Source organism: Brachyhypopomus gauderio, chromosome 4, assembly GCF_052324685.1.
Source record: "Brachyhypopomus gauderio isolate BG-103 chromosome 4, BGAUD_0.2, whole genome shotgun sequence".
NCBI lineage: Eukaryota > Metazoa > Chordata > Actinopteri > Gymnotiformes > Hypopomidae > Brachyhypopomus > Brachyhypopomus gauderio.
In genome coordinates this window covers 28381027-28452823 of record NC_135214.1, presented here as the reverse complement: position 1 = coordinate 28452823, position 71797 = coordinate 28381027, and the positions used below count along the sequence as shown (strand labels likewise).

At 40.1% G+C, this 71797-nt stretch overlaps 4 protein-coding genes and 1 long non-coding RNA gene across 8 annotated transcripts in view; 2 read left to right on the top strand and 3 right to left on the bottom strand.

Annotated features, from left to right (window-relative positions):
• Positions 1-8132, bottom strand: part of bnip3la (BCL2 interacting protein 3 like a) — a 12109-nt gene extending 3977 nt beyond the window's left edge. The window contains exons 1-2 of the mRNA XM_077003566.1: positions 7964-8132; positions 1493-1745 (exon numbers count right to left, since the gene is read on the bottom strand). Of these exons, the coding sequence (XP_076859681.1) occupies positions 1493-1745; positions 7964-8117 (407 nt within the window). The 5' untranslated portion in view covers positions 8118-8132. The remainder of the gene's footprint in view (positions 1-1492; positions 1746-7963) is intronic.
• A 12804-nt stretch (positions 8133-20936) lies between these two features.
• On the top strand, positions 20937-34184 carry ark2cb (arkadia (RNF111) C-terminal like ring finger ubiquitin ligase 2Cb). 4 transcript variants are annotated; one of them, XR_013130526.1, is made up of 9 exons: positions 20938-21237; positions 25659-25968; positions 26103-26240; positions 27687-27816; positions 28145-28249; positions 29642-29737; positions 30167-30270; positions 30381-30630; positions 31435-34184. XR_013130526.1 is itself a non-coding variant. In XM_077003564.1 (8 exons), the coding sequence occupies exons 1-8, from the start codon at positions 21177-21179 to the stop codon at positions 30496-30498; spliced, it is 1050 nt and encodes a 349-aa protein (XP_076859679.1). In that variant the 5' UTR covers positions 20937-21176; the 3' UTR covers positions 30499-31411. The 4 variants fall into 4 exon arrangements, 3 of the variants coding, with proteins under 3 accessions (XP_076859679.1, XP_076859677.1, XP_076859678.1); XM_077003564.1 differs by lacking the exon at positions 31435-34184 and having other exon boundaries at positions 20937-21237; positions 29654-29737; positions 30381-31411; XM_077003562.1 differs by lacking the exon at positions 31435-34184 and having other exon boundaries at positions 30381-31408.
• On the bottom strand, positions 34166-55256 carry loxhd1b (lipoxygenase homology PLAT domains 1b). Its single transcript, XM_077003565.1, has 41 exons — positions 54856-55256; positions 54434-54548; positions 53139-53219; positions 52828-53012; positions 52510-52608; positions 52245-52393; positions 51254-51377; positions 50722-50972; positions 50250-50385; positions 50003-50163; positions 49824-49910; positions 49584-49719; positions 49207-49361; positions 48945-49105; positions 48787-48863; positions 48327-48523; positions 47998-48190; positions 47717-47877; positions 47176-47494; positions 46848-46999; positions 46335-46459; positions 46049-46194; positions 45775-45879; positions 45484-45612; positions 44328-44492; positions 44061-44242; positions 43859-43975; positions 43579-43741; positions 43298-43452; positions 42915-43124; positions 42652-42778; positions 42224-42432; positions 41941-42126; positions 37004-37131; positions 36772-36889; positions 36376-36553; positions 35977-36162; positions 35662-35832; positions 35404-35542; positions 35011-35163; positions 34166-34916 (listed from the first exon to the last, which is right to left on the bottom strand). The coding sequence occupies exons 1-41, from the start codon at positions 55127-55129 to the stop codon at positions 34436-34438; spliced, it is 6786 nt and encodes a 2261-aa protein (XP_076859680.1). The 5' UTR covers positions 55130-55256; the 3' UTR covers positions 34166-34435.
• Positions 47936-51387, top strand: LOC143512840 (uncharacterized). The gene is made up of 5 exons (XR_013130527.1): positions 47936-48195; positions 48448-48546; positions 49013-49128; positions 50088-50194; positions 50732-51387. It is a non-coding gene; the product is annotated as an uncharacterized LOC143512840 (long non-coding RNA).
• Positions 55257-57588: 2332 nt separating the features above from the next.
• ptger4a (prostaglandin E receptor 4 (subtype EP4) a) lies at positions 57589-61843 on the bottom strand. Its single transcript, XM_077003561.1, has 2 exons — positions 60575-61843; positions 57589-60248 (listed from the first exon to the last, which is right to left on the bottom strand). Exons 1-2 carry the CDS (start codon positions 61325-61327, stop codon positions 59676-59678), a joined length of 1326 nt encoding a protein of 441 aa, XP_076859676.1. The 5' UTR covers positions 61328-61843; the 3' UTR covers positions 57589-59675.
• Between the last annotated feature and the right edge of the window lie 9954 nt (positions 61844-71797).

The window sequence follows — 71797 nt, the reverse complement described above, 5'->3', positions numbered from 1 at the left end:
AATGTGTGAGGTGTACTTTGTTTGACCGGGAGAAGATTCCTGTGGCAGTGCAGATACTAACTAACTAGATAGATTGCCAGTTCACCTAGATGCAATTCTCGCTGCTCAATCAGCCTACATGCCACCCGGATGCAGACATCACACTGAAATACAGCGCTATAAATAGCTGTTCTAGCAAAGTTGCTGCGACATTATTTCAACTTAGACGTAGGGGAGCTCATTTGACCATGTGGAGATTAAGATAGCATTGGACTTTTAGCCCGTTAACCCTGTACATTAGCATTATTGTTAACTTTGTAGAAGTCTACCTTTTGGACGATTGCTTCAAATTGTATTTCCAGTTGATGACTGTTTGAGATATTTACCACGTCTTTTAGGCAATTCTCCTTTTTGATGACAGTAAAGGCTAATTAGTTCCATTAAGTTTACTAATTAAGTTAGCAGTGTATTCACCACCCATTTAATTAAATCTAGTCATTAAGGTAATAAGTTGTCAATACACTGCTAACGTAAGTCTAGTAGCTAAGTTAGAAGTGTATTGACCACTCATTTCATTAAGTCTACTAGTAAGGTTAGCAGTGTATTTTGAATATTTATTTGAATACAAAGAATTTTGCTGCCTCAACAAATACAGATACAAATACTGGGTTCTCTGTACATCCTCAGTATGTAGAGTGGTAAGTTGTGAAGAGATGATGAGCCATGTGGCAACATTTAGTGTCAGCAAGAAGCAGTTTCTTATAGGGCTGAAACAGCAGAAACAAAATTTCATCATAATCTCTATACATATATAGGTTATTTTTAAAGACAACAAAACTGAATTGAGTCTCTTTCAGTCCAGTCTTCTCAGGTGGAGCAATATGTCAGTCTACCAGTCTAGCTAAAAATTCCCCCTTCTATAAAACTTCATTGGTAATTTCATTAATAGTATCCAAAAAATTACATACAACACACACATTTGTAACAGGTTTGACAATACAAAAACTGGTCAAACGCCTTTACAAACAATATAAGGTATAAAGACCAATTCAGACTGATGCCCTTTAAATCAATCTTTAACAATCAAACAACAAAATACAAAAATCCTTAGTAGCTAACTGATTAATAGAATGAGTTTAATGTATTCACTATTCAGGTTTAAGTAAGTGACTAAACTCCATTTCTAGCCTGGCAGTGGCTTCACTGGGAAACCAAGTGTGTGACATCTGTCTGTTTTTCCTCACATGTTTCTCCTCCTGTTATCCTTGAATTGACAACTTTACTTTTCTCTAAGGTTTGTGAACATCTCTCTTCAAAATTATGCAAAAAGTGGGATATTAATGGAGCTATCAACGATCAAAGTCTCATATCTGGCACAATGCTCTTAGCACCCCCGATTATCAGAGTGACCTATGAGGTATTTGGGTTTCTTGGTAAGATCTTGCTGTTTACAATCAATTCTGACCTCCACCTCCATCACTTCACCTCCCTGATCTTCCCACAGTTCTCTGACCTGTTACAGGAGGAGCTGCTGGGGCTGGACTCATGCTGGGCATCCAGGAGGATCTTCTCCATGTCTCCATTGTGGATGGATGAGGAGGAGGGCACATGCTCAAGTCCTCCAGCCAAACTTCCCTCCCCCACTTCCTGTGTGGCCTGGGGCTCCCCCTCATTGCCATTGCCCACAGAGGCAGAAGTCAGGCTGGGGTTCAGCTGCTGGGACACAGGCCCCGTGTTCCCATTCAACTCCAGCTCCACCCAGGACCCTGAGAAACCAACCAGTGTATTTTAGTGGTGTGAAAATCCAAGGACAAATTTTGATATGACTCTATGCAAGGAGGTGCATGAGGAAAGGCGACCTAAAGTCTCCTACAGTGCTGGCTCAGATAGTAGCTCCAGAGGACCAGCAAACAATACAAGCACACTGGAATACATGAGGCATTCTCAGATGTAACGTCAAAATAGAAAAATAGAAATTGCATTTGGCTTTTGGTTTTAGAATATACATGAGACATGTCTGGGCACTGTCTGACCCACGCTGTTGCTAGGCAACAATGAATTCGTGGCAGAAACACCCATCACATATTGAATCATATACAAAACATGCTTTTGAAAGATGTTCTACATATGCCGTATACATACTGTACACAAACGTTTTTTTTCCTTTTACCATTAATTAATCGATTATGGGTAAATGCAATGTCACTGCATATTGAAAGTTTACATTTTTACAATAAGTCTTTGATGCACAATTATGTTTCAATCACAAGTTAGACTGGACTAGGACTACTAACAAGACTGATTTTCATGAAAAACCAAAGTTGAAAACAGGAGGAGCTTGACCCTTTCCTCGGTTCCATTCTAGAACAAATATCACTGCAGTACAGAAAAGTTGGCGGGCTTCCATTGATTAAGCTCAGCTGGGCAATCCCACTTCATAATCTGGATCTGATCCAGCTGCCAATAGGACAGTGTCCATCATCTCAACACGTCTGTTTTGTTTTCTCACAGTCAACAACACTGTAGGACCTTTCTGTGCTTGCTTAGCACCACAGAACAGTTGTCATGGCAGTGCGTGAGTGTAGCATTCCACTAGCTTTTCATCAGAGAGGCATCAGTTGTCACCCTGCATTAAAACAATAAAAACTTCAGGGATAAACTCCACCCAGTTGCCTAACAAAGAACTATGGAGCCATGGCCCATTGTGCCACCTTCCTCCTTCACTGGTCCAACAGTTCTCATCAGTTTACTGAGCTACCAAGCATCATGTTTCATCATGAGTATGCTCCAAGTTGTCCAGAAACTTCTTCTACTGATTTATGCATTACAATCAGGGCCAAGAATCAAGCAAGAGTCATGGTTCATAATATTGAAAAGATGAACAAAAATTTTTTAATGTAAAATATGAACAAAATGGCAACAAAGATATTAAGTCCCGCAGGGAGATCCAGGTCATTACATGTATGTCACATTGATAAAATTCAAGCCATGCATGTCAAATTGCACGACGTGGTCTGTATGGTTCCTTCTCTCTCACTGCTAGCTGAGAAGCTGCTACTCTGGCTTTCAGACTAGTATCAGTCGAATCCACCTAAGGACCAGACGGCGAGGGGAGGATTATGTCATCCCTGGCATGTTGTACTGACGTAAATCAAACTGCTCCTGTCCTCTCCCTCCTTAACTCTTAGCCCCCCCCCCCCCCTTCCCCTGTCTCCTTTATCCCCCCCCCCCCCCCCCCCCACATCTCTTAGTGTCTTAACCTAGTTGTGTGCCATTATGGCTGCTAAATCTTCCAAGTCATGTCACATAGTTTGGACTGGGAAACCTGGTGATAGTGTCACAGGCTTTCTGTAATCTGATTAAAGGGTTGAGAGATTTAATTTATTGTGTGAACATGCATACAAGGACATAGATGTCACCAAGAAAGAGAAAAATGGGGCTTAAAGGCAACATATTAGTATGCAGGATATGTATGAAGGTAGAGTTAATAAATATACAGCTATTAGGCCAGAATATCATTTTAATTTACAGAGGACATATAACAACCGTTTTAAAGTTCCCTTAATAAAATGTATATGACATGCTTTTGATAAAATACTAAATACTAAAATACTACAAGGATCAAGCATCTCCACCTGTCAAAACAGCCCTGCTGAGAAAAACTAGTTTGATTGCCTGATCCTTTAAATGCAACTGTTCGCATCATCCCCCATGTGGTATGCTGTCACGAGTTCACCTTTGCACTACAATTGCAACTGCTGAGTGGGGACCCTGGAGAAGCATGGCTATCAGACAAAACAATGGTGCAATCAGATATTCTGGAACCAGAGTCAGACCCTGAGTTTGCTCTGAGGTCAGCACGCTGCCTACTCTAGCAGCTACACACACCCTGACATACATACCTACACTGTACACAATGTGCCTAATTACAGAAAGATATTTAAAGCATTTTCCCATAGCACAACATGCTAACATTTCTAATCTCTGAAAAGCTAGCTATTAATCACATGTTGATACGATGAACTTCAGAAGTTTGACTAACAAACTACACCTACACACTATAAACCATTACTTTTTATTAAACAATTATAGAATATGGATAGAAAAGACAAGAATGTAGAAATAAAAGAATAAAATCATTTCCACAGTGTCCCCTTTAAAAGTGCTGAGTCAGCACAAAGATCTGACAAAAGATAACAAAAACAAGTTTTAATTTAGTAGAAAATCACTTTTTACTGATGATTATGGACAGATAAAGTATTGTGCTGTTTGTCACTGTGCACTGCAGCCTTTTAGTTCGACTTTCTCTTACACTGGTGTCAGAAGTGAGATGATGCCACTGAGCTGGAAGAAACTGAGTGGTGTATCAACAAACCCAAAGACAAGCATCCAAAAAGGTAATAGCTCAGAGGAAAGCAGTACTGAGTGCTTTGTCTGTCCCCCACCTGAGAAAGGAGGCATCCGGCTTGGTGGGGAAGGAAGGCCACAGAGCCCAGCTGGTGCCTCACATGTCAAGGGTGATGGCTGACATGGCATGTATCCACTTTCCATGGTACATTGCTGAGGATGCCTGGAAACTATACTTCACAAAGCTGCAAGGGGCTGACCAGCATCATGGATGGACAGTGGTCATTATGGAGATACAACCATGCATAGTACTGGAAGGGAAAACACTATAGAGGATTGTGTTGCCAGAACAACATGACGACCTAATAGTATTGTCCATGGTCCTCCACAGCCTTTTGGGCAGGGGCCAGTGTTATTTATCAAGGAGCCAGTCCTGGTAAGGCCAACAAGAGAGTGGATAAGCATGCTAGCAGCAGAGCTCAGCAGCCATAATCCAGTCAGTGTTCAAGAAGGCAACATAGGAGTTATCACCGCAACACTCCTCTAATGCACTGTCACCAGAGGGTTTTTGATCATTGCCATCATGTAGGAGACAGCAGATCTATTTTTGGCCTTGTAGGCAAGTATCAAAGTTTTAAATTTGATACAAGCAGCTATAGCAAGCGAGTGAAATGAATGGAGTAGTTGAGGGACATGGACAAATGTAAGGGCTTTGAAGACCAGCTGTACTGTAACGGTCCAGATGAGTTGCAAGAGTCTGGGGGCACAAGAGGATCTTACACTATTACTTACACTTACGCTTTTACATTGTTGAAAGGAGTGACCATTGAGTTGTCCAAACTGCCACAGTGCAACACAATGCTATGAGACCCAGGGAGAGACAATGCAGGTTGAAAATAAACAACTGGTGCTGATCCATCCAGTATTGAAGGTCTGAACCCACAAGAACAGCCCTCAGTTAAGATTATTGCTGCAGATTCTGGGTTGAGTGCAGTGTAGGTTGAAAACAGCTCATTGCATCTTTGATGCTGGCTCATCTGTGTCACTGCAACAACCAGGCATACACCCTTACATTATGAACGGCAGACTTGGCTTTGAAGCGATGACAAGCCCCTGAGCAGCACCTGCGGTCTTGGCAAACAAAGAAGATAACGGCTGGTGTTCCTGTGTGGACTATTGGCAGCTCAACACTATTACTAAGCCAGACTCATATCTGCTCCTGTGCATCGATCTTGGATCGGCTGCATGACGGACATGTGCTCCGCTGCACATGCACTGCTCCAAACTGTGCATGACTAAACAAAGGTTAAAGTTGCATGCCCTGCTCCAGTCTCTCCACTCCAGAGTATTTAAAATGCTGCGAATGTTCTGAGACCCTTTCCTCCAAGTGATCCAGGAAACCACTATGTCCTTGTGACCATGTAATATGTCATGAAGTGACCCGAAGCACATGCAGTCCTGGTTCAGAACATGGCCACTAGTGAGAGTTCTTCTGCTGGTTTGGGTTGCCAGAAATAGAAAAAACTCCACAGGTGAGTAACACCGAGTTGGTCGTCATGTTTGAGGTCTGCAACTAGTTGGGTTTCAGGAAGACTACGACTATGACACTCACTACTCAGCTACCCATTGGTACCACTCAGTACTAGCGTGACTGGGACCCTCACTTACCCTTGGTCCCGTCACTTACCCCTGGTCCCGTCACTTACCCTCACTTACCTGCTCAGGATGCCCATGCAATGTAATTTTTCAGTGGGGGACTGAGCAGGACAGCATTCCCAGAGGGGGCTACACCTAGCACACCTGGCACCGCCCCCAAGCTTATTTACAAGATCACCAGAGATCATCTGGGTGATCTATTTGACTCACACTAACAAGGATAGCCACTCTCACCAGGGAGTGGCTAAAAACAGATAGGGAGTCTGCCCAAAAATCCAGTTGGCATAGGAGGGGCCTTATATAGCAGCAACTAGGTGAGATAGTGTCCATTGCAGGCCCAGGTCCAGGTAGAGTAGAGCAGCACACAGCAAGAATTCCCAGGACAGCATGCACCTCTCTGCAGCCTTATTTAGTTTAAAAATTTAATGCTTATTGTTGCTATTAAATTTCTCAATTATGTGTGGCTTGGAGTAAATTATTTTTGTTTGTTTGTTTAACTAATGTTATAATAGAGTGTTATCCTAAGTGTGTTTTTCAAACTGTTTAATGAAAGAACTTTAGGAAGAACTTTACATTTGGAAGATATGACATTTCCAGGTATTTTTTCACTACTGAAACTGCACTATAATTCAAGATGAGATATTTGTATGTATTGTATATATCGAGTTGGTATAGCAGAGAAGGGACAACTTAAGACATTCTTTCTAAACACTACTAGACTCTACTGAAGGTGTTTACAGCTTAAGTAAGGATTAATACAGCTAAGTCAGGTTTGTAGTACTAAGCCAGAGTACAGTAAACATTCACCTGTGTGTAGCAGTCAGTGTTTCAAGCACCTCTTTTGGTGCAGTATTGAAAACTGGCATATTTTAAGAATGTCTGAACACAACATTGATAAGGTGAGGTTTTTAGCAACTACTCCACATAAAATAAAACCATCTGAAAAATATCTAAGAATGTATTTTAGCCAGCGTTTGTACAAATCAACAATAAATATAACTATAATAATGTTATTAATAACAATAAATCATAATAATGTAACATGTTTTCAAAGCAATCGACAGTAGTGACATTTTGGGGAAAATAAGGCTGGCCTATGTGAGGAAGGAAACGCACACACTTGGGTAAAGTAACTGCGACAGTCAGGAGAATAGTACAAACAGGTTATTCTAAGTTTACAAGTAGCGTAGCTGGTAAATAACGAAATCAAGCACATTCGATTTTATCATTGATGTAAACAAACATCAGATCAAAAAACATATTTCTGTTGCACGACAACGCTTTATCGCCTCCAGTCACGGCAACCGTGTGTGCAGTATTTTTAAAACCATTTTTACTAATAGATTTTGCAGATATTGCAGATAAAACGCTAGACTATTCGATGTTACTTTAATGTTTTAATCGTTGTGACAAACACAATCGTCCTTTGTCAGAGTTCAGCGAATGCAGAATACAAACAAAATATAAAATATGCTCAGGTCAAGAGTATGACCAGTATGAAAAATATGACATTTGAACATTTAAAAATAGAGTACGGAGCAAACCGTTTTAAAGCTTCTCCGTAAAATTGACACAGTTGCCTGGTTATTTACAATTCCCCGCCCCGTCTCCATTTTTCTCATCCCCCTCCCTTGCCTTGTTTTCTATCGCGTTAGCCCCGCCCTCCATTACACGCTAATACACTATCCGACGACGGATTGGTCTATATACAGTCAATTATTACTCGTCTCTCGGCAACGCCGCAAGTCTGAAAGCCCAGGCGTATTTTTATTGGTATCCTTAAATGACGCAATTACATTTGCCCGCCTCGACCCCGCCCTGCCCGAGCGAGGAGGAAATTCCAACCATTGACCAAAGTGAAACAATAGATGTTGCATAATAGCGTCCAAAACCCGGAGAGAGAATGGGATGGGAACAACAGCATTACAACGTGAAAAATCACTACGCGTGTTTTCATGTACAATATTTTAAAAAGATTTACCATTCAGCCCTGGCTCCTCGTTGTTGTTCTGCTGCGCGGCGGCTGTGGCGGACATGTTGCCTCTCCAGTCACTCGCGTCCGTCAACACAACACGCGCACTGTCTTGAACGCGCAAACGCCAGCCTTCATGGCCCCACCTGAACTGAAACGTCATTGGAGAGTCACTGCACCCAAATTCATCAGACACTTGAGTGAAATTCATGCATGATTGTGCGTGGGATCAGAGTCACAAACCCACAAAAACCTCACGTTTGTGAGATTTGTGTAACTTTGCTATAAACCAGCCAGGTCATATGAGTAAAATTATTTTATAGGCTACCATCCATGCCCACGTTTATTCAAAACAGTTGATTCATCTGACCTGCTTGTAGTTTTAGTCCACAGGAATTGCTATATAAATAGATTTTCTGTTAATGCCTTTTAGGAAAGCAAAAAGGCTGAATTTTTTGTTTAATCCAGTAAATGATGCACTATTGAATGAATCACATGGACACATATTTTAGAATGCGATAGTTGGTTAGCTCGTTATTGATGGTAGAGATTTTCTTAATCAGGAGAAAAGTGTCACAAATTACACAACCACCTTTGTCTGAAATTATGACTATATTTATTTTTTATCAGCAGATGACATTCCATGATTTATAATTTATGTGACGCGGGGGTCGTGGCGAAGAATGAGACACGGAATCCTTGCAAGTTGACTGACGTCACTTTTAATTTCACAGATATTGCGCAATAGCAACACTGAAAAAGCACACACACAACGTGCAGACTTAGACAACGACGAGCACAGGACACCTGCGCGAGCGCACATTAAATAGACAAACCACATTAGCCCCACGTGATTACGAGACAATTCACAGGTGATACACATTATCACAGGACATAGCCATCACCACGGAGTTCCACTGACGCAGACAAAGCACGTGGGCCACGTATACACACGCCCAAAGGGGAGGGGCCGGGGTCCTCAACGTGACAATTTAATTATGTTCTGTCAGTGCAAATAGCCATGCAATATAATTGGAGTTAATGGAGATGCAAGATGCAACAGTTTTCTTGGTTTCAGATTTTAACTGTAAGAGTAAGAGGAGACAAACTATTCCAAAGTTATGTCCTGCATACAGTTATGCTTGTCCTAATACTGGCCCTGTTAATTAATAATACGCTAGATTTAAATATATGGTATATAGGCTATACACTTTTTGGATACTCCATTTATTGTTTATCAGCTTAAAATGTAACAAATGTTATTGAATGTTATTGAATTGAATGTTATTGAATATCCTCGCCACTGTCGCCTTTGGCTTGCTCATTAGGGTTCTGGACCCATAGTATTGTTAACCTTTTAAATCCTGTAAAGCGCTTTGTGACAACATGTGTTGTGAAAAGCGCTATACAAATAAACTTTGATTTGATTTGATTTGATTTGAATGTTGTTGGTGATGATGATGATGATTATTGTTGATGTTGTTGCTACTGTTATTTGCACAAATACCCTAATCTAATAAAACACATCTATTCTTAAAATTCCTAGTGTTCTTAAAATATAAATTACATATATAAGCAGAGGCAAAACATATACACACATATCAAATCAAATATATTTGTATAGCGCTTTTCACAACACATGTTGTCACACACATACACCCACCTCCCTCCAACTGGCCTATATTTATAGTCAAAATAGAGTCAGGTACTAGATAATGCAGCTGCTATTTTAGTTGGATAAGGACAAAAGCATTTTGAGTACAAAATGGCTGTATGGCGGCAGTACATAAAGATCATTGCCAGGTTGGTATTAAGACTTCAACTACTTGAGTGCATGATAAGTAAAAGTAAAATAATTACATCATGTTACATCAAATAATTACATTATATATATATATATACACACACACACACACACACACACACACACACACACACACACAGTGCCTTGCGAAAGTATTCGGCCCCCTTCAACTTTTCAAACAGAGCTATACAATAAAAAAAAAATAAAAAAAATTGTGAAGAATCAACAAGTGGGACACAATCGTGAAGTGGAATGAAATTTCTTGGATATTTAAAACTTTTTTAACAAATAAAAAACTGAAAAGTGGGGCGTGCAAAATTATTCGGCCCCCTTGCCTTAATACTTCCTAGTGCCACCTTTTGCTGCAATTACAGCTGCATGTCTATCAGTTTTATACATCGAGAGACTGAAATTCTTGCCCATTCTTCCTTGCAAAACAGCTCAAGCTCAGTGAGGTTAGATGGAGAGCATTTGTGAACAGCAGTTTTCAGCTCTTTCCACAGATTCTCGATTGGATTCAGGTCTGGACTTTGACTTGGCCATTCTAACAACTGGATATGCTTATTTGTGAACCATTCCTTTGTAGATTTTACTTTGCGTTTTGGATCATTGTCTTGTTGGAAGATAAATCTGTCCCAGTCTCAGGTCTTTTGCAGACTCCAAAAATATTTGGCTTCATCCATCTTCCCATCAATTTTAACCATCTTCCCTGTCCCTGCTGTAGAAAAGCAGGCCCAAACCATGATGCTGCCACCACCATGTTTGACAGTGGGGATGGTGTGTTCAGGGTGATGAGCTGTGTTGCTTTTACGCCAAACATATCGTTTTGCATTGTGGCCAAAATGTTTGATTTTTGTTTCATCTGACCAAAGCAACTTCTTCCACATGTTTGGTGTGTTTTTAAACGAGACTTTTTATGGATATCTTTGAGAAATGGCTTTCTTCTTGCCACTCTTCCATAAAGGCCAGATTTGTGCAGTGTATGATTTCTGCAGATTTCTGCAGTTCATCCAGAGTGATGATGGGCCTCTTTGCTGCATCTCTGATCAGCGTTCTCCTTTTTCGAGATGAAAGTTTAGAGGTGACGGCCGGGTCTTGGAAGATTTGCAGTGGTCTGATACTCCTTCCATTTCAATATGATCGCTTGCACAGTGTTCCTTGAGATGTTTAAAGCTTGGGAAATGTTTTTGTATCCAAATCAGGCTTTAAACTTCTCCACACCAGTATATCACACCTGCCTGGTGTGTTCTTTGGTCTTCATGATGCTCTCTGCACTTTAAACAGAACCCTGAGACTATCACAGTGCAGGTGCATTTCTACGGAGACTTGATTACACACAGGTAGATTCTATTTATCATCATCAGTCATTTATGACAACACTGGATGATTCAGATATCTTCACTGAAGTTCTGGAGTGAGTTTGCTGCACTGAAAGTAAAGCGGACGAATAATTTTGCACGCACTACTTTTTAGTTTTTTATTTGTTAAAAAAGTTTAAAATATCCAATAAACTTTATTCCACTTCACAATTGTGTCCCACGTGTTGTTGATTCTTCACAAAAAAATTAATTGTATAGCTGTTTGAAGCCTGAAATGTGGCAAAAGGTTGAAAAGTTGAAGGGGTCCAAATACTTTCGCAAGGCACTGTACATATATAAAAATGTTTTTCACAATGCTTTCCTAGTTGTGCTCCAGTGTGGTCAAAAGGTTCATATAATATGTGTATTTAAGAATCAGCACGGTTGTACAGTCAGCTCTGTTCTGTTTCTTATTCGCCTTGGTTGTACCATCACATCTGGGCTTGCCTGTTATATTTTTTTCAACGATGTAAACTCACCTGTGCACTAGTTATTATCTCCAGAGTCTGGATTGACCAGTCACAATAACATTTCATCAATAAAATGAAACCAAACTAAGCCTCAGACCATGCAGTGTTTTTCAAGTCTTCTATTATCCAGTTTAATGAGCCTGGATGAATTGTAGCCTCAGTTCCTGTTCTTAGCTGACAGGAGTGGTGGTGTCTTCTGCTGCTGTAGCCCATCTGCTTCAAGGTTCAATGTGTTGTGCATTCAGAGATGCTCTCGTTCATACCTCTTCAAGGGGAAAACACCAACCAACTACAGACCAATAACCTGCATGTGTACAGCAGGTAAGCTAGTCTACCAAGCTTGAATTAAGAATACTACCAAGCTGAATGAATATGTGTGCAAGTAAATAGGCACTAAGCAGAGGGGACTGGGGCTTAAAGCGCCACCTACTGACAGATGGAACTGCCACCATGTTTCCAACACCTTGAAAAAACAACCAAAGCAGAAGACCATAAGGGCCTTCATCCAGCATTCAGTGGAACACTGGAAGACAACACCAGAAGCCAAGTCAAGGACAACTGCTCAGGTGACCATAAAGTGTAGTGTATGCCTAGAAGAGGCACTGTCCTCACTTCTGTTCTGCACATGCCTGAATCCTCGCAGTCAGATCATGAGTAGGTTTGGGTACAGATTCAGGAGTGGAGCTACCATCGGTCACCTCCTGAACATTGGATGACATTGAGCCCCCCAACACTTTAAAAGACATACTGGTTCCAGTCTGACCCCCCAAGCTCTAGAACCTCCATTGCTTCAAGACGGTATGTATGCACATGCATATTTTAATGTGTTCAAATCAATATGTGAGTTAGAGATAAAGGCCTCATTTCAGATAGGGTGGCTCTGCATATGTTGAGATATGTAGCCAGGGGGGCACTATTCTACATTTTACAACAGAATATGACCACATATACTTCACCTTAAAATACATGTGTTATGATCATTTCTATGCGTTGAGTTATGCATGACTCTGTACTATGAACTTCAAAATCAGATCTTTTGCAAACTGTGACTGGGTCATCATTAAGGCCTGTAATATAGATATAGCTTTTGCTATATCTATATTTGCTATATGCTATATTGCTTCATTTAATCTATTTTCCTTTTGACTATTGGGTGTTTGTAAACCACCAGTCTCAAATTTTCCTATATGTGCTACTGTATGATGAAAAATAAAAAGGTTTTAACCATGCTTAAACACAATAAATATTATAATATCAGGACATCTAGTCAGTTGAGTTACATCTACAAATGCTGTTCACATATCATATGAAAGTATAGGAATGCTCTTTGGAAAGAATTTCAGTTTTAATTTTAATTAAGTAAGCTGTTTATATGTGATAGAAATAAATTATTTATAGTAAAAAAGAGCTAGAAATTGGAAATTCTCTGGTAAAATGCTTTACACAAACTATTACCACAGAAATAAAAAAACAGGAAAAAAATAGCAACTTGACATATAAGAAATACAGCACGAGCACCACCTTGTGGTAAGCAAATTATTCTTCCACATATGCTTAATTTATATTACAAATGTATCAGTTATTTGACTTATAAGTGTTATGCTTCAATGAATTAGCTTAAATGAACTTAATATCAATCTGTTTCTGCACAAGAGTTTCAATAAGTTAGATGGTAAATCAAATTCTTGTCCAGTTACCCAATCCATCATCAATTTATTTTTATGTAAATATCATTCAGCTGCATTATAGCAACACAGTGCCAATCTCAACCACTGTTATGGGCCTAAGCAGTTTCATCTTCAATTGTCTGTATTTGTGTACATTTGGTTATTAACTTCATCACACCTTGAACTCTTTAGTATTTGGGCAGTCATGGTCTGGAGGTAGGGAACTGGTCTTGTGACCGGAGGGTTGTGGGTTCGATTCCCAGACCTAAGGCCATGACCATGAGTTGCCCTTGAGCAAGGCACCTAACCCCAACTGCTCCCTTGGTGCCAGGCTAGGGCTGCCCACCGCTCTGGGCATGTGTGCACCACAGACCACAGCCCCCTAGTAATCACTAGTGTTTGTGTGTGTTCTAACTGCACAGATGGGTAAATGTGAAGGACAAATTTTGATTGTGGTGAAGAATTGACAAATATGGCAAATATTTCACTTTTTTTTTCTTCATATCTTTAACATTTTTTGCTGTCAAATTACTGCCAGACTGCAATTGTAAAATGCAATTTTAAACATTTTTTATGTGTTTAGCAATCCTTTACTAAATGGTTCCAAATAACAACCACAGAGGATACTACTTATACACCTTGGAATCTTGTACAAAGAAAGTCATACAATGACATAACGAGCTACAGACAGCAGTACAGTTCCTTGTTCTCTCATGGATTCTAAACAACTGACACTGACTTCTGGAATTCCTAGACCCACAGACCCATTTATAATCAGCATCCCATTATTTCATTTCTATTGACCAAGTAACCCACTGTAGCACCCAATTCACGCTACACTCACTTTGTGTAAGTGATAAAAATGTACCAGGTAATGACCAAATAGATTTTGCACAGACATCTTAAAGCAATACACACTTAAGCACTGTCTTGGAGGGAGATATAGCCTGCTCTCAGTAGAATGCAAAAACACTAAACACACTTGAACTGATAAATGGAAATTATGTCCAAAACGCAGTATAAAGGCATTGGCTTTGACAGAAAAGTCTCTTTAGCAATTAGGTAAATATACACTTTAATCTTCAGACAAGACAGTCCATAACTGAGAATACTAAACCTCCTTCAGTAAAAGAAACCAACACTAAGTTACATAGCTGGGGCAAAAGATCTTAGAGAGAAATGCAGACTTGCGCCAAAATTCCTCTGTACCTATAGTGAGTTTACAGACATACAGTTCATATAGATCAAATACTTTTACCTTTAGACCATCATGGGTCAAAGGGGCAGACCTATAAATTGAATACTCTAAACCAGCATCAAGGACCTTATCTCCTGATTCATGGTCAGACAGACACGGTCTGACACATTTTGTACATTCACTCACCGTCTGACTTTCCTGCTTGAGACCGAATCAATCCAAAAGAAATCTCAGTTGTACAGATCTCAACAGGCATAATGCAGCCTGCTGGTTAACACGTGGTTAACACCTTGGTACCAGAGATATGTCATGAGAAAATTTCCGGGCTCAGGAAGGCAAAGTGAAGAAACTCTATGCTTGGATGTGATAGATGCATGAATATTTTAGTCTATGGATTTGTTTGTTTGGATAAACAGCATGAAGAAACTTAGAAGTTCATAACGTGTGACATGGCAGATGATATAAGAATGATTATGCAATAATAGGGGTTTTCATCTTTCTTAAATAGAACCTTATAAATATTCCCTTAGTGGACTAAAAACCCATGATAATAATTAACTGATTTTAAGCAATTAAATTGATGTTCGATTTTATCAAAACATCAAGACAAAAAAAAAGCTATTCTGATAATGTTACACCAAACTATCAAGATGACAGAAGCATGCAATTTTTTCGAAATGCTCAGGATTATATTCTGACACTGGAAACTTGACAGTGAAAAATGTCTTGAAATGTGTTTTGGTGTAAGGTCAGCATAAGTAAAAGCGTGAGTCAAGTAATGAGTTCTTCAAATTATGTCAGAAGTGTGACTTGAGGTTGAGTCACTGACTTCAGTTGCCATGACTGCATGGACCAAAGAAAGACCTTTCTAATAGCATTGAAGATGGACCCCAACCTTTCAAGCCCCTTGAAAACTGACACTCGTAGAATATGTAAAATCACTTCTATAATACGTAAAAAATGAGACATTCTCTTCATAGGTTAGCTAGGCAAGTAGCCTCTTGACTTTGATGAAAGCTAACGTTGATTCACCCTCTGTTATAGCTAAAATAGTGATTAACCTACTAAGTACAATTAAATTAACCTTGGTCTTGGCTCATGCAAAACGTGATGTGGGCACTGTCAACAACCAACAGGTGAGCTCTCTCCACCATCAAACAGGAAGCAGCAATGTAAATTCAGGAATGTCTCTGGTGGTTAGGTGAGGCGTGGAGTGAGCAAGTATTTCTTTGACATCTCTTGCCAATTGTACTATAACAGAGTGGGGAAGTAAAAAATAGCTTGGTTGCATAGAGATTTCAAATCTAGGTCTATGGATAGCTAGCTCACTCTTTCTAGCTAACATTAGCTTCTCTAGCAATGAAGTAGGAATGACTCATTTGACATATATTTAATCAGATTTGTTTGAGAACTGAAATATCCTCCGGTGTAGGCTCAAACATACAATGATTAAATGCTCCATGTGCCGTACCACAAACCATCCAATCAGGACAGAGCTCATCAATTGTTTATGAGCCCACAAAATGGGTTTGCACCAAAGGACACAGCTTGTTTAATTCTAGGGACAAGTCAAGGGATTATAGGGACACATCAGATGTGTAAAACATCTGTCTGGACTGGTCACATACATTCTGTACAGACATAAAAAGTTACAATACTTTACATGTGGGAAAATACAACACTCTAACCATTCTTTGAATAAAAATTTTCAATATTTTCTAATCTCATGCAAGCGTCCTGTCTGTCATGTATAGTATTTTTTTCTGCAAACTTACTGATCAAAGGGGTGACAATTGGTAAGTCAAACCTTTATCTCAAAGTAATGTTTGGTTGAAGAAACCAGAAAGAAATACAACACTAACCAGGGGATTGTGGTAAGCTTCTATGGTAAGAGAATGTGGCTGAAAACCTTCATCACATCTGTATGAACCACTTCCAAAATTATGCACCCCCCCAACCCATCTGGGAAGGGACTTCCACAAGATTGAGTGTGTCTGCAAGAATTTAAGACCACTCGTTCAACACTAGAAGTCCCAGAGAAGGGTCTTTCAACACTTCTACCATCGGAACCCAGAGAAGGGTCGAGAGAACTGAAGGATTTTAGCTAACACCCTATTATCAGCTGTAAGCAGGCACTTTTGTTCTGTAAATAAGGCCATTACTGGCGCACCACAGGAGGGGGCATGCTTCAGCTCACAACTAATTGTTGTTTTCCATTGAGTTTGGCCATTTAGTTTCTAGTTAGTTCTATTTAGTTTATTGTATTTTATAATATAAAGGTTATATATTGTATTTAGTTTAGTTTTATCTGAGCAACAAAGCACAAACAATAAATTATTTTTTTATATTTTAAATAGAAAATTAGAAATTTTATAGCCAGGTACATGTGAGCAATGACCAGAAGCATTTGTGTCTAAGTCAGGAGGACTGAAATTTCAGCATGAGAAACATACAAAAGAACAACTGTTATGTTTCCATGCTTTTTTATGTTCCATGCTTTTTATTATTGCCATAAAATTATACAAAAAATACAAGGAATAAACAATTCCACACATATTTACAATAGGCTGCAGTGCAGAGCTGTGTGTGTGTGTGTGTGAGTGGCATGTCCTTCTTGTGTGACTAGCACTTCAACAGTCACTCAGCAGTCTGTCAGAACATGCCTGGCACTGCCAGGGTATCTCCCTGGTACATTTGCCACACGTGTATCTGTAGCAGTCGACACATCTCACATTTGCACAATGGTTCATGAGTGTTCTCATCAGAGCATTCACATACAACTATCTACCCAGTCTGCCAGTCCCTCATTTGGGGAGAAAGCTACAGTACTGTGGCTATTCCCACTTTAGTGACCCCATTTTGTTTCTCTTTCACTCAGACAATAAAATACTCCAATACAGTGAGGACATGCACCTAAGACGAAAATTTCAGACCCCTCCATGATTAAAAATTGTCTAAATTGTCTAAAGTGGGGAATAGCCACAATAGTGTAGCTTTCTCCCCAAATGAGGGAGTGGCGGACTGAGTGGATAATTGTATGTGAGTGCTCTGTTGAGAACATTTCAACTTTATTGTATATATTTCTAAACTTACATCATGTCCTCTGTAGCTGCTGCTCTCAGCCAGGCCCTCTGACTGCCTCTCTCACCTTATGCATGTCCCCTGCACAACAATGCAGCTGGGGGATGGGCAGACACACTCAGGACCAGCTTACAGACTTTTGCATGACCTTTTTTGAGGTGGATCATCACAATTAATTTGGTCATTTTTTTCAAAAATTGTTATTTTGAACCCACTTATCTTTTTTAGAAGAAAAACATTACTAACATTACTACATTTCTACCTGAGCCTGCCAAAGCCAGTGCTGAGGTATTTTGCATCCCATGAGGCCATCCTTTGTCATGCAGCCATTTCTAGGTAGACGGGGGGATGGGTGATAGTGTGAGCTATGTTGATCCATTGACTCAGACGGAGTAGAAAAGACCCTTTCAGAGAAATCTGAACTTTAGCTATTTTGACCAATAATCATGTCACCTTTTGCAGTGAGAAAAAAATCCAAAATTAGTACAAAGGAGGTAGACTTGATATGTTTTGGAATTATAGTTCAAATAATGTCTGTCAGTTTTATAATAAAGAGAAAGATGACTGTAGCCACCTACATGTGGATGAAAATCCATGTCACCACACATTTCACTTACTCTGTTGACTGAGAAGCAAGGATAGCAAAGGTTTCCAGTACACAGCAGGCTTTGGACATGATCCTGGAGGAGCCGTGGGCGGGTGGGGTTCCCTGGTCTTTCTCTGCCTGCCTCTGGCTTCTGGGGCCTTGCTAATAAGTACATTATGTACATTTATCCTATGTTGCACTTACATAAACACACACACTCACACACACATACATCAGTCATTTGTGCTGTATGTCTTACTTTCTGCTCTTCATTTAGTAGCAGCAGTTGGTGAATCATTGCAGTGGTCATTTGAGCTGTTTTTTCTGCTCTTCTGTCTTTTCCCTTTTTACTTTCTCTCCCCTTCTTTTCTCTCCTCCTGTTTTCTCTCCTGTCCTGTATGGTTCACCTAACCCCAATTGTTTTTATCACTATTGTACTGTATTATGCAGAATTGTTTTCTTTTGATCCTTACATGAAAACAAAGTTGTCCTCCAAAGGTGAAAGGTTGGAGGTGGGCCAAAAAAAAAGTTTGAAAAGCCCATATGAAGCAATTTTCAAGCCTAGGGTCACAAACGTCACACACAACACATTGTTAGTTTTCAGAGAGTAGTGAAAATCTGTAGTAGTGAAATCTCTTTTGGTAAGATTTCCTAAATTTCCTATTTTTGTTTGCTGGTTATGGCTGTATTTGGAAGAGACACACTGCAAAATCTTGATCTTGATAAGTTAAAATTGCTCAATAATATTATTCTATTTTAAGTAGCTGAGGGTTTTTTGTATACATTTATGTAAAAACATTTATACCTATTAGCAGTTTTTCAAAAGACAAAACTACTTAAAATAAGGTTAAAAATATCAGAGCCATTTTGACTAATCAATATGCCACTTATATGCCATTATAATTCAAATATTATGTTTGTGTCAATTTCACATTATTTCAACCTTTCACAAATCAAATCTCAAACATATGGTTCTGTAGATGAGGAGACTTCTTGCAAGAGATCTTGCACAGTCTCATATGGCAGCCAAGGAGGTGCAAGCTTTCAGCAGCAACCACCCATACCTGACACACGCCTCATTTACATAACACTGGAGGCAAGTTCAGCTCTTCTCCCCCCTGCTGATTCCTCAGGCAATGGACACTTTTGCAAATGAATGGATGTTAATTGGAGCCACCAGAGGTGTCAGTTTGGACTAAGGTTCTTTGGACCCTCTTTAGGGACTTCAGGGGGGTGGTTGAAATTTCAGGGACTTCTAGTGTCAAAAGAGTGTTTGTGACGTCAGCACATGATTTTTTAAAATTTACAATCAACTCGTAGGGGCTCCTCCACAGCTCCCTTACACTAGTGACTCCAGCTCATTCTTGGCACTGTGCATAGTGATATCAGGCTTGTGTATAGTGGTTCAACCAACCAAACCCATTTCATGAAGTTCCTGACGGCAGTATGAAACTCTGCATGGACACCAATTACTTACATTTCACATTTACTGCATTTGCAAGATAGCCGTGTCCATGGTGACTTGCATAAGTGCTTTGCCGTCCCTATCAAACATATAACCTTATGTAACAATAGACCGGTCAGTTTTACAAATGCCGTATAAAAATATATAATAGAAAGACATTATAGCCTTAGCTAGAATAGAAAGACATTTTTATTGAAGGGCATATTTTAGTGACTCAGTGAGCTTCTTTAGTCTTTGTTTGATGATTGTGACTTTGTTGTATGTATATGCATAATTTATTCTGACACATCCCCACCACATTTTTCAAAGTGTACCACCGCAGAATAAATACATTTGCATTTCTGTTTCATCTGTACTGCCCTTGCTTCATTCATTTACTAATAACTCATTCTAATAACTAATTAATTTAATAAGTCCTCTGATATGTGATTTGGGCTTTGTAACTTTGCAGACCATTTACATGCACAAAACGTGATATAACACTAAAAGAAATGGGGAAAGCTCATGTTGAGTTGTATTATCATGTCACCGAAAATGCTCCAGCATGCTCAGCTTTTCAACATTGTATGGGACTCTTCCAGTTTGGAAAGGTCTTATTCTAGAATCATGCAAGAGCCATAGATGTCATATCAGTCATCAGCAAACTCTCATGTTATAACTACACACATAAGCAAACAATATGTGATGTTATCACATTGATGGAGGGCTGATAAAAAATTATACATCATATTGTGGAAAATGTACCCCAATTCTCTGTCAATCAAATCTCTGATTTTTTTCATCTCTACAGAGATTATCTAAGCTGTTAACATACTTGTACAAGCGCACACTGTTTTTACCAGGGAAAGTAGTTATCATGCCATTTATGACATATGAAATGTGAATATTAGTCTGTGAGTTTAAAATCGAAGGAGCCTAAAGATTGACAGGCAGATTTACCAATGTGTTGACTGGATGTAAAAAGCATTGTGCAGTGTGTTGATTGTAAAGTGTCCTTGAGTACTGAGAAAGGCACTATATAATCAAACCATGACATTTGAAGATATGCAGAATATGGCACAATATAAAGGAAATACGACTGGAAAGAGGCTACAAAAGGGTTTCTAAAATACTGGGCTTTCATCAGACCAAGCTAATGTGTAGTCAAAAAAAGATCTTTATGGTAAATTATGCTACACCACTATATTTAGAGACACTATATAATTTTATGAACAAAAAACAAAAAATCAACATTTGAACACAAAGGTTTTAGCCGACTATATATCTCCTACATACATACTGAGGTTAAAACTTCTCCATGAAAACTGTATGATCGTTTATATAGGGCAGGCGTCGCCTGTAGTGCGTAGGCGTACGTTGGCGGCCGCTGGCGCCCCTGGTGGTGACTTACAGCAGCGACACCTTCATGTCAGATCTTTGTGTTCATCACACAGCGGTTTGCTGCTCGCTCTTTGTCCTCAAGGCTACTGCATGGTCGGCCTGAATGTAACGTTAGCTTGTTTTTGGTTTAGTTTTTTTTTTTTTTGTATTGTAGTGAACAGTATTTTTGAGCCATCTATGTAAAGACTGTTAAAACGATAAGAAGAATTCAAAATGGTGTTAGTACATGTCGGATACCTGGTTCTTCCTGTTTTCGGCTCAGTAAGAAATAGAGGTATTTATCACGTCTATCCTACTTGTGTTACACGAGTAACGTGGTGTACAAAATCTCGCAAAAAATAGCCCTTGCTTGCTAACGTAGCTAGCGACAGGCATTTAAACCAGCTAGCTACTAAATCAAACATCGGCCTTTGTAATAAGTAGCAGATGCTAGCAACAATCAAACTGGTTCTGTTTCGCCTTCTTCTTTAGCAAGCAGTGCTAAGGGGCTACAGGGGTTCAAATGATCGCCGCATGACTTCTGTCTGAGGGCAAGCTACACTGTTAGCTAGCCAGCTAGCGGCCGTGCTGAGAGGAATAGTCGGTCAACTAACCCTAGATAGCCGCGTTAACTGGTGGTGTTCGAGTACTAACCTAGCTAGCTAACTGGTTTACGCGGGGAGTATTATTTTTTATTATTTTTTTGATTTTTCTTTGTTTGGTCATTTTTTAATTAAACGTTTAGTTAACGTGGTGGTGTGGTGATTATCCAAATGATCCCAGGTGTGAGTCCGTGCGCGGCTAGCTGCAGTTGTTAATCCACAGTAAAGGCCCCGAACGGTAGCACAACGTTTTGGCTAATCTGAGGTATTTCTGCATTAGCGGGTTGTGTCCGGTTTAGCGCGGCTAGCCAGCCGTCTGTCCCACACACTCGTCTGTACAAGCAGACCAAATGTATTGGGTGGTCGTTAAACGAGCATGGGACAATAAATCATGAAGTTATAATGTGTGTGTATAATTGTCCTCTGGGCTTTATGGCATTCTCTGGAAGGTGAGCTAGCTCGTTAACCGGGGATCACCACCTAACCAGCTAGCAGCATTATTTGCCTCAAATACCGCAGACCTCGAGTAGAATTGACCGGTTTCCTCGAAATGCAGCACTTGGCGATTGTCTGCTAATTACTCGCATACACGGATTTGCTGACACATAACCACGGTTCTCTGGTAGCTAGCTACTTATCTCTAGCTTGCAGGGGAGATTTCCGCCAACCAGGCTGGCTGACTAGCTAGCTAGCTAACTGTGCTTAGCTTGCTCACATTGTCTACTAGCTGCCCGGCTGACTAGCTAGCTGAGTGAATGTAGCTAGCCGGTTAACTAAGCTAGCGTGGCACTGATTTTTTTCCATGGAGTGGCATCAAAGATTTTCATTGTGCTTTTATTTCTGTTCTTATTTCCTGTCTCATAGTATCGAGGCTGGCTCTACATTCTGCATTATCAGATCTTTGTCGTCCCCCTCCATTGTGTAGCTAATGATCATCTGCTGCTGTGTGGTGTGGCCTCTGCCTGTTCTCTGCATTTAGCTGTTTTGTGATCCCCCTTCTTCATTTCCTCTTTCCATCAGAAGACGACATTGGTATTTAAACACCAAAGACTGTACTCCCTTATGTTAAAGACTAAAATAGCTAACACATTTAGATAAGATGTCTCTTTCTATGTTAAGTTGACGTAGTTAACCCATATAAGTAGCATTAGAAAAGTGACTCATGTACCTCCCATCCAGCCTTGGTAGTCAACATGTGTAAATTCCTGTAAAGTGGATGCATTTTGCTGTTAACATTTCGTGATCCAAAAAGACATGGCTTGTTTTGCACGTATGAAGGTGCCTTAATCCCTTCTGCCATGTGTGGGCTTTATTTATCCTTCATTTGATTTTCCCTCTTTAAGTAATGTTAAAGAGGTACAGTTTTTAAAAGATGTCAGTAATCAGTAGGACTGACCAGAAAGCCCATCCTAGTTTGTTACACTGCACCTGTATTCATCACTTAGATAAGGGCCATGTGACTTTGAATACAGCCCTATTAAGGCTGATCAAAAAATACTAGCCAGAAATCACTCTAATTAATTAAGCACTTCACCCAATCTCTGCACAAACCATTTCCAAAATGCTATCCAGTTCACAGGGGTGTTTATTTCCTGCACTGCTACAAATATCCTCAATTGGAGTGGAATTGTTTAGCCTATTGTTTGGTTGTGGTTTCTCTACCTTTTGTTCTGGTAATAGACTTCAATGCATGAATCACATTATTCATATTATTTTATTCTACATTGATTAGACTCCAATGTAATCTTTCTGTAGTAAAGATGTACCCTGCTGTACTGTAATGTGCTGTAGCCAACACATCTGCTCATTGGATGCTGCTTTTGTTCTGTTAACCCTGTACGGAGCATGGTGGGCCTTGCCTTTGGTCAATGTTGTTTTATTTGTTGCATGGAATTATTATTATGACACAGATCCACCTATACTAATATTTTTCAATAAAGAATATAGTATTTTTCCTAACCTCCAGTGTGCTTCTTGCTGACTTCCATTTATTGTCTCCCCCCACCTCCTCCCTCCTGCTGTGACAAAGATAGATTGAGTTCTTTGCTTTTTCATCATGAGGCCTCAATGAGTTTATATGTGGTCATTTATGTTGATTATTTAGGCACTTGAAGGTGCAGTGTGATAATCCCAGTCATCCCCTAGATTATTAAGAATGTAGCCTGTTGTGCTTGTATGTTCAAGTGTTTTAAAGCCATTCGGCAGAACTTCCATCGGTCAGTACTCCCTTCGGTGTGTACTGTAATGACTGAAGTTTTGGAAATTTGTAAAGTCAATATTAAGTGTTTATTAAAGTGATTGCTATGCAAATTCGTAGAACTGCACCTTTAAGTCTTGTTTCAGTAAATGATCCTGATGCCCTGTAGATGTCTCTCTTCTGTGGTGTGTGGAGGTATCCAAACATTCCATCTCTGTGATTGATCCTTTTTTTTCCCCACTAACACTTGGAAGACATTCTGGCAGTGGGTGGAATTCATTGCACGTATACAAAGCACATTCATAGTTGATCTTTTACTGGCGATGCCTCTGCTTTTTCCCCAGCCAAAATTATTGTAGCTTGGCCTTCGTGCAAGTGAATGTTGTTTAACTTAAAGTAAGTGAATGGGATGGCTACTCTCCTTTTAAGCCCTTTTGGTTTTAGGCCATTTTAATGAAAATATTTTAGATGTAGCCCAATGTCTTTATGTAGAATTTTAGCTCGTCACTAGTTGAGTTTTTGATGTAAAACTTGTCATTAATGTCATTATTGCCCTAGACCCAGGATTTGACTTAACATATTGAAAAAGAATTTACGTACTAAAGATTTCACTTTTGGCATTTGACTTATTTTATGATCAGCATTCAATTTAAAGTGAGTAGTTTGATGACAGGGGGGTTACACTATTAGCCATGCTTATTCACTAACAACTAATATATGTTTTAGCGTTAGTCTGTTGTACTACTATTAAACTATGTTCGAATCATCTTTGAATTAGCTGAGGTTCACAATCCAGTCACAATCCGTACCCCCAGTGGCTCCGGTGTTTATTTTTCAGCACAGCTGAAACAGGTATTGGGTATCGTACAGCCCTAGATACCCAGACCCAGGTGTGTTGGAAGCTGGAACAAAACAAAGGTTTGGCATGACGTGAAGGTCCCAAGGAGTGTGTAGAGAGTTTTAATGCCATTTTCAGAAGATTTCATTTGTTTCAGAACGTCTCAGTTTTTGTAAACAAAATATTTGGAGGTGAAATTTCTTACAAATTCACAATGAGCTCGCTAAGAATGGAGCCAGAGACTGACAATTGCTTTGCTTTTTGAGGATCACACACATGTATTTGTGTAGATTAACTTCATGAGGTTCACTGGTGAGATTTAGCTGTAGACTTTTGTCCTGATGTTACTAATTTAATGTTATTTTACCTCATAATTTACTTTACCACACCCACATAGATCAATGACAAGTTTAAATAATCACTTCACTGTAACAATCCTAAATTTATTTAATTTATAATTTTATGATTTCCATAATGCATGTTAATAGACTATCATTACAATGTGCCAATGTGAAATAAGGACTATTTATTTATTTATTTATTTCATTTTATGTTAAAGTTTTTTTTTCCTTCACCTTTTAACATTTACTGCATGCTTTGCCACCACAACTGTAGGAGCCACCTTGTGAAGACTTGATGAATCACTCCTCTGAGCCAAAGTCCATAGATTTAGCACAGCGCTTGAAGCAGCTTGTGTGGACTCCATCAGCTGGCCGAGGAGCTCACTCTGAGAGGCGCAGTTAGCTGCTTGGAATAGTCAGTGAATAATAGTAGGCTTGCACACATCTGTCGCTGGTCTGTCAGCTGCTGAGAGGTGAGAAGCGACCCTGAGAAGTGGAAGCCAACTGCACGCACTGCTGCCGATTAGCACCGGTAGTATTTCAAGGCAGTAAAATCTACATAGAGCACCCTGCTTCACCCTGCATTCTCCAGCACTTCCATTACTGATCATTGATTGTTTAGAGAGTTGAGTGGGACACCTGCGGAAATTCAGGGCGGTTGAAAACCGGGGGCTCGCACCTGAAGATCAGCCTGTGTGTTGGCCGGCTTCATTTGATGCGGTGTCGTTGTTCTTGCAGGATCTCAGTTTAGCAGGCATCAGCATAGCCATGCTACCTCTTGCCGGCATTTCCACGTAGGCCCCCAGGCCCAGATCCCCGTCGACTTCCCAATGCCCCACCCAGGACAATCTCAGACGGGGATGAACCCGCACCTCGCCCCCGCGCACCAGCCAGCCGCCCCGCTACACCCGCCCCTCGGCCACATGCCAGCGCCACAGTTCCAGGACATCCAAGGCCCCACCTTCCTACCTCAGGCTTTACACCAGCAATACCTCATCCAGCAGCAGATTCTGGAGGCACAGCACCGGAGGATTCTTCCACAGCCCAGGTACGTCCAGCTTCCACATGCACTGTTAAAACCTCACATTCATCAACCTGTGACAAGAAACAAAAGCACTGCGCATACAAGGATGCATTTTGATTGGCTGCCGTGCATGTCAATCTGATTTTTTTTTTCTGAAGCAGACATACCCAAGATAGAACGGCCCACCATGCCCAAACGCTTCGTGCACCTTATGAATATGCCCCCTCCATCCACGTTCCTCCACCACCTCCACCTGCACCTCAGCAGCCACGGTACCTTGCTGAAGGGACAGACTGGTAATTTCTTTTCCTGTTCAGTCATTACAGAAAAATTAGCCAGTTTGTCTTATAGCCAGTATATATATATATATATATATATATATATATATATATATATATATATATATATATATATATATATATATACTATATTGCCAAAAGTATTCACTCACATTCCTTGACTCCCATATTAGTGACATCCCGATCCATAGGGTTCAATATGACATTGGTCCACCCTTTGCAGCTAGAACAGCTTCAACTCTTCTGTGAATGCTGTCCACAAGGTTTAGGAGTGTGTTTATGGGGACTTTTGAGCATTCTTCCAGAAGCGCATTTGTGAGGTCACATACTGATGTTGGACGAGAAGACATGGCTCTCAATCTCTGGTCTAATTCATCCCAAAGGTGTTCTATTGGATTGAAGTCAGGCCATTCAAGTTCATCCACACCAGACTCTGCCATCCATGTCTGTATGGAGCTTGCTTTGTGCACTGATGCACAGTCATGTAGGAAGAGGAAGGGGCCAGCTCCAAACTGTTCCCACAAAGTTGGGGCATGGAATTGTCCAAAATTTCTTGGTATGCTGAAGCATTCAGAGTTCCTTTCACTGAAACTAATGGGCCAAGCCCAGCTCCTGAAAAACAACCCCACACCATAATCCCCCCTCCACCAAACTTTACACTTGACACAATGCAGTCAGACAAGTACCGTTCTCCTGGCAACCGCCAAACTCAGACTCGTCCATCAGACTGCCAGATGGACAGTACAATTCGTCACTTCAGAGAGAACGTGCCTCCACTGCTCTAGAGTCCAGTGCCGGGTACTTTACACCACTGCATCCAATGCTTTGCATGGTACTTGGTGATGTATGGCTTGGATGCAGCTACTCAACCGTCCATGAAGCTCTCTGCACACTGTTCTTGAGCTAATCTGAAGGCCACATAAAGTTTGGATGTCTGTAGCGATTGACTGTGCAGAGAGTTGGCGACCTCTTCGCACTATGCGCTTCAGCATCCGCTGACCCTGCTCTGTCAGTTTACGCGTCCTATCACTTTGTGGCTGAGTTGCAGTTGTTCCCAAACACTTCCATTTTATTTAGCTGACAGTTGATTGTGGAATATTTAGGAGCGAGAAAATTTCACTACTGGGTTTGTTGCACAGGTAACATTGTATCACAGTTCCGCAGAATTCACTGAGCTCCTGAGAGCGACCCATTCTTTCACAAATGCCTAGGTGCATAATTTTATACACCTGTGGTCATGGAAGTGATTGGAACACCTGATTCCGATAATTTGGATGGGTGAGCGAATACTTTTGGCAATAGGGTGTATATATATATATATATATATATATATATATATATGCAGATATCCAAATTGAGAAGAGGATTCTCATGTGGAGTGTGATACAGGGTCTCCCTGAGGTGTCGCTGAAGGAGTCCATGCCTGTGTTCTCATCTTCTCAGGGACCTAAGTGTGGATCCAGGTCTGTCTCATCCGCAGTACCACGTCCCCCAGCTCCCTCAGCACTATCCACACTACCTGGCCTCTCCCAGGTTGCACCACTTCCCCAGGAACGCATCGTCTGCACAAGTGGTACGTCCTCCGCTGTCTTTGGAGCCAGTTGGCTTTAGGTCAACGCAGCCTGCCTGTGGCTGGATGTTTTGCGAACCCAACCCATAGTAGACGAAGTCTAGCATTGGACCAATTGCAGAGCAACTTTTGAATTACCTCTCAAAATTAGATATATAATTAGGCTTGATCAGGGTGTGGGAAACTGGCTGTCTAACATTTGTGTACATCCATGTCTGGATAGCAGATTAGGATTTCAGTCTCATTTGGGCAATTATATCAAATCCCACTGAATTACATTGGTAATTGTCAGGATTGAGATTTGTGGTGGATTTGGTGCCTTCCTTTACAGGTTGTCCATGAGATCAGAAACTACCCTTATCCACAGTTGCATCTGCTGACCCTGCAAGGTCTCAATCCATCTCGCCATGCCACCGCTGTGCGGGAAAGTTATGAGGTACTGTCAAGTCCCATCCTGACTCATCTCTGACTAAACGTTCCTTAATTGAGTCTGTAGAGGTAGTTAGTATTGGATCAGCTTATTTACAAAGTGCTGTTAAAGACCCTCTCCAGTTATCGAATAAACTCCTAAAAAACACCTCTGTTCATACAAGTTACATGTTTAGAAGCAGTTTCCCCCCCAAAAAAACCCAAATACCCCAAAGGTGGCTTAAATGTAACTGTACACATTTGCCTTCATTCAGGTCATGCAGATCTACGTATGCAAAATCTCTGCCTCTATCTCCACCTTTCCTTTTGTTATTAACCGGCTGTATATACTGTATGGCAGGCGTACTCAACTAAATTTGTCCGCGGTCCAATTTTGGCAGATACCTGTGACCTGAGGTCCGGTGCGGCGGGGGTGGCGAACGTAAGTTGTTGAGCGGGGGAGGGGGAGGGGGGGGGGGGTGGCGAACGTAAGTTGTTGGGGGGGGGGTGGTGTGGCGAACGTAAGTTGATGGGCGGGGAGGTGGGGGTGGCGAACGTAAGTTGTTGAGCGGGGTGGCGAACGTAACACTCGTGACGGAGTGTTTTTTCAATAGCCCTGAAATCCAGTTAATCAGGAATGAGATTGGGTCCGGACAGGATCGCGTTCGGGTCCGGATCCGGATCGCGGTCCGCCAGTTGAGTACCCCTGCTGTATGGTATATAAAGGCAAGAGGTAATATTGAAGTAATTCAGGCAAACATGCTCAAATTGGAAACTGATTGAGGAGTGAGGTGCCTACATGTCAATGTATGAGAATGGCAATGTATTTTATGTACTGCTCTCTACAGCTTTAGCAATATAATGATAACAGGTGATATGAATATTTGGTGTGGCTGTTATCAAACAGCTGATAATGTATTGCTAATGTAAGATGTAGGAGAAGTGTCCAGAAAGCAGCTTTCTCCAGATGCTTGTATTAGCAAACATTACCTTTTCCAAACTGCACCCATTTCCCTCTGGATTCCAGATCCTTTGGGAAAACTTGAAGGCTCATATTTTGTCCTTTTGCAGTCAAAAGCAGAACACCTATCTGCCATCGTTTTGAAAATAGTTAAACTTAGTGAAAGCTAGCAATATACATTGGGATTTCTTAAGTTTGTGATTTATGAAACCTTGAATGTCATTAAACCTGGTCTTTGAAACCAGTGACAACCCTCAGCCACAGTGGTGACTGCTTATTTCACATGAATTGTCTTCTAGCATGAAACCACATACACATGTTAACAAGGTTAAAAACCTAATTTTCACTGGAGGCGGTCTTTAAAAGTTCTAAATGAGTAGATAAATCAGCCTTTTTTGGATGCTTGCTTTATGGTACATTGGAATACAAAAAGACAAATACGTGTATTTTTAATCCCAGGAACTCTTACAGCTAGAAGACAGGCTCGGTAATGTGAACCGAGGGGCTGTGCAGACAACAATCGAGAGGTTTACATTTCCTCATAAGTACAAAAAGGTGAGCAAAGACTGAAACCTGAACATAGAATATGAAGACCTGAACATATGGAATTTTAAACCTTAAAATATGGAATGAAATCTGAATACATGTGGAATGAAACATGCAAAACGTTTATCGAAGTCTAGTCACTTTAATTGCACACCAGAGAATATTGACTGAAATAACAATATATAAAATTAAAGCTAAATCTGTACAAGGAAATCTTGATAATATTATTGGGTTTTAATCCCATATATTCAGGCTTCTTTCATAGTTCTCATGTTTTCAGCAGAAATATTGTTTTTTGATTAGACATGTAACATAATGCATTGACTTTTAACAGCACTGGGGACATTTGTTTTTGGTATGTTGTAGTCATGCGCATATCCCCCAACACACCCTGCTTAGTTGCATCTTTTCATGTGTTTGTTTTGTGCTCCTCTCTAGCGAAGACCACTGGAGATGAAGATAGGGATGGATGAGGATGAGCTGGACACAGATGAAAAGTGTACGATATGTCTGTCGATGCTTGAAGATGGAGAAGATGTGAGGTACTTCATGCATCACGTTTCTATATTCAATGCTCATACGTTGATGTATTGGTTCTTATTTATACTTAAGCCCAGTTGAAGCTAACTTTTTTTATTTTTTTTTATTTTAGGAGATTACCCTGCATGCATCTCTTTCATCAGGCCTGTGTCGATCAGTGGCTTGCAACCAATAAGAAGTGTCCCATTTGCAGGGTGGACATTGAGACCCAGCTGACGCCAGACAGCTGATGTCTTATGTAGCGTTGGTGAAAACCCTGTCCTTTCTCCCTCTCCCATTTTGGGTACTTTGCCAAATGTCTGTCTCTTCATCACCTCTCACCTTTGACCTTGCCTTCTGAGCCAACCGAAGACGTGAAGCAGGTAGGATTTTAAGACAAACGGGGAAGTGAGCAAAACAGGAAGGGGTAGGGCAGTTCATGGAGACGAATGTTCAGATCTGTACGAGCGTCCCAGGCAGGTTTCAGTGGGTCTTGGGGTTTTGCTGCGTCTGTCGTTGAGATGGATCCTGTCAAAGTCCCTTGCATGCACCTTCTGTGTGTTTAGGACAGTAAGCGCATCTCCTGGACGATCTCGACTGCAGATAACCTAAAGCTTTTCCTCTCTCGTGATGTCTCAGCCGATAATGGATCTCGCATTATAACATAAGCATTAAGAAGCTTCCAAATTTCTGAATGTTAGAAGTAGTCAGTCATGTATTTCTGATGCTCTGCACTCTTCTATGGTGTAGCAGATCAACTCAAGTGCTCTAATGGAGTACTGTATGGGAACAGTCAGCGTGCGTGGCACGTTGTTCTGAAATGCAAAGCATAGATGGGAAGGAGCGATGGATTTCAAACAAAAATCCTAGTAGGAAACATGTAAGGATAACTTTGTTCTCACAAGTCAAGTAATCCAACTGTATGAACCGATACTAACAAACTATCCTTAACTGTAATTATCAGAAGTGATGCTTAATGTACTTTCTGTAACCATGGTGACAGCAAGGCCAGGCTTGATATAAGCTGTGACAGTATGTATTTGTGCTTGTGAACTCTCCATGCTTAGAAAAGTATCCTCAAAATGCATGTTCTGTGAGTGGCCAGGGCATTTTTTTTGTTTTTGTTCCTGTTTTTTTTTTTTACTTGTTTTTTTGTTTGTTTGTTTTTTATGGAAACGTAATGGAAGGACGAACGGTTCGTGCATGAGAGCTCTCCTACTAATTCTGAAGACACTGTGTTCTCAACTTGTCACTGAAGTAACCAAGAGTGTAATGTATACCCTAATGCCTGTAGGACAAGCACACATTCTAATAGCAACAGCCTACTTCTCAGTATTTCCATTAGCAGTGTAAGTGTGGTATCGCTTGGACGTACGGTGTATATGTAGAGTACTCAGCTATGAAAGCAGCTCTGACGTCATATTGTGCATGAAACCTGTTGCTGCCATGTCTGGAGGAGATGAAAAGGGAGAAAAGCCATTGTTTTATAGATACCAAACATAACTTTTCTAAGCTGTAATTTGAGTTAATTGTTTTCATCCTTTCTGTTCGTTGTCCTTATTTCCCTTATTATTGTTGATTATGCCAACCTTGCTGTGGGGCTGGTTCAGCTTCTCACCATTTCAAATAAGTAGCGGCAATGCTGGAATAATATTTATTGTTGTCTTAATGTAGCTAGCTGTTATTTTTGTAAATGCACTATATTATGAGGTTGCCTGACTTCGATGTGATTGTGAATTTTTCTCTCGTCCCTGCTTATGCGTTTGCACTCCGTGACCCGTCTCTTTGAACAGTGCTAACATGTGTACGCCGCGTTCACTCCTGTACCGTACGCTACACCCCATCCACACAAAGTAGCGTCGCCAGCCGCGTATCACCCCTCTCCACTTGTACCGTGCCAGCTGAAGCCCTCACCGACCGCTCTTAAATGTGTGTGACTCTGGGGCTCGGTAGCCTTTCTGAGCACAAGTAGTCAATAGTGCGCCACAACGCCACTCCACGTTGATCAGTACAAACCGCTTGCTTTAATCTCCGGCTTTCCCAGGTGTCGATTATAAGCGTTGTGGCAAATTGTGCTTGAAAAAGAGCCAAGAAATGGAGACGTATATATTTCAATTCTGTCATAAAATTGGCATTATTGTTATTATTATTATTTATATTATGATTGTCGCAGTGAGAATTTAGTGTTGATAACACTTACTAGACTTGTGTGTGAGTGTGTGTGTGTGTGTGTGTGTCTGTCGGGCTTCCTTTTGTGGCTTCAGTGTACATTTTACTTCGGAGGGTACAAAGCAATCTTTTCTCATTTCCTGTGTCCAGCATTCTATAGTTTACACAGGATGTTGTGCGTCAAAATGCCTTAAGTATTTAACAATCATAATTTATGACTAACCTTAGCTACTATGGGTGCATATTTAAGTTTTGATTTAGTTTAGCAATTTAATCTATTTATTTCCATAGACATAACATGTATAAATACCTCATTGTGCATACTTTAATGGGAGTGCTTTGCATGCATTTGTACTTTAAAGGAGAAAAAGAGACAAAACAAACAAAAAAAAAAATCAAAAGGGTGTACTGAAATGTGTTAGTGTGTGGTGCTGTGGATTTGGTTACGTTCCATTAATGCAATTTCAACAAATTCATCAGCTGTGATCTAGTAGACAAACTGCTATAGACTGGAAAGGTTTTGCATGTATCTCCTATTTTGCACTCTCAGCTTGGCTACCCTCTCACTGGCATCTGAAAAACGTGCGCCATGATTTGAATTCTCCTAACTCGGTTAGCGGTCTAACGCTGAAGAAGAAAAAAGGTTGAATTACAACACAGCTTAGTGTAAAGTGAGATGTACTGTGATTAGCCATTTGTCCAAGCCATCCTAATGCTTTCTGTTAGCTGGAATTGTATTTTATAGAAACCCGTCACATTAATTTACTCTTGTGTTTATGCATGAGATTATTTTTATTTCCTATTTGTTAACTTTCATTTTTGTTTTTTTGTTTTTTTTGTTATGTTGTAACAGGGCCTGGAGCTAAATAATTCTCAAGATGCATTAACCACTAATAGTAGTACATATAAAATGGCCATTATTACTATTATTACAGGTTTCTTTTTGTTCATTACCTTTAGATGAAAATGGACAAAATTCAGAATTATTTGACCTTTCTCCAGGAAAAAAGGTTACATTTCACTTTGAACTATAGCCACTGGTATTTTTAAAGGTGCAATTTGATAGATTGATATTTGGATACAATTCAGATGAAGATGAGAAAATGCTCAACAGCTTAATTGTGTGTGTCAGGTCTGACTTTGACACAGACCACTAGATATGAGTTATTTCCAGGTTTCATTAACGGACACGCGGGAACCCTTATTTATTTGCTTATACCTGAAATGGCAGGCAGAATGATATTAGTGAAGTCACGCCATCTTTTATGGTTTCCTTCACCAGCCTCAATGTCTTCTTTCTTTGCTCCACTACCCTTGATGATTTTACACATACAGCAATAGTATTATGTTTCGCAAACAGAACGAACAGTAGACCCTAAAGCACAAGCTCTATAATGCATGTCTTTCTCAGGTTTTAATATACGTATGAGAATGGATAGATATGTTCAGATATTTTACCATAAATCTTTCTGATGTTTTTTCTGCTGCTGACAATAAAAAAGAACAAAAATATTGAATAACCTGCCAGTGAAAGGGAAGTGGCTCTTTGTATAAGACACTGCTGTTGCTGTTAATGCGTTATGTTTTCTGACATTAATATTTTATAGTCAAGTAGAAAAAAAAAATGTATTGACGATATTTAAGCAATAGCTCGATCATCATGTATGATAACTAGATTAAGTGTATATTGCGTAAAAAAAAAAAACTTAGATTCACTTTTGGTGGATTTTGTACTGTATTTATTACTAATGATGCAAAAAGTTGCATAGCTTAACCCAAACTGTTCTTTCTTTTTTAATTTCTTGTCTTGTATATGACCTTTTTGTATGTGTTTTTCAAATAAAATGTTTAAAATGCTTCAAAATTGGTCTTTTGTCTAAAAACAAATACAATACTATTATTATGTAAGCTTCAATATTGGCCTTTAATGTTGTCTTATAAAAGCAGAAACACACCTATTTCAAAATTAACCAATATTCAAAAATGTAAATAAATGAAGTAAAAACTGCCAAAAAGGTGTCAGTATTTGGGATATAAGACTCTTTCGATTTTTCCATCTGCCTTCTTCTTGTCTAACCATTTTCCACAAACAAAGATGGTGGTCACCCAGTTGGCAGTGTTTGTAATATCTACGCACTCCAGGTACCAGCCAGGTGTTTGGCTACTGTTGTCATGTTCCACTTTTACCCTCAGGAGATCACCCAGGTCCAGCATCTCCAGCACAAACCTGTCCGTACGGCCCCTCTCAAACAGGTTTCTGAACTTCTGCTTTAACGGCCGCTGTCCCGAGTCTCCATTGACGCCATATATAGTGATATAAACATTGGCATCAGTGCCGGCTCCCTTCACGTCTCCGGTGATGATGACGATCTCGTACTTGACAGGAACTAAATTGCGGACTTTGCTGGCGAAGCTCTCAACGGTTCTGGTGCACTCGAAAGTCACAAACTGGTCCTTCCTTGTAGTGAGAGGGATCTTTGTATCACAATGGAAAATGTACCTGTACAGGAGTGAAGGACAGAGACACAATGTTATTTGTGGACAAATTAAGACATCCTTCATCCTTCGTTAGATGAACCGAAGGAAAGCCTTACTTGTTCTGTAGCTCCTTTTCTGTTACCACCACTTCCTGAACATGCCAGTATGTCTCGTTCTTCACCTTTTTGTCTTTTTTTAAATGGCCCAAAGAGATCCCAACAATGTCTCCCAGATTTTTAGAGGAAAACTCAAATGAGTCAGTAGCGCCCCTAGATTGGACAAGAAAGTGTTGAGATCATTTATAATTGCTGAAACTTTACATATTATATTACATCGTAATATGTGGCACACATTAAATTTGTGGTACTTTTTCCACCTCATAACATATACGACAGAGGTTGCAAAAACTGTGGGGTTCAATAACAGAATGACATATACTGTGCAGAAAAATTAAAGATCAGGAGTATGATTTTAATTCTGTAGGCCAGGCTAATTTCATGCATTCATACTGCAAGAATCTTTTCTTCTTTGAGGAGTTCTCCATCATAAACTCCTTTGAACGTGATCTCTTGCCCTCAAGCACAATCCAGACGTTCTCCTTTGTCTCTGCCTCGTCAGAGTTGGCTGTCGTAATGTCAATTTCATATTCTTTAAGGAAAGTGAAAATGAAAATAGTGTATGCACAGACTTGCCCATCCAATTATCGCAATGTGTTGACAAATGTAAAAAGCATGTAGCACACAGTGCAGGTGTAAAGACTATCTTACTAGTCTTGTCACTGAGGTCCAGGATATCATTGTTGGCACATGCCAGTTCCCGTATAATCTGACCATCGTCCTTGTTCTTGGCCAGCCAGCGGTCACAAGGGAAGCGAAACGTTTGGTCCATGAGCTCATCTTTTATATCGATATTTTCCAAATGCCAGCCTGGCCCAGGACCTGGAAGCCCAAAAACAAATATTTTTTTCTTTGAACTCCCATACTGCTTTTGACAGGATAGAACTTTACTGTATATATATATTGAAGGACACATGACATTAGGAGGGTTTTGCCATTGTGAAATGGGTGGTATTTTGCATTCACCCTTGTTGTCATGCCACACCCTGATCTTGGAAAGCTCCCCCAAGCTCAGGACATCGTGGAAGCGGAACACGTCCATCTGTTTGCGCTCAAACTTGTTCCTGTTGCTGCACTCCTTGAGTGCCAGAGTGCCAGTGTCACCGTTCTCCCCAAAGATGATCAGGAACACATTGGCATCTGTGCCTGCACCTGGAAGACATGTGGAAAGACATGTTAACAAGTATTAACAAATCTGTTGGCTTTCAGTTATAGGTAATATATTTATTTTCCTTGTAACTGAGATGTTAATGTGTCTTTTTTGCATATGATGAAATGATGCAAATGTATCAATATTTCATCTAATTCCAATGCACGTCTATAACTTCTTTATGACTGTGCTGTTGTGCAGAGATGATGACCAACCGGTGACATCGCTGGTTTTAACATGAACGATGTAGGTGGTTGCCTCCACCATAACGTCATCGTCCACCACCGCGGGGAGCTCGCACACCTTCGTTCTCTTGGTCCCTTTAGTCTTCGACAGCCAGTTCTCATAGGTGAAAACTGACACCTCGTCAGTGCTCAGGTTTCGCATGATAATCTAGGTCATGTAACAGGACAAGAAGACACTGACAACAGTGGAACACAAACCACAAACACAGTTTATCATCAGCCATGTCCGACAGGATCGACCTCTCAGCATGCTGTCAGTTGGATCCAGCTGACAACCAGCTGGATCTAACTGATCTAACACCTGGAATCAAAAGCACTGAGGGTGATTACTTGGCTCAATACTGTCAATCAAATGATTCAGTTAACCTTGTCAAGAAACCAGTCGGGTCGACTTCCCATCCCATCAACACGAACTCTTAGCTTTTTAAGAGCACCGATATCATCAATCTCCAAGTTGAATGTGTCCTCCTGATCTCTCTCAAACCTAGAAAAATAATGAGTGAATAGCAGAATAATGATGTTTATCAGTTAATTCAGGCTTTAATTCTGTTTTTTGTCCTAATATTGTTTACCCCCAATATCTTTAAGAAATTATCACCTGTCCTCATTCTTGGGGAGCAGAATTTCCTCTGTACTCCCGTTGGCCCCAAACACAGTTATGAATATGTTGGTGTCTGTACCTGCATATTGGGTGTCACCTGTAACAACAGTAATCTCGCAGATGACCTAAAGAGAGCAAGGTGTAAGAAATCACAGAAAATGCTTGTATTTAGTGGTATGTTAAGCACTGCATCTCAGAGACTATTCAATATCACATTATATACAGTCATGGCCGAAAATGTTGGCACCCCTGAATTTTTTCCAGAAAATTAAGTATTTCTCCCAGAAAATTATTGCAATTACACATGTTTTGTTATACACATATTTATTTCATTTGTGTCTATTGGAACAACACAAAAAACAGGAAAAAAAGGCAAATTTGACATAATTTCACACAAAACTCCAAAAATGGGCCGGACAAAATTCTCTTCTTTGGCAAATTGCTTCAAGTCTCCATATTTGTAGGGTGTTTTCTCCCTACAGCAATTTAAAGATCTCTCCACAGGTGTTCAATGGGATTTAGATCCGGACTCATTGCTGGCCACTTTAGAACATGGGTTAAAGTTCTCCGTCACTACGACGGATTTCCGTCATTTGATTTTTTGGGGGGAAAATTCCGTCAAATCATAATAAACCACACACGCGCGTGCTATCTGTTTTGTGGCCAAAATATGATTCTCTCACTGGTGCTCTTCAGCACTGGATGTATATATATACATGTATATAATCGAGGGTCCGCGGGCCGAAAATAACGTAATCGCGGTGGCTCCACCCGTGCGCGAGAGCCTCGCGCGCTGGCGATTCGCGAGGTCGTGCACCTCTCGAATTTTGTAACTTCGCGCGCGCCACGCTTCAGCCCAATGTACTAATAATTAAATATTCATTTGTTCATTCATTTTGAATATTATAATGTCATGTCCATACTAGGGTTGCAGCGGTAACCGGTTTCACGGTATACCACGGTATTAAAATGCACGGTTATCATATCGTGTGCGTTTGCTTATTACCGGTAAAAAGCAAGCCAGCGGAGAAACTGACCCGCGCATGCGCAACTCCGCTCCGGTTCAGCTACTCCGCACACAGCGGTGAGAATGGCAGAAAGTGCATCAGACTTAACACATTATTTAACAAAAAAAAGCTAAACTAAAATCAGCGGCGAAAATGACGTAATCGCGGTGGCTCCGCCCGGACATACTTGGTCTCGCGCGCTGTCGATTCGCGAGGTCGTGCACCTCTCGAATTTTGTAACTTTGCGCGCGCTGCGCCTCAGCGCAATGAACAAAGTCATGTTTGCAGGGTTCATACACCTTTATAAGGTGGAATTAAAGTACTTGTACGTAACTTTAAAGGTCCGTTTCAATATTTCCCAGCACCTTAAACTTAATTAAGTTAAATATTTATAAATTTACTCGAAATAATTCGCTTATTTAATCACATTATTTAATGGTTGTTTATTTCCAAAACGCCCAATCTTAACGTCTTCACGTTCTCTCATGTTTCGTCCTGGAATTACAAGAGGCTCGTATTTGTTAACGTAAGACAAAAGAACTGTGCGGAGTCGCGAGCTACGGTCACTAGTGAAAGTATAAACCTAGCTTTTTAAGGTCCTTTCTTTCACTGGATGTGAAAGACGCCATTAATTTACATGCGTTCATTTTCAAATTCTAACGTGCCTGTTTTTGATATGTTAAAACCAGACTCGGTGTGAAAGCCTTAAAATAGAAATCTCTATTGTGAGGATCATGTCAGAAATAAATCCTCTCTTCCTGCAGTATCTGGTTATATTCTAACTTGGAAGTACAACGGACGTTTACAACAGTTGTTGATCAGACAGCGACCCCGGCTGAGTTTATCAGATATTAAATAATTTAAACTTAAATAATTGTACTGAAATCCATGATTTAGGTTTCTCTAATTTTGCAGTATTTATATAAACATGTGTACAGCTTATTTTTTTAAAGGACACATTTTGTATACAATAGTTCCAGGTTTCTACAATAAATAGTTAATTGAACAAAAATAACTTGTTGTAATTTCTTTAAGGGTCAGTGTATCTTTTAATAATATACAAACTAACTGTGATACCGTGATAACCGTGATACCGCGGTATTTTCTGAGACGGTTATCATACCGTGAAAATCTCATACCGTTGCAACCCTAGTCCATACTATAAAGTGACTACATTTCAATTTTTATTTGAATTTGTAGTGAAATATAGAAGTTATGGTTATTTATACTGGAGAATCTCTCCACCGATCACAGACTTTTCTTCATTTAGCTTTAATACAGTCGGAGAAAATAGGCGCATTTCTTCCATTAAAATGTCAACATTTTATTTCTAAACCAATTTAACATGGATGGTGTTGTTCTGTTTGTATTTAAAAGCTCTATCCAGTGGTGTGATTTAATTTGCCATTTTTGGATATTTAATTTTTTTGTAACATATCTACTTAAAGCAGGTAATCTTACAGCTTATGTTTTTGCTATAGTGAATCTGATAAAAACAAGAGAGCTTCATACCTTTTAAAACTCACCAGGATTCATTAAATTTGACTTGATTTTTAAATAATTTTCTGGAAGAGGACCCCCAGATAACTCCATTATATAAACATTTATGTACATTTATTGCTCAGGTGTTGCATTTTGTTGCTTCATAGATTCTCTCTTCTGTCCTTACACAGGCTGTTTAGATAAATATACTTTATAAATGTGTTTATTATGTAGAATTAGGCAAAAGAGGCCTTGTCCCAACTACACCACATTGTCAGTAATTTACATTTACATTTATGGCACTTGGCAGACGCCCTTATCCAGAGCAACTTACATTTTTATACAAGTGAGCAGTTGAGGGTTAAGGGTCTTGCTCAGGGGCACCTCAGTCATGGCCTCAGGTCTGGGAATCGAACCCACAACCCTCCGGTCACAAGACCAGTTCCCTAACCGCCAGGCCATGATAATTACTGGCATTGTCTTTTGCCAGGAAAAATTTTCAGTCAAATGAAAATTTCTTGCTTTAACCCATGCTTTAGAACTCTCCAGCGCTTTGTTTCCATCCATTTCTGGGTGCTTTTTCAAGTATGTTTGGGGTCATTGTCCTGCTGGAAGACCCATGACCTAGGACGCAAACCCAGCTTTCTGACACTGGGCCCTACATTGTGACCCAAAATCCTTTGGTAATCCTCAGATTTCATGATGCCTTGCACACAGTCAAGACACCCAGTTCTAGAGGCAGCAAAACAACCCCAAAACATCTTTGAACCTCCACCATATTTGACTGTAGGTACTGTGTTCTTTTGTTTGTAGGCCTCATTCCGATTTCGGTAAACAGTAGAATGATGTGCTTTACCAAAAAGCTCTATCTTGGTCTCATCTGTCCACAAGATGTTTTCCCAGAAGGATTTTGGCTTACTTACATACATTCTGGCAAACTGCAGTCTAGCTTTTTTATGTCTCTGTATTAGCAGTGGGGTCCTCCTGGGTCTCCTGCCATAGCGTTTCATTTCATTCAAATGTCGACGGATAGTTCGAGCTGACACTGATGCACCCTGCGCCTGCAGGACAGCTTGAATTTCTTTGAAAGTTGATTGGGGCTGCTTATCCACCATCCGGACTATCCTGCGTTGCAACCTTTTATCAATTTTTCTCCTCCGTCCACGTCCAGGGAGATTAGCTACAGTGCCATGGGTTGATGGACTTGTAACCTTGAGATTGTTGATATTTTTCCACAATTTTGGTTCTGAAGTCCTCAGACAGTTCTCTTCTCCTCTTTCTGTTCTCCATGCTTAGTGTGGCACACATAGACACACAATGCAAAGATTGAGTCAACTTCTCTCCTTTTTATCTGGTCTTAGGTGTGATTTTTAAATTGTCCACACCTGTTACTTATCACAGGTGAGTTTGAATGAGCATCACATGCTTGAAACAAAGTTAATTACCCTCAATTTTGAAAAGGTGCCAATAATTTTGTCCAGCCCATTTTTGGAGTTTTGTGTGAAATTGTGTCAAATTTGCCTTTTTTTCCTCTGTTTTTGTGTTGTACCAATACACACAAAAGAAATAAACATGTGTATAACAAAACATGTGTAATTGCAATCATTTTCTGGGAGAAATACTTAATTTTCTGGAAAAAATTCAGGGGTGCCAACATTTTTTTGACTGTAAATATAACCAGTGATGTCAGTAACGTGTTACTTAATAACGCGTTACTCTAATCTTACCACTTTTTCAGTAACGAGTAATCTAATGAGTTACTATTTCCAATCCAGTAATCAGATTAAAGTTACTTATCCAAGTAAATGTGCATTACAATTTTTTTCCTTAGTGAAAATATATATTTTTGCTTTCTGACCGTAGAGCTCGACTCCACACGCTGTGTGCGAACCTGTGAGAGCGGCGAACGCGTTTATACTTGTCATTCTTTGCAGCGTTCTCCGATATGTGGTTGTGAAAAGAAATACCCCTCAAAAACAGGGATGGAACATTTACCTGATGAATTGTAATGTTGCAATTTGTTCCAGGTTTGAAAAGTGCTGGAATTTTGGCTAAAGTAACCTACTTGAAAATGCTTGAAATTGCAACTGTATTTAGTTTCACAACAAATTGCTGTCTGACTGAAAATTTTGCTTGTATTACATTTACAAATACACTTACAAATAATACCACACAGCGACACAAACGTAATGTCAGGAGATACATTGTTACTGTTAAAAATTCACTTTGAATAAAGTGAGTATTGGCAAAAATCATTTTGCTGCTGAATGTAACTACTAAAGTAACTTGTAATCTAACATAGTTACTTTTAAAGTCAAGTAATCAGTAATGTAACTAAGTTACTTTTCAAAGGAGTAATCAGTAATGAGATATCGGACTACTTTTTCAATGTAACTAAGCCATCACTGAATATAACAGTGATGGACATGGAATGTTTGTACTAACCTTTTGAATGATACTTATGGTTGTGGCATCTAGTACATTAAACACCCTTGCTGTGAGGCCGTCACCCCTGTCCTTGGCAAGCCAGCACTTACACAGGAATATGTACTTGATGCCTTTAGTGGGCACTGCAACAGAGAGTTCATCTACTAGCCAGCAGCTCTCTGGAGTAACTCCAGTGTGACCTAACTGCCAGAAGGAGAGATAATAATGATTCAATTTATATATATTTTTTTACGTTAAACCTTCAAATTGCAATAACGTTTGCAATGTATATTGGACTTACCTCCACTCTCTTGATTTCTCCTACATCCAGTCCATAACTTTCGAAGTTCTCCATAGTTTCGGCAGCAAAACATTTCTTTCCTTGAGGAAGGTCAAGCCAGAGTCGCTCTGTCTCAATATCATGAGGACCCATTATGATCACATAGACCCGACTGGTGGTACTGGCATCACGGCCTCCCCCTGTTGACACCGTGACGTGGTAAGGGATCACTGTGGATCACAAAACAGTTTTTAAACAATTTTTTTAAAATCCCACCAATGGTAGAGTGGAAATGAGTCTTTGCTCATTTTTTGTGGTCCTTTATTTCAGAATGCATGAAGGATTTTGGGTCAACACAGTGGTTTAACTAGAGAAGTAGTTTGAGAGAAGTAGTAGTATTTTCCCTGGAAATGATGACACTGGATCGCTTAATAAAGATGAAATGTTACCTGGTCCCTCCTCCACTACTGCTGATCTCTTCTTCTTTTTCTTTTTGTTCATGTTGCTATCCAGGCTCGATTTGGAGCTCTGGATTTTTTTCTTTGCGTTCTGTGGATTCCTTTCACCTTCATATCCCTGATTGAATTGTAAACACCCCGGGTAGAGCAGGTGAGATAAAAAATAATAAAAGCTCAAAAACATTCATCAGTCCCTAAAATCATACAGACGAGTGAAAACTGTACACAGAGGAATTCATGTAAAATTTCATCACCTTGACATAAAATGTTCTGTCAATCCGCATATCTTCTTTCTTCTTTGACAGCCACCTCTCACATAAGAACATGAAGACTTCATCTGTGTCCACATCCACGATTTCTACCTGATCAAGGTACCAGTCTGCCCCTGGCAGAGAGTTATCATGGCGTATTTTGATCTTAAAAACCTGACCTAGGTCCACTGCTTCAATGTTGAACTTATCAACCTAGAATCAAGAATTTGCATATCAGATGTGCAAAAAGTGAATGAGTATACTGAAATAGTATATATACTTTAAAGACCAAATGCAGGCCTAGAGACTCAGACTCCTAGAGACTTTAGTGTTTTAAGTCCTGTCAAGGTTTGGACTGTAGACAAAACTGTCAGTTGAAAACTTACTGCTCCTCTCTCAAACTTGTTTTTGTTGGTCTCCGATTTGCTGAGTTTGCGTTCTCCTGTGTCTCCCATGTCTCCGTAGATGGTTAGGAATACCTTGGCATCCGTACCTGCACCATACATGTCTCCTGTTCTCACAGATACCTTATACGTGTGAGCTGCAGGACAACAGATAAAAAACCCATTCCAAACTGTGTCGGACTTCATGACACCTAGAACCAAGAACCCAGAAGTCTCTAAATTTCATATATCTACATATAGTTTTGACAGAAGTGTCCACATACTCTCCAGTGCGTCATCCACCTCTGTCTCTATGTACTTGAGGGTGCCATCTCTCAAGAGCTTCTCTGTGATGATGTCCGAGGGTACCAGCTCTCTCACAGTCTCACCATCGTCCTCAGACTTTGCCAGCCATCGTTCACATGGAAGGATGGTAGTCTCTGAGCCCTGAGAAGACACACGGATGTCTGAGAAGCTCCCAAGCCCTGCTGAACTTCAGCTAACTCTGAAACTAAAAATATTTGTTTTTTAAATTAATAAAACTGACAAAAAAATTCACATTACCTTGCCTTTCCTTAAAAGCCTTCTGATCTCCACTCGGTCTAGATGCCACCCAGGATTTACGCCTCTGTTATCGTGTCCAATGCGAATCTTCTCAATGACGTCTCCTATATCCTCCAGCTTCCCAGTCACAGAGCATTGTGTTGTCACTTTCAAAAACTACAATTCATCCCAAACTGTATAAAAGGAGTTGTGCCGTGCTGACCTCAACAATGAACATGTCTTCCGCTCCCCTCTCAAAGTACAGGCGTCTCTCTCGTTTGTTCACACAAAGACACTTCTGCTGAGTGCAGATTCCATTCTGCCCATAGAGAGCGATAAAGACATCTGCATCTGTCCCGGCCCCAAAGACATCGCTTGTGAAGATTTTTATTTCATACGGCACAACTGCAGAAAAGATAACCAAAAAGTTGCTTGCAGGTCTGTTTTATAGATGCAACCTATAAAATATGCAACCTAGGATTAGCCTTACATGGGGTGTAAAGCTCTGTCTGCAGTTCGGCTGGGTACAAATCTCTCACTATTGCCCCATCATCTTCAGACTTATCCAGCCATCGGCCACATGGGAAACAAAGTTTCTGACCCTGAGAGGGGGCATTAATCTCCACCCAATCCAAGAACCAACCAGAGGATCCTCCTGAATGAACAGCATGGGTGAGGAGTCAATGTTATAGTCACTCGTGTCTGCGATGGTGTAAAATTCAAGAATCGCTCTTAGTTAAATAGTTTGTATTGTATACAACATTGCTAAGTGGCTTAGTTGAACATGATATTTGGCAGAATGAACTGAAGTATGAAGCTAAGCAAAATGGTTGTAGTCTTTGTTTATGTTTTTGACAAGAATTAGCCAGTATATAAACTGCATGCAGACTGTTAGAGCCAGACATGCAACAGACATGTTTCTTGCAATTATATTTAATATTATATTTCAGTTAATATATCTCTATTTACACAATTTGTTGAGTTAATCTTTAGCCAATTCTATTTCTGTAACTGCTGAGTTGTTACGAATATATATATATGATATATATATATGATATGATATATATGATATATATGATATATATATATATATATATGATATGATATATATGATATATATGATTTTTTTCTGTGACTAACATTTTCCTTACCACTACATGTTTAAGATTACTTATTTATTCATCATTCATAGTATTCAGACTATTTATTCATATCATCAGATATGTTAGGAGGGACTAACAGTCAATGTCACACAGTATACATATAGACTAGCAGTAATGGCAGTTCCTATCTGTCTTACACAATTTTGAATGTTGTTTATTTCCTTTCTCTACTGACTGTTCAATGCTTGACAAAGACAAGACTCTAAATGAATGGTTTAAGAGCTCCATCGATAACTAATCAAACATAAATAGCAGGACAGAGTTCCTGTAAGGTTGCCAAGCAACTTGATACCAGGCAGATTGTCTTTGCTAGCAGTTTTAGAAGCAGCCGAGTGCATCCTGTCAGCACAAAGACTTATTCAACTACCTCGGTCACCCCTCCTCTGTTTAGCATTCATGTCACATTCTCTTTCACAAACTATTGTTGATATTGTACATTGAACAGGTTCTATTGATTTTGAATTTGATAGTCCTAGGCCTTACCCGAGTTGTCATGTCCAATTCTAAGCTTTTGAAGCTCTCCTAGATCAACAGCTTCCACAGTGAATTCATCAATCATTCCCTGCTCAAACTTGTTCTTGTGAGTTTTACTGGCCTTCAGGTTAACAATTCCTATAGAAAATGTGAAAGAACAGTAGGGAGAGGAAGAACACGTGATGTCCATGCAGTGGCAATCATTTCAAATCAAAACTATGGAGTCTTGTCTGAGGCAATTTCTTTTTAAATGTTTTTTTTCTTAAGTTTTAGTCAATAAGGCAGTATAGAACTTTTAACCTGTGTCATCAGCCTCTCCAAAAAGAACTGCAAAAACGTTGGCATCGGTCCCAGCATATTTCTTGTCTCCTGTCTTGATTCTCAGTGTGTATGTTGTTGACTTAGCTGTCGGGAAGTGATAAAGTATATTTTGTAATTCAAAATGCATATTCTAGACTCCCTCATTCTGGGTCAATTTTTGAACATATACAGAAATCTCCTGAATGATGGAAAGAAGAAATGAGTAAAAATGTTTCCCTCAGGTTATATAGTGTTGCATTATCATCTCCTCTACCCTTTTGCTCCAGGCCTAAGGTGGCTCCAGAGCCCTCCTCATCCTCGTCCTTCTTCATGAAGGCCTCATCCACAGGTACCAGCTCTCTGGCAATCTGCCCATCATCTTCGTCTACAGCCAGCCAGCGGTTGCAGGGAAAGTAGTACCTGGTACGTGAGCCCAATGTTAACCTACTTGTAGTTCACATGTTACAGTCCTACTGTGGTTCGGATGAAAGGTAATCATTACGTGTCTCCTTAATATCAGCGTCATTCAAATTCCCTGCTTTTCAATGAGTTGCGCTCACGTGGTGTCATCCTTGGTGTCTGTGATCTCAACTCTGTCCAGATACCAGGAGACGCTGGAGTCCTGACGGATCCGGAGCTTATTCAGAGCTCCCATTTCAACAGCTGTAATGGAGAACGTGTCGTTCTGCAACGAGCACACAGCCGATATGTGGGACTTGTTGCAGAACTGGGGTGTTGTTAGGATCGGCGTCGGCACAAATCGTCATAAATCATGCTTCAAACATGCATGTCTGCACACGTGAGAGTAGAATGGCAGCACTGGTTGACAGATTAGATGTGTTACTGTAGACCTGATCAGGAGGACCATGCTTAGTGCGTGGTGTAAATTATTGATCAGCTCACGTTAACAGATGAGTAAGGGTATACCAGAATATCTACTGTGAATAACAGGAGGGACTCTATCAGGTTCCCTGACTCCTTCTTGTTGGTTACAGGCCAGCCTCTGAAAGACTGCAACTCATCTCTGATTCAGCAGTGCATTCAGGACATCACGTGGTCTGAATCTCACGCACCTGACTGCGCTCAAATTTGTTGAGGTTGTTGGACTTCTTCAGGCGGCGCTCCCCAGTGTCTCCTTTCTCACCGTAGATAGTAATGTAAACGTTGGAATCGGTTCCTGCGCCCCACATGTTCCCAGTGAACACATTGACTTCATATTCGATCTCTATGAGGGAAGGGGGTGTCCACTGTTCAGTTGTATCCACAAAAAAGCATTAAGACTTTAAGAAATACACTAACTGAGAAACGTATTCACAAGTAGGCAAGGTCAAGTAGAAAAGGGACAAAATAGGGCAGAGAGATCAATGGTTAAATAAATAAAGGGTTCTAATTTGTTGGTACCCTCCAAGTCCTCGCTATCCTCAGGTAGAAGTTCCACCAGAAGCTCCCCATCTTCCTCATCCTCAGCCAGCCAGCGACCACAGGGGAAGGAGAGTGTTTCCACCACCTCCTGCATCACCTCCTCACTCTCATCCTCCTCCTCCTCATCTTTCTTTTTCTTCTTCTTGTTTTTCTTCTTGTCTTCTTTCTTCTCTTTCTTCACCAAGGCCATGACCAAGTACTTTACGTCCACTTTCTCCAAGAACCACCCAGCACAGAATCCTGATCCATCTTGGCCAATTCGGATCTTAAAAATCTTCCCCACATCTTTAGCTTCAATCTGTTCCAGAGAAAAGAAGATTGTCAGGGTTTGTTTTTTGTGGGTGAGTTTTTTTTTCTTATTTTGTTGTTTTACAACAAATCTAATGACCAAGAGAGTGTAGAGTGTTAAGATTGTAAAATATTTAAAACAGAGGTTGAAATAAGACAAAAACCCTAAGCACTAAAGTAATATTAGCTAGCAACATAGTTATAACAAATGCCAGAAAACACTAGTCATTACCTTGAATATGTCAGTATACCCTCTTTCAAAAGTATTTGATCTGCTTTTCAAGGTGATAACTTCTGTCTTTCCTTGGTCTCCATATATTTGAATAAAAATATTGGCATTGGTTCCTGCAGCCCAAACATCACCCGTCACCATAGTAATTTCATAATTTATCACTGGGACAAGGAAAGGAAAGACATAGCTGAAATACAGCTACTTTGAAAAATACTTCCACCCAAGAACCTGGTATATGGTATACAATACATGACTACATATTTCACTATTGAAGTGAGTACATTGTTCAATATCCAGTATTTCACTTGGGTACAGCTCCACTTCAGTTCTGCCATCAGCCTCGTCTTCAGAAAGCCAGCGATGGCTGGGGAACATGTAGTGGCTCCCACTGTTTGGCACCATGATCTGCACACTGTCCAGAAACCATCCTGCCCGCATGCCTTCGTTGGTGTGACCAATCATAAGGCGGCTGATCTAGGGTAATTAAATAAAAACAAAACAACACAACAATTCCATTTGTTAGATGTTTCCAGCGTAAAGCATTTCTTTCTATCCATGCCTTATTCATTAGAACTGTTACAGATATGATTAATCCCTGAGCTGTACGCACTTGTCCAATGTCACGTGTGTCAATGGTAAAGATGTCAACGCGGCCAGTTTCAAAATAGTTTGGCAAGTTGTTGTCCGAGACGACCAGCATCATTGTGCTGGTGTCACCCTTCTCGCCATAGAGCTTGACGAATACCCTGGAGTCTGAACTGCCACCGCTGATGTCGCCTGTCTTCACTGCGATATGATAGCTGACATCTGAAATCAAGAACGTTCATAAGGTACGTGCTGACCAAGTCACTGTGATCTCTTCAAGCACGTTCCTTAGTACTAGGTGCGTAGGGACACCACCACCCTTCTATCGCAACATAAACAGTAGCTCCTACAGTTTCTCAAGGATGCTCTTTGCACAGGCAGGTTTTTACATCCGCAATCCATTGAACAAACAAACACTATTAAAGTAAATTAATATGCTAAAATTGAAAAGGAATATTTAGAAGTACAAAGAAAATAACACTTACTAAAGAGTTTTTGTCCATCAGAAAACGACACTAACTCCCGAACAATCTGGCCATCATCCTCATTACGGTCAAGCCATCTGAATTGATAGAAATACTGTATTATAAGAAACAAACTATTTTTCTAATCACAGTGCTTACCTACTTACCAGAATGCTTACCGGTTACATGGGAACTCTATGCCCTGAGACTCAGTCTGCCCTTCCTCTCTGACTACTACTTTATCTAGGAACCAGCCACACCCTCCTCCTCGTCCATCATGGCCAATCCGTACCCTGTGGACCTGCCCAATGCACACTGCCTCAACGATAAACTCATCAGCCTGCAGACAATCACAAATGCAAGGTGTGAAACACAAGAATACAGAGGATACCAAAGGAGTGCCTGCATTTGCAACAGATTTAGGAGGACGGCTCTGCTCACATTGCCCTTCTCGAACTTGTTGACATTGTTCTTGCAGTTGACTAAGGCCCGATCACCTGTGTCTCCTTTGTCACCAATCAGGCAGAGGAAAACGTGGGCATCCGTGCCACCTCCGCTGACTGTTCCAGTGTAGACGGTGACTCGATACTTTATGACTAGAACAAAATAACCTTCTTTGTAACTGTGGCCTATTATAATATGGCAACATCTCTCATTTTGTTTTTTTTTATTCCTATACGAATCACCAAAACCAGTCTATTTGGTCAAAAGCTTTTTGACAAAATTGCCTATCAGAGCATTTACAATGACTCTTCAATAGAAGCTCAGTTATGAAGACACTCTTGAGAAACTGCATGAAGTCACTCTGGGGGTCTTGCCTGCCAGTGGCTCTTGGATAAGATCGCCTGTGGCAGGGAGCTCCCTCACCACTTCGTTATCATCTTCATTTGTATCTAGCCAACGCTCACATGGGAACTTGAATTTCTCCTTTGTTAAGGTTTTCAGTATTGTCACCTTTGGAAGCGTAAAACAATATTTACTAATGCGCTTGAAACCTAAACCTCGAAAAAACTGAAACATAAATCTCTGCACCTCTTGCAGTCTCTGCTTTGTCTTACCCGGCTCAAATGCCACCCTGCAAACGGATGTCGCTTTTCATGCCAAATTCGTAATTTCGTCAGCTTTCCAAGCTCGGGGAGTTCAATCTGAAGGCATTAACAGAAAGTGGACCCAGTGGTTTTTGTGTTTCTCCTGGATATGAAATAAAGAATTTGAGTTCCCAAATCACCAAAATTACCATGAACTTATCAAGCTGACCCTGCTCAAAATTATCTGTTTTGTTGTCCAACTTCATCTCGTCAGACTTGCCCTTCTCTCCATAGATCTGAAACAGAATAGAGGCATCCGTGCCTGCTCCAGGAAGCTCAGACGTCCATATCCAGAGAGACCAAGGGTGCTCTGGGGAACAGAGACACGACAGCAGAAGCTTGTAAGATCTTTCTTTTACTTGTCACATGACCATTTGTTATGAGCAACAAGATTACTCTTCTGCCTTCTCTGACGCAGTGAAACCATTTCGTAAAGCTCTCTCTCAATCAGTCCATCGCCCTCGTGCTCATCCAGCCACTTAGAACAAGGGAAGGTCTGCTCAATTCCAGTGAAAGGGCAGTAGATCACTACCTGAAACAAAATAGGTCAATAGTGATCAAAATAGTCAATAGTGCTCCAAACTGGAGAGTGATTCTGGAATATAAACTAAAATAGAGGGAGAACAAACAAAAAATTTAAAAAACACCAAAAAGATTTTAAACTCTGTAGAGCAAAAGTTAAGGTGTCAACTTTTTTAAGATAAAAAAAAATGCCAATACAGTATTGTTATTAATAGACTACTGCTTATATTGTTAACTATCATGAGATAAAACCATTCACATTCAGTCAAGTCTCATTTCTTATAAGAGGGACAGTCCGAATATTTACATCAAGAATAATTAATGAAAATATCAGACCATGTTTGACCTTTTCACAGTACCACCCTGCGCTGACCCCTCCGTTGTCATGGCCGATAGTGATGCGGCTGAGGGGGCTCAGTAGAGCTGCGATCTCTATGGTGAAGATGTCAGTGAGGCCTCGTTCAAATTTGCCCCCCTCCAAGAAGATCTTCCCACTGTTCTTCACGCCTTTGGAGCCATGCATGACCATGTGGATTTTGGAGTTGGTGCCAGCTCCCCTGATGTTCTCTGTCACCACCTGCACGTTATAAACAATGCCTGCAAGGCAGAGTTACAGAGAATGCAATCAGATTCTGTTATACTTGACACTGGTCTCATTCAATCACAAAGAAGGATTGAAACAGAGAGTGATTTTTTTGACTGACTGATTTGGATATGTGCTGTATTGTAATTTGTACTTTAGTTATATTTAAAATATTTAAAACTAAACACGATTAAGTGCATTATTAAAGTGTGAAAAGCCTCAAGCACAAACATGGTACATCTGTTCTGAGACGTTTGTCCCTATGTCAAGTTATAACATCAGCATCACTGTGCACCTGTGGGCTGATTTCCTCCCACTAACACATCCCTTTGAATCTTCCCATCGTCCTCGTCCATGGCAAACCAGCGGCTTATAGGGAACTCATACATCGCCTTGTTTCCCAGGTCATCTACTGTCACCTAAACAGCAACACAGCCCAATCACAGCCAGCGTAAGTGCTGTTAAAAGGCATTAAAATAGTGCATGGTTAACAAAGCCATTATTGCTATTGTGATTTATAAATTAAAACAAGCCTGCAGCTAATTTTATAAAATCATGATAATGACAATAAAACATACTGGGTCATAAAAAGCAGCTGTTTTATTTCAACTCATATGTCATATGTTTGAATATGTCCATTATATTTAGGAATATAAAAACCTTTGTATCACCGATAAACTATAAACACGCCATTTATAGAATGAACGAGTGTTCATGTGTACAATCTTTGTGCCAATCTCCAAGTAGTGGGTCTCATAAATAGGAAAACCAATCTGTTAAAGTAGAGTAGCAGAGTAGAGTAGTGTTTCCTTTCAGCATAGATAAGGTGACTACTGCCTGAGAGAATGACCTCATCCCAGAGTAGTTTGAGTGATACAGATTGTGTGGAAGGCACATGGCCAAACCTCACAGACTGAGATCTACTGGAAAGACCAAACAGGGCTAAAGCCAAATCATGCTAATTTATGAGACAGTAACATTTCCCAGAGTCACTCAGGTTACATTCACACCCCTGTTAATTCCTGGCTGCAATTTTAATATCAGTGCATAGTAATTATACTTTAAGTTTACATAAGGTCTGGTGATAACTGATAATAACACCATTAAGAACTATTCCACTAGAGATCGTTCTCCCTTAGTCTGTAAATATGCCAAAAAGCTTAAGAAATCTTGTGTGAACGGAAACCGAGCAGCCGGAAAACTAGTAAACAGATTGTTCTCATAGCAACAGGCCTGGTATTTTTGTAACTGATAAAGTGGAGGGCAGGCTTGTCTTGTGTCATTACCTTCTCCACAAACCATCCAGCAGAGGAGCCTTTGTTGTTGTGGCCAATGGTGATCTTATTTATTCTCCCCAGGTTGGGTGCTTCAATTGTAAACTTGTCCTCTGTTCCTCTCTCAAAGTTGTCTTTGTCATTATCTAGTCTCCTTTCCCCTTTAGGAAACACAGTGTGAATGCATTTGTATGTTTGAAACGTTTCCAGAAACATGTTTTTGTCAAATTCTTTTGTGAATGTGCTCATGATGAATTGCAGTTGATTGGCTTCTCACCGGTATCTCCAAATTCTCCGAAAATATTAATGAACACATCCGCATCTGTCCCACTGCCTTTGATGTCTGCAGTAAAGACACTCACTATATACTTGTTATCTGCAGAAGATGCATAAACCCAATCAGGTTACAACGTAGCTGTTCCCAGATTAGGATTCCATTTACATTTTATTATTATTACATACTACACTTATTGGATTATAATATAATATAATATAATAGGATTATAAATCCATTCCCGCATTTCCAGCTCAAGGATCACTTCAAATGTCTTAATGTTGCGACACCCATTGACATAAAGACGGAATAATGACCCACACTTTGGCATATCTGAGGGATCCAGAGTGCCCAGAAGGTCCCTCACAAAAAGCCCGTCTCCCTCCTTCCTGCTGAGCCAGCTGTTGCAGGCGAAGTAGTATCGTAGGTGGGGCCTGTTCATGTCTGTCAGCACCACGCGGTCCAGGAACCAGCTTGCATTTAGGCCTGTATTATCATGCTCAATCCTTCAAACGCAGAATAGAAGAGACACTTGCAGTGAATGGGGGCAGTTGTACCTGGATTAATGATTCATAGCGTGGTTGAAGCCTGCAAAGGAGCTAGTCTCAGATAAAGGCGTGATTCTAGCATACCGAATCTTTTTTACAGGCCCAACATTGTGCGTTTTTATCCGGAAGACATCTGTTTTGCCTTTCTCAAAAGCAGTTCGATTCCTGTAAGCAAATCAAATGACAATAAGACAAGATACTAATTATATAAGCAATCTAAAAGTAAATTATTTTAATTAAGATAACTTAGCACACGATGAACTTAGTACTAATGAACTTAACAATGAATTCATTAAACAACAGTTTAATGCATAGAACACCATCCTCTATACATAACCTGAAGTTCTATACTTCTGTAGCTGTATTACTTTTATTATTATCAACAGTATACAAAAGCCTAATGTAATGCACTTTCTTTGGAAGTTATGCTAACATTACATCATTTCATTTCATCGTTTTCCATAGTTAAGAGTATGTTTCAGTCACATTCTTCTACATCATTTTAGCTTAAAGTAGTCTTCATGTTTGGAGGAAGAAAACACAACTGATGTCCAGTGTGTCATGTATCTATTGAAAATGTGTTTGCTTAACACACAATGCATTCAGTTGAACGAGTAGATGTTTTAAAGATCATTTGCTAATGTTCTAAAACTATAAAAAGTGAAGCACATTTGAAGCATAGGCAGGCTGTGACGGAACTGGGTTCACACCAGGTTCATCACACCCACGTTCTGCACACAGATATTCTATCCCCTTATCATCAGGACACTTTCAAATGCACTTTTAAAAGTCCATTTGCTTCTCATATTGTTCATGCTGTGATTTATAATTTATGGCATTCTGCTTTTTTATGATTCAAAACATTATCTTATCTGTTTTTTTTTAATCTTTTTTATTTTTTTAACTATTCATATGTTTATATTGTATTTGTTTCCAACATTTGAAGTAGTGCTAGCAGAGTAAAATCTTAAGACAGCTGCTCTTTATTAATGAGAACGTCATCTAATTAAACCAATGGTTCTTAATGGAAGGTTCTAGAATATCATGTGCACAGGAACTTCAGTAAACACCACAACACAGTCTTTGTCTATACTGGTGTCTCTTGTATGAAAGGGAGTACACCATGCAGATACCTCTTTTCAGTGCTGCAGGTGTGGGGAAAAACGAAAAGGTAACGTTACATTAGATTATCAAAAACATGATACATTGTGAAACCTTAATAATTTAAGAATAATGTTAAACATTTACAAACTTAAACCACAGTCAGACCATCGGGTCAATTGTAGTAAACTTTATAAGACATGTATGATTAGGTCTACATCACTGATCTACGACTGATTATGGATTTCCAATAGATCTGATATCAGATGTACACTCACTTGCTGGCAAGGTGCAACTTAGGAGTGATGCCATATTCACCAAAAAGAGTGACAAAGATGTTGGCATCTGTGCCTGCCCCTGCCACATCTCCTGTGACAGTGACCACTTCATACACTGTTGGTGAATGGATTGACAGGTGAAAGTGTTTGAGACTTATTGGTGTTGAGTGTCAGCAGATTCAAACAGAAGGTATTCTAGGAAGAGCCTGTGTGAATAATTTATATACAGAATTCATATATGGGAACGTCACCCAGCACATCGCTCAAACACTCATGTTTGAGAAGAGGACGTTTTGACAGAAAATAAGCATGGAAAATAACCGAAAGATTTGAACATATACTACTCCAAATGCATTAGGCTGATGAATTGAAGGTTGAAGAAGTGAAGAAAAGAAGATAAAGGAAAATTGCAGAGACCTTACCTTTCTTCTTGTGGTACTCATCTTCGTAGTTCTCAACCTTCTCTGGTTCGTAGTTCCTTAGTTCATTCTCATAGATCTCTACATAGTCCACAGTCTTGGTTTTCTTTTTTTTGCCTTTGCTTTTTTTCCCCTCATCATCGCTGTCTGTGGAACCTTTCTTGCCCTTCTTGTCTTTCTTTTTCTTTGGAGAGTCGCCCTCTTCCTCTTCCTCCTCTTTCTCGGCCCTTTTCTTCTTCTTGCCTTCGTCCTTGGCCTTCTTGTCCTTTGAGCCCATGACAGACTCTGGGTTTTTCTTCACAGATTTCTTCTTTGAGCCCTTCTTACTCACTTCACTCCCTTGAACTACATCGGGAAGCTTCTCAGTTCCTCTGGACTTGCGTTTGCTGCCATTTTGTTGGTTGTTGTTGCGTTCATCTTCACTCGAGCTCCCGCTTCTGCTCCCCTGCTCATCCTTTCCTTCATCTTCATGTTCTTTCTTACATTTCTTCCCGTTCTTGTCTTTCTTCTTGCTTTTTTTGACAGTTTCACTCTTCTTGCTTGTCCTCACATCAGGCGCATCGCTGTCCGTCTCTGTCTGCCTCAGGCTCTCCTGTCTCTTTCTACTTTTCCCCTTCTTGGTCAACTTTGATTGTTTCTCCTCCTCCTCCTCGTCATCCTCCTCAGTTTCGTCCGCCTGTCGCGTTTTTTTCCCCTTTGAGGGCATCTTTAATTTATTTACTGCCTTGTAACTTTAACTGGCGGCTATGTGTCCAGTGAAGGACAGCCCGGCTGACCTGTGATGCTGGGGAGACCTGCCAGAGGGTCAGGTCATGGAGTAGGCGCTAGGCCTCCTGGGCACCAGAGCGTTCTCAGGGCCTTCCCCAGCCTGAGCTGTAACAGTCTCTGGGCTCATTAAAATTTACCACCTCTGAGTCATGTGGACACACTCTGGAGGAGGGCTAGACTGAAAGAGGAGTTTCCTTGTCAAACTGACTGGCAGGGATAATTGTTTCAGCAATAAGGGGGGATATCTATACACTTAAATTTAAAAATTAATTAAAAATCTTATACTCTTTCATTATTTTCTATCTTCAGCTTTCCAAATACATTATTAATGTAAATTAATAACAATAATATGTAGAATTATTTTCCATTATCATGCAAATAAATTAACATTTTTGTACTATGAAGATTGTGATCTTACAGTTATTATATATTCTGCCAGATGGTGGAGACATTCACCAGAGGTCAAATTACTAAAGACTTGCTGTGTTTTTCAGCAATGATAAAATTATTGTACAGGCTTTTTTCAGCTTCTGAAAGGTTATTTTCAGCATCCATTTGTACATTTGCCCTATTAACTTTATTCAGTTATAATTCAAGTAATGATCAATCTGAGAACAATTACAGAGGCTAGACTGGAAATCAGGTCAAATCAGGCCTTTGATATGGCGTGAAGGAAAGAACTGGTGAGTGAAACAAATGCTCACTGTACCCGTATGGTTACTTCTGTTCTTATAATTACACTGTGATTTATGTTACTTGAAGGACATTAGTACACATTAGTACACAAAAATTTCATCACATAATACTTCCTGTATATCATACCTGGGTCAAGGCTATACACAATTACAAAAACACGCGCGCACACTCACACACAGATAAACTATAAAATGTAATTGATTTCTGTATTTGTTAAATACTTTCTTCAAATTGGAATGTTATTAATGCTTCCATTTTCGAAAACGTTTTACATTCACCCCACTATTTCAAAGCAACATCAATATTTTCTAACATATAAAAATGCAAAACAATGTGCAGCAATACTTGACCTAAGCTAATTACCTGTAGGGCAGCACAATTTTAATGGGCTAATTCGCTTGACCTGTTGAAACTACATAAGAGCCACCGCTAGCTACAGCCGTGTAGCTACGTGTAGCACCATTAAAGTGGCAGATGGCTGTAGTGCTGTGTTGCCCGGGGGCATCTGTGCACTGCAGCGGTCTCGACCTCGTCTCCAAAACAGGTTTCTTATCTTGACGCAGATAGATCAGCCAGGGGAGTATTTTACCAAGTGTGTTTATTTTTACTCAAATATAGGACTGTATTTTATGCATCATTGGCTGCTATATATATTTTTAATTACATTTGACTTTCTTCTCTTGTGTTAAGATTTTGACACCACAGAAATCTAGAACAAAGCAGAAATTGCTTGGTGTTTGTGGTCATTTCAGGCCTTGTGTGTTCTCTGAAATAAAGTTAAAGCTGTGGTGATGTATTACCTACATAAAAACATTCTTTTTCTAGTTTTGCGCTGACTCTTTAACAACATAACCTTTACAGAGAGAAATATGTCAGGGAAGGACAACATTAATGCCACCAGAGCAGCCCTCTAATGTCAAATTATGAACAATCCATCACCCTACAAACCCATTGAATGCTTTTGCACAGTGTGTGTAATTTCCTAAAGCAGGTTGTCTGTCCTTTGTAATTCTATTCTGGTGACTAAGTAGCTTAATCCATTACACCATTGCCATTTCAAGGGAAATCAGTGATGGTGGATAATGTGTAATTTGTAGATAACATTCGTCATCATTCATTTGAAGGCCAGCTCTCAACCATTTTTTTCTTTAATCATTAAAGTTCGATAAAGCTGCACTTTTTGCAGCTCATCTGGTAGAACAGACTAGTAGAGCAAAGCCCTAACACTATGTGTTGGATTCCTGGGACTGAGAAAAGATTGCTGAGAAAAGATTGTGATTCACACGGGAATGATATTTATAAACAATAACAAGAGTGTGCTTAGTATGGAAACTAGCTTTAACCAACATGATTCAAGCAGTTATGTCCCCATACCAAACTTTATATATGTTTTAGAATTTGTGGGTCCTGGAGGTTAACAAGTTACTCGCATGAAACTCTGGAAATGTCAGTTTATGTGTCACTGGTCCTGGCTGGCTCTTCAGCTGGGAAGCATGAGTTGTGCTGTCTGCTCATACTCTAGATGTAGTCACAGACAATTGAGTCTTGGGCCAAAACTTTCAGGCAATTTTACAGACAAGAAGAGATTAAAAAAATAAGAATCAAGACCATAAATATACTTGATCTAAATGTTTATAGGTATAGCATAATGGAAACATAAATCACTGTGACTTCATATTAAAGGATTTTTTAAATGAATCAGAACTATGTATATCACAAATATGTTTGAATTCTTCTGTAATAATGTGCAAATATAGAAACTAATTGCATTTCCCAAGTGAATAGAGAAACATAAACTCTAATATATATATTTTTTTCCATGTCTTTGATATTTGATAAGCACCCGAGGAGTAGTTTGTCCAACAGAGACCCAAATCTCATACATATTTTCAACACTCTACTGAAGGCTAGGACATTTGAGAAGGACACAGAATGCTTGGCATTTGGGAATTAGTGGGGATCCTTATTTGATCAACAGTGCATTTTATCCCTATAAAGCAGCATTAACATCAGAACTGGGCAGGGAAAAAATAGCCACTAGCTACCATTAACTACCAACTACCAAAATTATCTAAGAAGTTTAAAAAGTGAGAACAATGCTCACTCTTTTAAACTGTTTAAACAGGAATACAAGACAAATAAACAATTGTTCAAATATACAGTTTTTAGACATCAGTAGTAAATCGTCAAATATTTTTTTTTTACATCCATATACACTCTTCTAAGGTCACATGATTAGGCACAACTAGGCAATTCCACTGCCACAAATAGTAGGATAGTGTAATACCACTACAAAGAGAGTCAACCCTCTCCCTTTGTATAGTACATACTTAATGAGTCAGTTTTGAAGGCTGAGGTTCATCAAGTATAGTAAAGTCTGCAAGAATGGCATGAAATAACTGCTCATGAAAGCTTCCCTAACTAGTCTTTATTTCACTGATAAATTAATGACTTCATTAGAGCAGCTTTAAGCTTATTAAAGCTTATGTACAGTACGACTAAGACCAAAGAAGATGACCACTGATTCTGATTCACAATGTGTACTTATGTCTTCAGGTAATATGATGCTGTCTTTTACAAGATGTTCAGGTTCCTCAAGTTCCTTTTGAAGGTGCATCATATGCTGTAATCTCAATGCTTGTCGAGGCTTTAATGGTCCCATTAAGGTAACATTGCAGATCACATGTATTAATTTATTCCAAAAACAAGACTGTTCTTTTGGGAGCTGGATTCGCGCAAATATTTTTTTGCTTGGTTATTTCCAGTGTGGTTCACTGATGATCATGACCTGACAAGTTTGAACCTTGCTGGAAAAATAAACATGTTTTCAGTCTATATCATACTTGGCAAGTTTGGAAAGTTTTGTAGAGTACCCTTCTGTGAACCTGACCTGACTGGGCCTATTTATTTTATTTTTTTATTTGTATTTTTTTGCAAAACATTTTTATTTTTTTACAAATTTACACGCAAAGTGCAGTTTTAGTACTTACAGCAATATTTTTAGCTGGACTTGATAGACTATTGATGCTGTTACTGCTCTCAAATCAAATATACACGTATGGCATTTAGCGTAACACTTTCATATAAAGCAGCTTACAATTTTGACCAACTTGAAGCGAGAACATAAGCAACTGAGAGCTAATGTCCTCAGACACCCACCATTGATACCTGGAGGCTTAAACCAGCAGCCTTGTGATTAGTTGTCCAGTACCACTGAGGTACCCCTGCCCTACAGAGCAGAGCATAAACAAAAGGCATTTCACAGCTACCATTAATATGGTGCATTACCCTTTTCAGAACAAAATGTCCATGAACACTGTCAAACTGGCTTAAGCATGCTGCCATATTTTGCTGTAGCGTTAAATACCTTTTTCCTGTAAGTTCACATTGGATAAAGTGACTTGAAGAGGTTGGTCTTTTGAGCAAGGAGCATGGGTGGTATTGGTTATGAGGCTATTGTTTGGGCAGGCTGCAGTTTCACTATCTAGGCTGCTCCTATTGGAGAAGTCTGGGCTGAGGTCTTTGTAGGAGTGGCCTACAGATGGGCTGGACCCATGCTCACTAGAATGACGGACACCCAAGGAGACCTCGTTGGCTTCAGTAAGATAGAGAAGAATCTGGGAGGCGCTCATGACTTCCCTAAGGTCATGAGACAAAAGAGATGGAGAGTCTCGGGAGCCGATGGATGACATTTGCTGAACCTCCATACAGTGAAAGTTGTTTTGTCTCTGCTGGCCCTGAGCCCCGATCTTGCAGAACAGACACTTGATGTTTTCAATAAGTTTCATGAGTACTGTTTTTCTGAGTAAGATGTAGATCCAGGGATCCAAAATAGGATTGGTTGAAGCAAACCGAATGGCCAGAAGATCAGGGTTTTTATCCAGCCTTATCTCCACGGGAACTTTGTACATTTGGTTGACAAACACCTGCACCTTTGGATAGAAAAAAGAGAGAGAGAGACATACAGAGATGAGATATTTTTAAATAATGGGGAAAAAAACTTAGCTGGCACCTGCATAATATGCTAATACTAAAGAACACTTGACTGCTTGTCAAGTTTTGAAAGGACCTTGTTTTATGATAGCAGGGTAAAATCCATCATAAAAAAACTGTAACACGTTATGGCCCTGTGACGCAGTCTAGTATGAACACAATGAACACGTTTTTGCTAAACGTTCAGTTAATGTATGGAACATTTTTCCGTTTAAATAAACACCTTGATATAAAAGAGAAACAAACCAGGAGACGAGAAACTTACGACAATTGGAATGGAGCAAATGAGGACCACGGCAGATGTAGCTATGAGCAAAACGACCATCTGGAGTTCAGCACCCGCCAGGCGTCCGAAGTTGCGGTTTCTGCCCGACTCCGACGCTCTTCCTTGGTCAGTCCCTAGCGACGTCCTTCGTACAAATCTACGGTGCATTCTGATCAACGCAACGCACACTAGTATATTACATATCACAGTCGACAGAATAAGAACAGAACTAACACCAGCATACATGTACGAGAAAGCAGCATGTGTAGTCTTGTTAGTTCTCCAGTCAATGAAGCACCAGGTCTGCGGATACTGCATCTTCACCTCACCAAATCCCATACTTGGCAAAGCGCAAAACAGAATGTTTGAAACGTAGATTGCGAAAAGCGTGAAACCCGCGAGTTTTTTGTCAACGTGGTCGTTGTAGAAATATGCGTGGTTGATAGCAATGTACCTCTCGACGGACATGGCACATATTATACTTAACCCTGCCAAAGAAAAGAACAGCAGAACAAATCCAAAATACTGGCACAATGGATCTCCATCCGGCCACGATCCTTTTACATAAGTTGCAATAGTTACAGGACTCGCGAGGACGGTCCCCAGGAGATCAGTGAGCGCGAGCCCACAGACCAGGGTGTAGAACGTGCTCTCTTTCTGCTCCTTTCTGGACTTGCAAAGCACGACGATGGCAATCAAGTTGCCTATCACACCAAAAATAAACATAATGGCAGGGATGGTTGGTTCCATCATGATAACAGTACTGTTGCTCGTATCTCTTGAATCTGATCTTGTAACTATGTTTGTATCGTTTGAAAAACTCCATCAACCGCCTCCCGTGCGCGTTATGCCATTTTCCAAAAAGAAAGCTGTGTATGTTTTGCGCACGCGGAAAAACAAGTTCCTGCAGAGGTTCTGAGCTTTTTGAGTGGATTCATTGCGACACCACAGCAGAAAGTTAATTCTTTTAGGCAGAAAAACCTCCACGAAAACACCTCTTCTCTTTTCGGTGTATGTCGTTTTGTGACGCCCAACTCTAAATTGAAGAAGGCACTTTGTACTTTTGCGTTGAAATCTGAACAATTGAACTGTTGCCCCGCCTCTGCCTTCGTTACTCGGATATAATAATGGAGACAATTAAAATGTTACTTTCATAAAAGTAAACGCACTTAAACATAAATGTTCGCGCTGCATTCAGTGGTGTGAAATTATTTCGCAACACTACATATGATGTGCCCTCAGACGGTATTTCCAGAGTGTTTTGGTAAATAAATATGACTTTTATCAAACAATAATCGGAAGTTCCTTCTATAAGTATTAAGAATGACAGAGCGATTTTAACTAGATAGATCGCACTAGGTGGGGCAGATTATAACACACCCATTTCTGTAGTTTATGCATAGTAACAGGTGTTCTCCGTAAGCCATTATTCTACTTTGAACCAACCAATAGGTTTATAAATTAAACCATTGCAGTACGGAACCAAATGTTTCAATGCTATTAAAAATCTAAATCACTCGAAGTTCAGCGCTGTGTTTAGGTTATGTTAGTCAAACTGACTAGAGTGTGTAACTTCATGGATTCCTGTTGTGTCAACTCTTATATAAGACAGATATAAGGGGGAAAAACTTAAAACTTAACCTTGCCTTAAACTTGTGTGCATGTGTGGGTCTGAAATCTTCTCTGTTAACAGGCTTTCAGACAGCCACATATGGATTTTCAACATATTTGCATAAGCATATAAAAAAACATTTTGCTTTAGATTTATATAGTAAATGGAATATGTAAGACAACATAACGAAATCAGAACTGGTGAAAACCACAGTTATGTAGTACTGAAGTTCTGAACACGCAGATACTGCATTGTGCAATGTAGCTCTTGTCTTGACAGTGAGCCAAGCTTCTCCGTGAAAGGTACAAAAGCTTTCAGTTTATCATTTGGGTGATCTTTTTTTTGTTCAGCCGAAGGCGATTCTAATTATAAACATAACAGCTACCTGGAGTCAGCTACCTAGAGTAGAGCACAATTATGCCTTTATAGTCGGCAGCATGTAGAGACACATTTCGTTGGCTGGTTTGCCAAGCACAGAGCAGACATTCCTATTTCAGTCTTTCATCCTATGTTTTTCTTTGAGATAATATGCATGGCTCTACCTTTAAAACATTCCTACCGTATAGTTCACATTAGCGAGCATATTTATCAAGGGATGTTGTTACAAGTGATAGATTGACACGTTTACTTTGACCTGGTCTAAACACATTGGCTCTTCCCGTAATCAGCAGAAATTTCTCGACTTTTTAGCTTTGATCCTCAAGGAATAAACTGGTATACCTTAGAAAATGTTGCTTTCTATAAATCCTGACAAAGATTGTTACATGTTTGAGTATCTCTTGAAAATGTTGTAAATTTTAACAATGACCCATTATAAAAATAATTACTTTCTAGATATATTAAAAGATTGGAATACATTACTTATACATGCTTTACTCTAATTCTCAGACATACTGAGAGGTATGAGATACATATCCCATATAAGGCTCAGGGCATAATTAAACAGTTTATACAATAGTTTATACAATAATCTAAGTGCTTTATTACAATCAACAAAGACAGCCTAACACGGAAGGGGAAGAGATCATTTAGAACTCACAGAGAAGCTTCCCAGCTGGTCTGGAGAGAAAGAACATATGGTGTGAAGCAGGGCACCACCTCAAACTCTCCACATCTAACATGAATCAACATTACACATTCAACATTACCTGCCATCCATGGTTAATGAGCACATTTACTTAATGAGTTTATTGAAAACCACAGATTTTATATATGCAGGACAAAGTCATCGGTGTAAAGGGAACATACAGTAATACCCAGTATTCAACTAGAAACGAATGCCCTGTTGTCTTATTAAATAATTCAGTGTTTACTTTGTGATGTCTTTTAGGTAATAACATTTAGGTGAAACATTGAGATATTCTTGAACAATAGCATCTCAGTTGACATCAATATTTGCATTTATCTTAAATATCACACTGGCATTGCATCTTAATGTGGTTACTGGGTGAAAGGGCCTCAGAACACATCCAACTCATTTAGGACATGTCAGCTGGGGGAAAGGCCACATACAGCGAGACATTATGTGAAACTACTTCCTGTGGGATATGCAGAACATCAAATTTTGATGTAATCTATTACACATTAAATCAGGTTATGTTACTAAATCAGGAACAGCTTTTACATAGTCCTTTAACTGGCCTGACCGCTCCTCAATCTCCACTCCCTAAAACATGATTGCCACTTCTGTTTTTTCCTTTTATTTAATGGTAATCATTCTACACTTTCAAAACAAGGCTATTATTTCCCCATCATCCAGATTTAGCTGCTTAAACTTGTGCAGTTGAACATACTGTTCTGTTCATCTTTGTTACTTTGCTTAATAAGTTTGATCATGTTTGAATAGCTGATATCCACATTTGAACATCTAATAATATGACATTGGTTTTTGTATACATAAGTAAAAGAAATGTATTTTACGATTTATAAAAAAAAAATTCCTGAGTATCCTATGCACAGTTCACATTTTTGTTTAACCTATCTCTCTAATCCCTCTTTAATAATAGTCAAAAAGAAGAATTTATTGTATTGCTAATGTGAATACTACATCTAATATTATTATTATACCCTCTCCTCTTCTAAGATAATTGATATAGGTCTTAGGGAAAAGAAGAATGAGCAGTTATACAATTCATCTACATGATTAATGCAAAACACTATGATGTCACCTCCATAAGTCTGTCACATCTGAGAATAGATATTTTAATCGGTGTAACATGATTAGATAAACCTTACATTTTGCATGAAAAATAAGTTTGATTGCAGCAATAAGTAAACATGAGATGAATGTTCTAAGATACCTTTGCAGTATGGCTTAGTGGACCATGTAATTTCTCTAAGTGTCCATTTACCAAGACAAATAAAAGTCTGAAATGTTTGGTATGTGTCTGAAAAATGTAAGAAATTAATTCTGGTCAGTACACCATTAATCTCTTGAGGCTCTAATAATTGACAAAAATGTAATAAACATCTGTATGATGAAGCCCTAAGACATATTTTAGGGGTCAGATTCATAATGCATCACCACCATGCTACACCTCTCAAAAAGTGCACCATGGTATTTAATTCCTATTCATTAAGTGGAAATAATTAGATTGTGCCAACTTACTGCTATGGCAAATTCACCTGTGCCCAAGGGGGAAGCCAATTAAAAATGACATATAAATGAGTCTATACATATTAAAGACCCATGACAGGAGACAGTTGACAGACTGACCCTAGTCGTGAGATCAGTGGTGTGCTGAAAACTGCCAGCTGCATAAAAATGAAATGCATTTATAATTTCCACAAAGCAGCATGGCTGTGCCCAGTTAATGACTTCAGTCCTTCTAAATCACCACAGAGCAGTAACACTATCTCTCCTCCTGTTCATAGTTCCTGTCACATATGTGTGCGTTTTATGTGCCTTTTTAATTAATTTCTCAATGATCTAAATGTTTGCATGAGCATAAATTGTGGTGATGACTTTGCTAAAGAAACACTGCTGGAGAAGAGGTGATCTAATCCACACTGGCGTGTTTAATGGGGCAGACAGGCAGGCCCAGTGACATTCATGGGTGCCACACTAAAAGAGCTAAGCACAGAGGAATTTCAGGGAATGGAAGTTAATACAAAGGCTAATATTATAGTGTATAATAACTAGCGATCTGTTTAATTCCTTGTTTGATCTCATGCCATTATCTGATTATAATGATCACATGGGAACAGCCAAGGGATCATTATTTAGCCTATCACATTTCAATTTCAGCCAATATTAAATAAATATTAATTAGATTAGCTAAAAATGATTTCATTTATATCTAGCATATTTATGTCAGGATGCTTTCATTTTTTTAGTCAGTTCAGTCTACCATAACTTGGCAAGCTTAACGTTGCTAAATGGCACAGAGTCAAAGCTGCGGTCACACTGGGCATTTGCAGTTCACACCACTCTGCAAAGCAGACAGGGCCAAGGCAGGGCTGGAGGACAGGGGGTTGTGGACATTCTGGTCCGGCATTGGCTAGCAAGACTATGGTGGGAATGAGGAAACTGTGGAAAGGAGTGCTAGCTTAACTTCTGCTTTAAGACAATATAATGATTCAACAAATGAATATGTGTTGAAGTATTAATAGCAAGCAAGGGACGGTACAGAAATTTTACAAGCAAGTATTCATTGATATCCAAGTTTCAGCCTCTCCTTAAATGGACTAAATTTCACTAGTTGATGCACCTTAAATAAAATCTTACATTTAGAAAGTTGAATGTACCTTGCTTACTAATTCAGTTATGTTGTGGACAACATGGGAGCACAGTTTTTGCCAATTTTCCCAACAATAAAATAAAGGCTACTTCAAGTTCATTTGTCAAATACAGGCATATGTCTTTGTCAATTGTCCCTGTGTCCATCAAAATTGTTTGAAATAACACATGCTGTGCAAACATCACTATATATAGAAAGACATCCCTACCTCTGTCATCCGGAGTTGTTCTGGAATTAATGGGGTGAAACGTCCGTGAAAGGTTTCCAGGTGATGACCCTGTGTTTGGGCCAGTGGAACTAGACAAGCAAATACCTTGCAGGTAACAAATGCCTGTGCTTGCAACTCTCTCTCTCTCTCTCTCTTTCTCTCTCTCTCTCTCTCTCTCTCTCTCTCTCTCTCTCTCTCTCTCTCTCTCTCTCTCTCTCTCTCACTTTCTGTCTCTCTCACTCTATCACACACACACTCTCTCTCTCTCTCTTTCACACACATACTTTCTCTCTCTCTCCCTCTCTCTCTCTCACACACACTCTCTCCCTCTCACTCTATCACACACACACACTCTCTCTCTCTCTTTCACACACATACTCTCTCTCTCTCTCTCTCTCTCTCTCTTTCACACACATACTTTCTCTCTCTCTCCCTCTCTCTCTCTCACACACACTCTCTCCCTCTCACTCTATCACACACACACACACACACTCTCTCTCTCTCTCTCTTTCACACACATACACTCTCTCTCTCTCTCTCTCTCTCTGTGTTTCTCTCTCTTTCTTAACTCTGATTTATTGGTTGTAAAGTAATGTCTTAGCAGACATCCTGAACCTGCACAGCCACCATGTCTCTTTATTAGGTTTGGTGTATGTGGCAGTATGTGGAATGGAAAACGGAGTATTGGTGGTGTAATCTCTACAGCCCACTTACACCAGATTAAAGCTTCAGCCCATGTGACGAATGTTGGGAAAGGTTGAGCTTGGGCAAGGACTCTGACCTCCATGAAATATGCCCTAGTATCATATCCGTTTCTCCTTCATTAATAAGAGTCTCTTGCAAACTTTTAGAACCTTTAGTTATATTAAGGTATAAATTCATCTTACAGAGCATCTTACAGAGCATCTCCCAGCTAGCATGCCATGGATGGTCAGAGAGAACAGCAGCATCAGGATGAGTCCAGATGGATGGCCAGTTGCTGTTCAATCACTGCACTGGCCATTAAAAGCTCTACTGGGAGGAGTGTGCATTCCTCACAATCCGAGATGGTCTCTTGCTGAAAGGAGTCAGACTTGTGGTTCCCTCAGCATTAAGACATGGTGTTCTCACGAGGCTTCACATGGGTCACTGGGTTGTGGTCAGTTGCCACAAGCAAGCATGGCAAAATGTACAGTGGCCAGGATTGAGAACAAGCATCAAAGAGCACACAAACCACACAGAGCCACTGATCCCCAAAGATCTCACAGAGATACCCAGGTAAAAGTTGGGGATGGATCTGTTTAGATAGAGTGACCATATCTGACACATATACTGTGGCACTCACTTAACATAGGCCCACGTAATCCTACAATAACATGATATTTACAGTTGGTTTATTAAAAATGCTTTTCAGTAAAAATCAACAACAAAAACTCCAATAACAAATGATAGTCCAATGAAGGTCATTTAAAAACCAGGACATTTCCTCACTTAAAAAAAAAATCTGGGAAGCCCAGGACAGGACGTGAAATACGAACATGTCCCAGGAAATACGTACGTTTGGTTACCTTAGTTTAGGTCTGTTTACTCTTAAAGGACAAACATATCTGCTGTTAGTGGATCACTACATTCATAAACAAGTAGCATGACCCAGAATACCACACTCCTACACTAGCATTAAAATGCTTATTTGCACATTCATTTTCTTCTTTTTTAATAAAGATATTGTATTATTTAATAGATACGCAGTATTATGTTGCCCTTAATAGTGAGATATCTAATGAGTCATCCAAAACAGGCAAACAGGGGCAAGAAAACACTTGAATGGTAAACCTCTGGATACTGGGGATATGTGCTGATAACACAGAACACAGATTTTTTTTGTGTTACTTTAAAACTATTGGTCCAAATGTTATCAATCAATTGTAGGCGTATTTTATAGAATCCAACCCATGGTGACAGCCTGTATGAAATTGTGGCTGAACAGCAGCAGTCAACATGACACAGTTGTGTCTGGCGCTGGAGAGGAACGCACTGCAGGTGTTCCTGGATTAGTCAGTGGAGCAGCTTGATGATTTAACAGAAACCTGCATTGATGATTCAGACTTGGTCCAGCAGAACTGGTCTGAAATTGGTCTGACAGATGCTCCTAGAAAGACAAACACCGTAGGGAGGGAGAATCGGCGTGTAGGCCGCTCAGCTGAGCATAATGGTTTGGCAGGCATAGCCAGCATTTCAGAAGGTTAGACAGGAGGGATTAGCATTAGCACTGGCATGCTTCCCGAGAGCTGGGATTACAACTCAACTCAACACACCAGCCAAACTCCAAGTGGCTGCCACCAGGACAGGGAACAGTACTCACCCTAAGCACAAAGGCACCGCAGCAGAGTCCAGTGCTACGCAGTGGAGGAGATTTAGGAAGAGAGACATCATGCTGAACAGCCCCTGAGCAAAGCCATGGTGGAACGACTGGTGTGCAGGTGGTGCAGAATAAGGAGGTACTAGTTAATGCCACAAAAGTGGGGGTGGCAGAACACAGGAGGGGCTACCCAGTGAGTTGACTCCAGTACTGACCCTGCCACTGAAACCACTGTCGCCAGGCATGCTCCAGTGGATGGGGCGTGCCTTCACAGTTTTTCGACCAGCAGAGGAGTCAAGTAACGAAGTACAAATACCTCGTTATCGTACTTAAGTAGACATTTTGGTTATTTATACTTTTCTGGAGTCATTATTTTCAGCTGAATTTTTACTTCTACTCCTTACATATTCACACTATTATCTGTACTTTCTGCTCCTTACATTTTAAAAATAGCCTCGTTACTGCAATTTCATTTAGACTTGTTTTCATTCCGGAGTGTCATTGTTTAAAAAAACCCCTATCCTGACTAACCGCGCCATCCGAATAGAGTGAATTTGATTGTGGTTGGATGAGAAGTATAAACATATTCCGACACCCTATTCCGGTTTGTACGTGATCCATCGCACCTGCACACGTCACGTCACACTCCAGCGAGGACGTAGCAGACGTATGTAGCTTAGAATAAAGATGTCCGTGGCAGAGACTCAAGAGAATTCGAGCGAAGTGTCCCAACTAAGCATCAGCGAGGAGGTTGGTAGCCAGGAAGACCAACCAACCCTTGTACTAAAGTACATTCATTTTCAATGGGCATATGTGCCCATTTTTCAACATTAACATTTTAATATAACATAGTCATTATGGCTTTTAGAAGAATGGGGTTTTTGGGGATGTGGGCTAGTGGTGCGACCTAAGCTTTTGTCCTTAATGGCTTTTTTTTTTGCTTACATTACTTTTACTTTTATACTTTAAGTAGTTTTGAAAGCAGTACTTTTACACTTTTACTTGAGTAAAAAGCTTGAGTTGATACTTCAACTTCTACAGAAGTATTTTTAAACCATAGTATTTATACGAGTAATGAATGTGAATACTTCTGACACCTTTGTCGACCAGTGGTGGCAGAGCTGAACATGCAGTGTGGCTGCTGATTGGTGGATCTCTGGGGGGAGTGGCAGATGTACACGAGCAGCATGCTTTCCAGCACCAACAAAAAGGAAACTGAATGTAGCAGCCATGTATGAAGGGGAGGTCAGTGGGGCACTGGTTGCAGTGTGTGAAATGTGGTAGCATAGTGGGTCAGGTATAAAAGAAGAGTAGAAACAAACTGTGGGAGCTTCTATGTTATTATAAGAACATCCTTGTGGCCATAGAGAAAGACTGTACACAGACTTAGCACAGCATTGAATTAACACTGGAAGTGTATACCCTATTCATCTGTGTCACCAGCTTACGTTGGCTAAAAGGGAGGCTGCAGGACACAAAGTGAATGAAAATGGTAGCTACAGGAATCACTGAAGCATCAGCCCCTGAGAAGCGATAGTGACCTAAGCAAAGTAAAAGGATAATATCCGTTGTGATATTATCCGTTTGCTCCCATGCGTTGATGACACTTCAGCTCAACTCACTGAGCATGGTTAAACTCACTGGATCTGTGGATCAGTTACAGGCAAGCAGCATTATCTCCAGATGCTAAAGAGAAGACAGCATTTATGCTAGACACCGGACTCTGGCAATGTGCTGTTCAACGTGCCCAGCTTCAGTATACTCATAAACCCTGTAAAGATTACAGGAGCAAAGTGAAACTGCTGCTTGGCAAGAATCATTGACTGTAGTGAATGTTTCATCCCCACGGCTGAACATGCTTAGCTGACATGGCTCATCCTGTTCAAAGGGCCCGAGGGCCAGGTGGCGAGACTTGAGGAACAGGTGGCGAAATCATGGTGCTATAGAAATACCATTTCACCATTCACTGCCCTACTGGATGCCGTGATCCCGAGGCATATGCAGTGCCGAACCAGAGCATGGCCACAACAGCAGAGTTGGTCCTTGTGCCATTTCAGATTGCCTGAGGAACTCCATGGTGACCAGGGGTCAGAGTGAGAAGTCATAGCTGTGTCTGGACTTGTTATTGTGGCTCATTCCCAGAGTGACGGCACTTATGGAATGCTTCAAACGGACGATCAACACCCAGATAGTCACTGCACCAGCATGACCAGGACCACCATTTACCCAGTCTGCATATACAACCCAGTTCTGGCTATAAAGCCTTCATTACCAAGAGGGACTCTGACCCAAGCTCATTGGTTAGGGCTCCTACATGATTAATGAGTTACTTGTACCTATTTATTTAGTTTTCCCCCCATTTGTCAGGTTAGTAATTTCTTTTTAAAGTTCACTATACGTGTGTGTGTGTGTGTGTGTGTGTGTGTGTGTGTGTGTGTGTGTGTGTGTGTGTTTGTGTGTGTGTGTGTGTGTGTGTGTGTGTGTGTGTGTGTCCACTCCTCCCCCACCCTCTCATACAGTCCATACAGAACATAAGTTCTGTCGCTTATCCATGTTGTGGAAACAAAAGCTTATAACCTGACTTTAAATTCATCAAATGGTTTTAGAAATGACTCATATGAAAGCTGAAACCCTCCCAAATGAGATTTACTTTACGACAATAAATTTGCTTTACAGCAGAAATATTGATCATTTAATGAACACAGAAAGGTCAGATTTTGGCAAGACAAAAGTTTTGTTGCCCACAGAAAGTAAGGTGAAAATCAAACAAATAATTCATTCATTTACAAATATATGCTTCATAACACTGGTGAATGACGTTGTGATGCTACTACAGCCATATTTAATATTTTGTGTGACTTCCACGAGCTTGAAGGACCGCATCAGGAAGTAATCAGGAATAGCAAAGAATGCAGTCTTACATGCCTCCCAGAGTTCATCAAAATTCTTTGGTTTTGTCGTCCAAGCTTCCTCTTTCATCCTACCCCAAACATGCTCAATGATGTTCATGTCTGGTGACTGGGCTGGCCAGTCCTGGAGCACCTTGATCTTCTTCGCCTTGAGGAACTTTGATGTAGAGATGGATGTATGAGATGGAGCACCATCCTGCTGCAAAATGTGACCCCTTTTATGATTGGGAGTGTAAGATGTAGCTAATACTTCTTGATATTTTAGGCTATTGATATTGCCTTCCACCTTGCAAATGTTTCGAACAACCCCCATACTGAATGTAACCCCAGACCATGATCTTTCCACCACCAAACTTGACTGTTTTCTGGGTGATTCTTGGATCCATACGGGCTCCAGTAGGTCTCCTGCAGTATTT

Excerpts from the sequence above, each read along its gene's own strand:
- ark2cb (XM_077003562.1), top strand. The coding sequence starts at position 21,177 with ATGGTGTTAGTACATGTCGGATACCTGGTTCTTCCTGTTTTCGGCTCA. Across the intron at positions 25,969-26,102 it reads AGGATTCTTCCACAGCCCAG|CAGACATACCCAAGATAGAA; the intron begins GTACGTCCAGCT and ends TTTTTTCTGAAG. Across the intron at positions 26,241-27,686 it reads CTTGCTGAAGGGACAGACTG|GGACCTAAGTGTGGATCCAG; the intron begins GTAATTTCTTTT and ends TCATCTTCTCAG.
- loxhd1b (XM_077003565.1), bottom strand. The coding sequence starts at position 55,129 with ATGGGCTCAAAGGACAAGAAGGCCAAGGACGAAGGCAAGAAGAAGAAA. Across the intron at positions 46,195-46,334 it reads GACACCAAGGATGACACCAC|GTACTACTTTCCCTGCAACC; the intron begins GTGAGCGCAACT and ends CTCACGTACCAG. Across the intron at positions 43,125-43,297 it reads ACAAGTTTGAGAGAGGAGCA|GTTGATAAGTTCAACATTGA; the intron begins GTAAGTTTTCAA and ends TCTTGATTCTAG.
- ptger4a (XM_077003561.1), bottom strand. The coding sequence starts at position 61,327 with ATGATGGAACCAACCATCCCTGCCATTATGTTTATTTTTGGTGTGATA. Across the intron at positions 60,249-60,574 it reads TTTGCTCCATTCCAATTGTC|GTGCAGGTGTTTGTCAACCA; the intron begins GTAAGTTTCTCG and ends TTCTATCCAAAG.